The 72,089-nt window shown below is 37.0% G+C and overlaps 5 protein-coding genes across 10 annotated transcripts; 2 read left to right on the forward strand and 3 right to left on the reverse strand.

Annotated features, from left to right (window-relative positions):
• Positions 1–11,662: 11,662 nt before the first annotated feature.
• LOC110930669 (E3 ubiquitin ligase PQT3-like) lies at positions 11,663–18,178 on the reverse strand. 4 transcript variants are annotated; one of them, XM_022174016.2, is made up of 15 exons: positions 17,166–18,178; positions 16,523–16,634; positions 16,205–16,286; positions 15,940–16,106; positions 15,781–15,857; positions 15,569–15,637; positions 15,312–15,468; positions 14,365–14,513; positions 14,123–14,287; positions 13,707–14,021; positions 13,349–13,393; positions 13,007–13,265; positions 12,791–12,916; positions 12,560–12,641; positions 11,663–12,462 (listed from the first exon to the last, which is right to left on the reverse strand). In XM_022174016.2, the coding sequence occupies exons 1-15, from the start codon at positions 17,329–17,331 to the stop codon at positions 11,866–11,868; spliced, it is 2,568 nt and encodes an 855-aa protein (XP_022029708.1). In that variant the 5' UTR covers positions 17,332–18,178; the 3' UTR covers positions 11,663–11,865. The 4 variants fall into 4 exon arrangements, with proteins under 4 accessions (XP_022029708.1, XP_022029709.1, XP_035843630.1 ...); XM_022174017.2 differs by having other exon boundaries at positions 11,679–12,462; positions 13,352–13,393; positions 17,166–18,177; XM_035987737.1 differs by having other exon boundaries at positions 11,679–12,462; positions 12,560–12,638; positions 13,352–13,393; positions 17,166–18,176.
• A 4,175-nt stretch (positions 18,179–22,353) lies between these two features.
• Positions 22,354–25,586, forward strand: LOC110928310. The gene is made up of 14 exons (XM_022171379.2): positions 22,354–22,359; positions 22,450–22,518; positions 22,788–22,857; positions 22,933–23,093; positions 23,481–23,505; positions 23,616–23,715; positions 23,822–23,949; positions 24,053–24,137; positions 24,240–24,372; positions 24,455–24,663; positions 24,770–24,890; positions 24,973–25,164; positions 25,256–25,324; positions 25,395–25,586. Exons 1-14 carry the CDS (start codon positions 22,354–22,356, stop codon positions 25,584–25,586), a joined length of 1,560 nt encoding a protein of 519 aa, XP_022027071.2.
• Positions 25,587–37,562: 11,976 nt separating this feature from the next.
• Positions 37,563–44,607, reverse strand: LOC110930670. The gene is made up of 10 exons (XM_022174019.2): positions 44,398–44,607; positions 41,045–41,104; positions 40,907–40,946; positions 40,539–40,717; positions 39,807–39,845; positions 39,636–39,722; positions 38,930–38,990; positions 38,647–38,771; positions 38,469–38,560; positions 37,563–37,945 (listed from the first exon to the last, which is right to left on the reverse strand). Exons 1-10 carry the CDS (start codon positions 44,443–44,445, stop codon positions 37,831–37,833), a joined length of 846 nt encoding a protein of 281 aa, XP_022029711.1. The 5' UTR covers positions 44,446–44,607; the 3' UTR covers positions 37,563–37,830.
• A 2,498-nt stretch (positions 44,608–47,105) lies between these two features.
• On the forward strand, positions 47,106–53,629 carry LOC110930671 (probable glycosyltransferase At5g03795). 3 transcript variants are annotated; one of them, XM_022174021.2, is made up of 6 exons: positions 47,106–47,346; positions 47,445–47,518; positions 48,992–49,562; positions 49,644–49,780; positions 51,913–52,261; positions 52,727–53,629. In XM_022174021.2, exons 3-6 carry the CDS (start codon positions 49,131–49,133, stop codon positions 53,408–53,410), a joined length of 1,602 nt encoding a protein of 533 aa, XP_022029713.1. In that variant the 5' UTR covers positions 47,106–47,346; positions 47,445–47,518; positions 48,992–49,130; the 3' UTR covers positions 53,411–53,629. The 3 variants fall into 3 exon arrangements, with proteins under 3 accessions (XP_022029713.1, XP_022029715.1, XP_022029712.1); XM_022174023.2 differs by lacking the exon at positions 47,445–47,518 and adding an exon at positions 48,191–48,356; XM_022174020.2 differs by lacking the exon at positions 47,445–47,518.
• A 4,493-nt stretch (positions 53,630–58,122) lies between these two features.
• LOC110932543 (scarecrow-like protein 6) lies at positions 58,123–58,831 on the reverse strand. The gene is made up of 2 exons (XM_022175869.1): positions 58,702–58,831; positions 58,123–58,643 (listed from the first exon to the last, which is right to left on the reverse strand). Exons 1-2 carry the CDS (start codon positions 58,829–58,831, stop codon positions 58,123–58,125), a joined length of 651 nt encoding a protein of 216 aa, XP_022031561.1.
• Between the last annotated feature and the right edge of the window lie 13,258 nt (positions 58,832–72,089).

Genomic DNA, 72,089 nt, shown 5'->3' on the forward strand with positions numbered 1-72,089 from the left:
TTGCATTGAATTGTATTTTAAACATGTTACAGGTTGATGATGATGCTATAAAAGAAGTAGCGTTGATGCCTAGATACACATATAGACGTTAGGGTTGAATATGTTGTATCAAATTTTGTTATGTTATCATGTTGTATTGGTTAAACTTGTTGTATTTGGAATTTCTTGTAATGTTGACTAGTTGAAGTTATGAAATGAAACTTGGATTATTAAATTATTGTCACAAATAGTGTTATGATGTCTCGAGCAATCTTCACACTTCGTCTCATCCCGATGTTTCCGCCATTGGTTGGGGTGTGACAGCGACCCTACCTACAGCTGGAACTCTTCAATCAGCGCTACAAGTCGCGGGGACCTTCATTCGTGGGATACTCAACACTGTGAATTTAGTCCCAATACGATTTCGACTTGTTGTTTGATTCCAAATTACTAATCTGCAATGTTTGAATAAAGTTAGAAGTTGATCTCTATATAATAATATCAACTTTCTATACTGTATCAATAAAAAAGATATTGATCTCTATATAGTACTCTCCAATTCCTAATGCTTGTAATGATGTGTTTAGTAACCTAATATACCTCTATATGATATGCCATTCGTGTTCGTTAAGAAATGAATATGTTCGTGTTCCTTTATGTTTGGTCGTTAACGTTCTAAACAAATAGTTCATGAACATAAATGAAAAAACACAAACAAACACAAATTAACAAATATAAATGAATGTTTGTATTAAAAATATAAAATACAAAATACACGCACACAAGTACTTAAGACCCGCACGTTACGGTGGGACTATTAAACCAAAAAAACAGTAGCTTGAACCACAAATTTATACCAAAATGTAAAACATCCTCGTAAAAAAGAACAGCTAGGTCGTATCGATTAAAAACCCACGTAAAACTAAAATAACCTTAACTCGGAAGTTTATTTTTGGGTTTGGTCTGGTTAGGTCGGAAAGTCAGAGAAAGTATTCATATTCAAGTAAAGATATTAATAAAAAAAATCTCATATCAAGTTCTTTTAAAAAAAACCCAACAATCAAATATATAATTCATATTCGGTTTCAAGTGTCACTATAGTTCAAAGCTTTATTGTAAAAACGTATTACCTTGTCTTTTTTTTAAATTAAACTTCATTAAAACGTACATCCGATCCAAACAAGCAAAGGGTACACAATTATAGCATATACAATAGATATTTACAGCATTCCGACCAACTAATATAATTACAGAAAGATCTATTTTTAGCCTAAGCGTATCCTCTCGATTTTACCTCCCCTATAATATCTTGCGGACTTCTCCTATTTTGATTGAAAACCAACTTGTTTCTCGCTTTCCAGATGCACCAGCAAGAAATAATCACCAAGCCGTGAATGATCTTTTTTTCTTTCTGTCCCGCCTGAAGGAAATTGTGGATATCCAATATGTCTTTGAAGTCGAAAATGAATATCGGAGGGATATTACACCAGGCGCTGAAAGCCGACCACACCCGACTAGCCACCAAACACGCAATAAATAAATGCTCAACCATAATCTCATAATCTTCGCAAAAAGGACACGTAACCGATGTAATATCTACATTCCTTCTTCTTAAATTAACTCTCGTGGCAAGCATATCCAAATTGTCTCTCCATACCACAATATTACATTTGATAGGCACCCATTTACACCAAACAAAATTAGGAAGATGACATGTTCCTCTTTCATTAATTAAAGACTTTTTAACGGAATTCACCGAGAAGCCCTCCTGATTGCCATCATTCCAAAACCATGTATCCCTATCATTCGACATCCTCACCGTGTATAGAACATCTTGACATTCCTGCCATTCCTTGAGCTCATCGTCAGACTCGGGCTGTCTATACCAATACCAAGAAAACCTCTATTTCCTTGGCCCGCTTCAATTTTTTCCGCAACCCTGCAAGATTTAAACAATTCCAAACCGAACAGACGTGGCCATCTTTCCATGAAAGGAAGATTGCCCACCTAGGGGTCTAACCAGAAACGAATATGTCACACCCCAACCGATGGCGGAAACAACGGGGCGCGGCACTGAGCGAAACAGATTGTCCAGAAGTTTCCATAACAATTACATTTACCAAATATTTTAAGTACACGTCCCATACCATGTCATATAAGATAATATAATTATTACAGACAAAAATCTAGGCATATTGTTCTGTTCCGACAACTCAGCTTTCATTAGTACAGACAACTATTTGTTGGTCACTAAGACTCTTTCCTAGCCTTGATTTCCAAGCAAATAGACACCTTAAGCACCTGTCACATACGTTAAAATAACAGTCAATACACATAGTGTAAAGGCGAGCATACAAGTTTGATAATAGCATATAGAGTTCGAAATAGTTTACGCATAACCAGCACGTACACTGAGTAAAACGAAGCATGTTAGTTATCGACATGAACCTATCGATACCAATGACTGCGGGTTGACTGCCCAAGGCAGTTCGTAATACATGACCACCACTGTAATCCATGCAAATAATTGTCCTTAACAACCCCCGTGTGAACGGGTGCTGAGTCCAAACTATAGTACTATCGTTGCTAAGGCATGTAGACAGCATTCCATGTGTAAACATAACAAACAAGCATTCATTAAGTCACGTATAACATGCGGTAACGGTTAGCGTTATAAGTATTGCGTAGTGTGTTCGATGTGATTTCGTATAAGTAACGTATGTAACACCCAAAAGTGCGTAAAGCAAAAAGGGATCGAGTATACTCACAGCGGTTGATGGATTGAAGGGAGCGCTTGAGAGTAAGGTTAGCCTGAATAGTCGATAGCATAACGATAAGTGACGCGTAAAACGAAAACAAGTGTTGGTGGGTCGAACAGCTGGTCGGTCGGATGGTAGTCCGATCGGACAGCTGATCATGCGAGCGATAGTCCGTTCGGACGGCTGTCCGTTCGGATGGTCGTTCGAGTGGATTGTTTCTTCTTTTGGGAAGGATGTGTTTGTGTATGATGGTTTGACTTTTGAGGTTTTTGTTGTAGTATTTTGAAAACATTGAAGTATCCCTACCTTTCAAGTCGATCGATCGGACAGTCGTTCGATCGGCCGGCAACCTGTTTGGTTGGGCACTTCAGTGAGAACAAGTTCACAGCAGGATGTCACTCGATCGGACAGCAGTTCGATCAGGTGGCATTCCTAGTGCATTGAACATGTTGAAAATTGTTAAAGTGTTGAAGTCTAAAGGTCACACGTCCGAGCGGTTAACCCGATCGGATGGTAGTTTGATCGGACAACAACTCGTTCAAACGATCAGACTTCAAATGTTGGTGAATAGTTTATGTAACACCCCGTGTTTTCACAAGTCAGAGTCAAAGTCAAGATTGAAGTCAAAGGAAGAAAAGATCGCTAATTGCGATCCGACTCTCCTTGCTCAATCCCTGTATGACTTCTTCGACTGTAGTTAGTCTATTTTTATGTTGTTACGTTAGTTGTATTATGTGGAGTAATTAATTACAATCGAAGTAATCGAAGTATAATTCCCGATACGAACCGTTTTACGACTGTGAATGATAGGAAGTCCGATCGGACAGGCTGTCCGATCATGCCGACCGACCGATCGGCCAGCCCTTTCCTCTTATGGCATCCTATAAATACCCCTTGTCACTCTCAAACTTTCTACTTTTGGAAACCTCTGTCCGACCAGCTCGTGCTCCCCTCTTTTTCTCAGATTTCTCTCGATTCCGGTAAGATTTCATCCTAAATCTTGTACTTTCTTGATCTACACGCACTCCTACACCTTTCTATCTTTGAAATCTTAACTTTTAACCGTGAAATCATCAAGATTCAAGTGTTCTGGGATGATGTCATCATGGTGTTCTTGAAGAACTTCATGTTTTGGCCTCAATCCGCCAAGAATAACTTGGGTCTAGCCGATTTCCACATAAACAAACAAAGATCTTTCATGGATCTAAACATTTACACAGTGAAAAGGATTAAAAGATGGTTTTCCAACTTTCTTTCAACTCTTTTACACTCAATGCCTTCAAAACCGTTAGAAACGGAGCTTGTGCCAACTTGTTAAATCATTCCGATGGTTGCATGACTCAAGATCCGGACCCTATCCACGAGATTCACCGATTTCAGGTTAAACGTTAAACTCCGTCCCGAACAGTTCACCGGCCGAATTTGGGTGATTCCTGTCCGATCAGGAGAACCAAGTAAAGACGGGTTTTCTATTGTTCAACTCGCTCTCAAAATATCTCAATAAAACGACAAATCAGAACAGCCAAGTGTTAGACGAACAGGCCGACCAGGTCAGGATGCTGACCGACCGGACTGTTGTCCGAACGGACAGCCAGCCGATCGGCTAACACATGGCCCTACACTTAATCAATTTTTGAAGACTAGTATTGAATGAACAGTTGTTCGATCGGACTACTGTCCGATCGGATTACTCTTCGGATCATGAGATACTATACTTCAACACTTAGTCGACTTTCAACATGTTCAATGCACTAGAAGTGCCACCCGATCGAACAGCCATCCGATCAGGTGACACCCTGCTGAGAACTTGTCTTGCTAGAAGTACCTAACCGATCGGGCTGCCGGCCGATCGAACGACCGTCCGATCGACCGACCTGAAAGGTAAAGATACTTCAATGTTTTCAAATGCTACAACGAAGACTTCAAAAGTCAAACCATCATACACAAATACATCTCACTCTAAGGAAGAAACAATCCACTCGAACAGCCATCCGATCGGCCTACCGACCGACCGGACAGCTGTCCGAACGGACTGTCAACCGAACGGTCAGCCGTCCGATCGGACTACCGTCCGATCGACCAACTGTCTGACCCTCCGACACTTGTTTTCCGTTTTATGTGTTGCTTATCGTTATGCTATCAAACTATTCAGGCTAACTCTACTCTCAAGCGCACCCTTCAATCCATCAATCGCTGTGAGTATACTCGAACCCTTTTTGCTTTAGCACTTTTGGGTGTTACATACGTTACTTATTCTAGATCACAATCGAACACACTACTCAAATACTTTAAACGCTAACCGTTATCGCATGTATTACGTGACTAAATGAATGCTTGTTGTTATGTTTACACGTGGAATGCTGTCTACCTGCCTTAACGACGATAGTACTATAGTTTGGACTCAGCACCCGTTCACACGGGGGTTGTTAAGGACAATTACTTGCATGGATTACGGTGGTAATCATGTATTGCAAACTGCCTCGGGCAGTCAACCCGCAGTCATTGGTATCGATAGATCCATGCCGATAATTAACATGCTTCGTTTTCCTCTGTGTACGTGCTGGTTATGCGTAAACTATTTCGAACTCTATATGCTATTATCAAACTTGTATGCTCACCTTTACATTTTATGTATTGACTTTATTTTAACGTATGTGACAGGTGTTTAAGATGCTTATCTGCTAGGGAGGCGAAGCTAGAATAAAAGTCTAGAGCATAGTTGTCTGTAGATCTTGCAGCTTGAGTCTCTAGACATAGATAAACAATATTTATATTTAAATCTGAGTTATCGGAACAGAATATTTGCCTGGATCTTATCTGTAATAATTTGTTTGCTATTTGAGGTACGGTATGGGACGTATTATATAAATTGAATAGTAATGATAATTGTTATGGAAACTTCTGGACAAACTGTTTCGCTCAGTGCCATGCCCCGATGATTTCTCCATCGGTTGGGGTGTGACAGTTAAAGTGTGGGACCCAAGGTGCAAGCCGTTCAGTTTGGCCAGTCGATCGGATTGGCTGTTCGATCGGACAGCAGTCCGATCGGACGGCACTCCGTCCTGGTCGACCTGTTCGTCTTAAACTTGGTTGTTTTTGTCGTTTTATCGAAGCGTTTTGATAACGAGTTAAGCAACAGAAACTTGTCAATACTTGGTTCTCCTGATCGGACAGGAATCACCCAAATCCGATTAGTGAACTGTTCGAGACGGTGATTCATGTTTAACCCGAAATCGGTAACCTCGTGGATAGAATCCGGATCTCGGGCCACATAACTACTAGAATGAGTAGTAGGTCGACACAAGCTCCGTTTCTACCGGTTTTGAAGGCATTGAGTGTAAAAGAGTTGAAAGAAAGTTAGAAAACCATCTTTCAATCCTTTTCATTGTGAATATGTCTAGATCTATGAAGGATCTTTGTTTGTTTATGTGGAAATCGGTTAGATCTAAGTTGTTCTTGGTGAGTTGAGGCCAAAACATGAAGTTTTTCAAGAACACATGATGACGTCATCCTAGAACACCTTAAATCTTGATGATTTTACGGTTAAAAGTTAAGATTCAAAAGATAGAAAGGTGTAGGAGTGCGTGTAGATTAAGGAAGTACAAGATTTAGGACGAGATCTTACCGGAATCGAGAGAAATCGAAGAAAAGGTGAGGAGCACGAGCTGGTCGGACAGAGAGTTTCCAAAAGTAGAAAGAATGAAAGTGACATGGGGTATTTATAGAGTTACCCAAAGAGGAAAGGGCTGGCCGATCGGCCAAGCAGCTCGATCGGACAGCCTGTCCGATCGGACGGCAGTCCGAGCGGACGGCTAGTCGATCGGCTGGTGGCCTGATCGATCGGTCGCCTGATTCGAGTGTTCGGTGCGACGAGTTTTTTTGTTTCGATTTCGATTGCGAGCGTTGCGATGCGATAGGGTTTCCTACTCAAATTACTTTTAATCCCAACTACTCATATCTCGCACTATCTCTTCTCCACCAATTATCATACTATATCTACATACAAGCATCCTTGTTTTGTATTCGTTTAGCGTTTGCGATTCAATTGCGATTGAATTCGATTGGGATTCGATTGATTACCACACATAACATAAATAAACATGCACAAGTAACACATTAGGCACACACACACGTATAACAATCACCAAAATGCGTAATTCGAGTTGCGAGCGCGATATTGATTGGATTAGTTCGATTAGCGTTTAATTAACTTTATCGCATTGTTACTTTCTATAGTTCATAGTCGTAAGGCGATTCATAGCGATAAGTATACATCGATTACTGCGATTCTTAACAATTACTCCACATAATACAACTAAAACGAAAATAAATATACTAATTTATGAGTCAAAGAAGTCAAAACAGGAATTGAGCAAGGAGAGACAGTTTGCAATTAGCAATCTTTTCTTCCTTTGACTACAATCTTGACTTTGACTTTGACTTCCGAAACACGGGGTGTTACAGAATATCCTCCCCGTACCCAACCTTACCTAGAATCATACGATTTAGACCTTTCCCATTAAATTTTAATTTGGAAATCAATTTCATAATATTTTTCCAACACCCCACAATGCTTCCGTTGAGCGGGAGGAAGCACCTTAAATTGTTTTTATAATGGCAAGCTTCCACCACATATTTTGAATTTCTACCCTATACCTCCATCCCCACTTAATTAAAAGGCCTCATTAACCTCTTTAAGCCTTTTAATACCCAACCCCCTTTTTTTCTAGGGCCAAGTAACCAAATCCCAAGCCACCCAATTCATTTTATTACTATCACTAGACCCGGCCCACAAGAATTTTCTCATTTTGGCTTCAAGAATCTTAATTATGCCAACAGGGACCTTAAAAAGAGAGAATTAATAAATTGGGAGACTCTCCAAAACATAATTAATTAGAGTAAGCCTCCCCCTATCGAGATAGTTTTAGCTTTCCAAATCGACAGCCTTCTATCAAAGACCTCCAAAATCGGAGTCCAATTATTAATTTTGTTCATGTTGGCCCCCACCGTTATCCCCAAGTAGGTAAGAGGAATATTATCAGTATTACACCCAATCACCTCAGCCAAATCCGAAATATCAGGATTTTCCACACCCAACCCGTATAAATTTGATTTGAGAAGGTTGATTTTTAATCCCGAACATAAATAAAAAATTCTCAGACATCTAGCCACATCCATCGCATTACCCCCTATCCCAATCCTCCATTAAGAGGGCATCGTCAGCATAAAAAAGGTGAGCAATTACCGGGTCGTTGTTAGGTGTTTGAATCCCTTTGAAAAACCCTCAAGCTCTGCTTTGCAAAAAAATGCTAGACGGGGCGCCCATTACCAAAAGGAAAAGAAACGACTATAACGGGTCTCCTTGTCTAACCCCTTTGGAGCAGCCAAATTCAAAAGTAGGAGACCCGTTCACTAAAACTTAAGATCTAGCCAAAAATAAACCCCTTCAACCCATTTACACCATAAATTAGGAAAACCCATTTGACCCATGATATCCAAAAGAAAATTCCAGCATACATTATCATAAGCCTTTTCAAAATCGATTTTTAGAAGGAAAGCCTTTTTTATCTTTTTTAATCAAGGCGATAAGCTCGTTTAACATTAGAGGGCTATCAAGAATGTATCTACCTTTAAGGAATGTCGTCTAATTTTCCGAGATTATGGACCTTTTTGAGGCGATTTGCAAGAATCTTAGAAATAGTCTTGCTTATCACCCCAATCAGATTGATCGGTCTATAATCTTTCATCCCTACCGGATCCTTGTTTTTCGGGATAAGAGTAATGAAGGATGAGCTACACCCCGCCGCAATTGTACCTTTACTTTAAAAAGAATCTAACAATTTAATAAAATCATTTTCAAATAAAGCCAATACCTTTTGATAAATTTGAAATTAAATCTGTCATGCCCAGGGGATTTGTCACCCCACACTCGAACACAGCGCTCTTGATCTCTTCTTTCCTAAAAGGAACCGTTAGGGATGTCGCATCTTCCTCTGACGGACTCTTTATATTATGACAATTAAGTTTTGGTCTATCATTGATTTTTCCTCGAAAGCCTTTTTGAAAAATCCCATAATCTCTTTTTGACCAAGGAAGGTTTAGAATCCCATTCCCTGTTGATCAGAAGACCCGAGATATTGTTGGAAGCCCTTCTACTGTTGATATATCCATGGAAGAAGGCCGAGTTTTCATTTCCTTCCAAATCTCATTTTATTCTAGCTCTTTACTTGAGATCTTTAATTTTATATCCTTCCAGCTCCTTTAGATCATTCAAACATTCCCATTTGGACCACTCCTCCTCTACGGACAATTCTCGAACTTCCGACAATTCATCCAGCTTTTCTAGATGTTCCTTCAGAATCCTTTTTGTTTCCCCCTCCTTGGATAAAACCTACTCTTCCATTTTTTAAAATCTTCCCTGATCACCTTAAATTTTTGCATTAACACCACCTCATGCTCCCCGAATCCGGTAAAATTTTCGATAGCCTTGTTGACCACTTCATCAAAATCCTTTCCCGCTGCATCGCGCGCTGTTATTGGTTATTAACCAAAACCGGTTATTGGTGAGCAATAAGTAAATCGTTAACCTAAACCAAACCAAAAATGGACGAAACCGAACTGAAATCAACCAAAAACTGAATTACTTAAAAACTGAAAACCGAATTAACCAAAAACCAGTTATCAATTTTTTTGTCCTCTCGTTTAACCAAATTAGCTTAATCAAACCAAATCATTCATATTTTCATATATTTCTAGCTTATACCTCTGATTCATATATTCATATTTTATATCTCCATTTTAGATATTAATTCTTTCATTTCATGTATTTATATCTCAATTCAATATATTTCTAAGCAAAAGTTTTCGCCCAAGTATGGTTTTTGCTATTAACTAAAATTAAATTAACCAAACCAAAAACCGTCAATCTAACCGAATAAACCGAAGTGATTAACCGAAAACCAATTTGTTAATAAAGTAGACTAACCGATGACTTTGGTTTCGGCTTCAGTGGAGGATAATAACCAAACCGACCAAACCATGCACAATACAATGAAATTGATTGATTACCCGATTACGTCGTTTTTATGTATATCTATCACAATGATGTTACAATAAACATCATATGAATAAGAAAGCTACCAAAAACGAGCATCGCAATGCGATGTGTCGCTCCCACCGTATCACACAGACATCCTGCTAGTAATCCTAATATATACAAGCTTTGTGAAGCTTTAGTATGTTTTTACATATTGTAGGTTATAGATAAATCAAACTATATTGATCCTATTAACCTAACCATTAGATTAAATACATGACTTAAAATATAAAGTAAATAAGGAAAAAAGAAAATAGTTTTAGGATAGTTAATTGCATTGTCAATGTAGAGTTAACCCACTTGATAGAGAGACGCATGCCTCTTAAAGAGGTCACAGATTCATATCTGGGCAAATGGAGTAATTTGGGGGGGGGGGGGGGGGCGGTATGGTCTCGGGGAGTGGGGTTGCCGCCCGGGGAAGGGAATGCCAGTGTTGGATCGATGAGCGGGGAGAGGCTTCGGCGGTGAGTATACACCGATGCGGGAAGAGGAGGGAATGAGGAGAGAGGGGTGTTTAATAGTGGGTCCCAACTCCTTTCAACCAATCACATTTTTTTTAATTCTTTACCATTCTCCATGTGTTTAACCATTGCGAGTGATTGAGTGTAAAATAAAGAACGGAGTACGAACTTGACATAACATAATATTATTGGCTATAAAATAACTTAAAAATTGATCACTCTCTTCACCCTTAGAAGAATTGGTTTAAAAGCATTTACATCCCATCCTCCACCCTAATCATATATTTTAACAAAAAAGAACACACAATTTACTAAATTTGTTTCACTTTTTAAAAACCTCTCGGATCTCATTCTTCATATTTATCTCTTTTCTATTAAATAATATATAACACTTCTTTTTATTATTGTTTCTCTTTTCTATTAAATAATATTTAAAAAAATATATAGTGGATAAATAGTGAGAAACAAATTTAGGTGATTTTTTATTCACTTGAAAACACGGGGATGGGATGTAGAGTTGTTTTGTATTTTTTTTTTCCCGTAAATTTAAGAATGGGTGATGGGATGTGCCGATCTCATATATTTGTGAATGAGTTTTGTATACCATAAAGGGTAAATTGCATTTTACGTCCTTTGAGTTTCAACAAAATTTCAGACGTTGTTCTTTAACTAAGGAAATTATGACGAATGTTCTTTATTTTTTAATTTCCTTACAACAGATGTTAATGCTCTAAGACGTTAATGCTTTTTAATCTTTTTAGTATTATTTATAGATATGAGAACAAGGGAAAGGATGTTAATGCTCTAAGATAGAATAAAAGGAGCATTTGCATTTATTTGTTCTTCGGTTGTCCATGGGGAAATGGTTTGAGAATTGGACGTTTGTGTATTACTAAACCATTAATTCAGCTCGTTGATTAATTGAATATGGCTTCATTTGTTGGACTTCATTTCGAGTATGATGATGATGATGATGATTGTTGGACTTCAGTGGACCGAAAGATTAAAGAATAGCAAAGGAGTGAATTACATTAGTTTGGTTTAGTTAGATTAAGCAATTTACAACTACACCAACTTTGGTTTCACTTAAAAAAAATCTATATAAGCCTCTACTACATTTTTCAAAATCACTGGGTTTGAACCCGAACCACATGAGATGGGTCCGCTCATGCATGCCAGAACTTGTTTATTAAACGAGCTTGGATTAGGCTCAAGCTATCGTTAAGCTCAGTTCAATTCAAACTTTGAACACGATCTCAACTAGTAACAACCCGCTCGATATGTTTGCACCCTACCGTAAACAACCAGTGAGAAAGGCAAGCGAAAGCAAAAGCAAAAGTAAACGGATAACAAACGCCGAACGCCTATTGTATGAACAGTACCTTTATTTCTTGAAAATGTATATTTCATCAAACCAAAACAAAAATACACATAAACGGCTAAAGTATATAATTTTACTCATTTTATCAAGTAAAATTATGGTGATACATCCAAATGGAAAAACCAACACACGACTTTAAGTTCCTGAGTAGGGGTAAGCCGCCCGAATGTGCACGTATCTTGTTTCGTGCTATCTGTGCTTGCTGTAGTGCTCACGATCACGGTCACGTTCCCGCACCGGAGACGATTCGTATCTCGAAGGTCTCCTCTTGAAATGTCTATCTTCGTCGCTGGACTCATAATCTACAGGAACGGCAGCGGCAGCAGCAGCCTTCGTGCTGCTCTTCCTGGACACCCCAATGGATCCGGCTGCAGCCGCAGCTTCTAATGAACTTGATGTGACCTTACGTTTCTTGGAAGCTGCAGCGGCAGCAGCCGCTTCTTCCTCAGGGAAGCTGATGCGAGAGAAGACACTCGGCTTGTGTTTCCCATCACTGGTGGCGGCAGCAGAAGCTGATGCTGCGATTGGTTTGGAATCTGAGCTTGGCGGCGCTTGGGACGGTCTTCTGGTGGATGATGATTCTGACCGGCGGTGACTCTTGTGCTGCTGCGACGAGTGGCGGTGGTGGTGTGCGTCTTCGTAGTCATCGTAATCATAACGATCGCTAGAAGATTTCCTCTTTGAGGATGGGCTTGGAGGAACATCGTCCCGAGAACGGCGGCGGTCGGGTGATCGTCTTTCGGTTCTGTGATGGTGACCCTCACTGCTTGGTGGCGGAGTTGGTCTCTGGAAACCAACAAGAAAGCAGAAACAAACCATCAGTTGTAAAAAAAAAAACGCAAATAAACAAATAGTAGAAGACAGAATTAAAAAGGCTGCATACGGTTTTCGACTTCATTGGAGGACCATCCTCGTTGCGGCGTGCCTCTCGGTTGAATTCCCTCTCTTTTGGTATTTCTCTGCTGCTGTAACAAGATGAATTAATATAAGGTAAAATTATTTTGATGCAAACTTCATAAATGTAAAATTATATTGTAACTCACCAAACCGATATCAATCGAAAGCCCGATATCCCACTAGTTAACTCAAATTATTATTGTTATACGTTACTTACCTTCCGGTTCCACCACGTTTCTCCGAATCACGCTTCCACTTCAATTCAGCCCTCCGTGCTTCAAATTCTTCTCTACTCATGGGGGGCCCACCACCATTCATGCCCATTCCCAACTCTGCAAGATCCCTGTTATAACAAATTGTGTTAAAACTAACTACTACAGTTACGTCACAAGAATTAAATTATATAAATACTTAATGGTACAGCTACGAATACCTTTGAGGTGGGATAAAAGGAGGCATCATGAGCCCTCCTGGAGCGCCAAATGGATCTTGCGGAAACATGCCTCCAAAAGGAACGTCCATGGGCCCAAGCCCGTAACCACCCATATATGGCATGCCACCACCATACGGGCCCATAAATGGATCCATTCCGGGCTGCATCCCGTTCCAATAAGGATTGTACGGATTAGGACCTTGAGGCATCCAGTTCATAAGCGCAAACTCCTGCGAGGCCCTCCACTGCATCTCTGCTGCTGCAATAATCAGAAAAGAACAATGTTATTAGGTATGTTTAAAAAAGACGCTTGAAAAACAATACGGTAATCAGAACTTTTACCACTTGTAGGCATATTGTTAACTTTCTTCTTTTTCTTCTTTTTTGCTGAAAAGAAAAATGAAAACATAAAGCCGGATATTAATATATGAAAAAGTATATCATACATTACGGCTTAACGTACTTCACGTACGACAACGTGCGTGATTTGTTCTATAACATACATGATTAATGTTTTCAATATGCGTGATTATTGTGTTTCAACATGCGTGATTTTAAAATGAACGTGCGTAATTACCTGTCGTACGTGATGTACGTTAAGCCGTAACGTACGTTAACCTTCCTCATTAATATATTATACCTAATTATCATTTACAAGACATGTCAACTATTTTGTTTTTGTAAATCTTGAAATACTTACCTGCTTCAGTAGGAACTTGTTTCTGTTGTACTTCATCATCAGCGGGTCGACCACTACCCTGTGATGCTGCTGGTTCCATCATACTCTTCGACTCGTATGTAGCTTCAGAGACATCAGGGGCTTTATTGACTTTTCCTTTCTCAGAGATTGTCTGCTGAACTACAGGAGTCGCATTATTTTCTGCGGGTCCCGGTGGCATCTTTGTATCATCCCCGTTTTGTGGCGGCACTTGCTCCCCCTTGGAGGTTGCAGATGGTGAAGGGGATGGAACCTTAGGTTGTTGTGGTGGCGGTGCACATCTAGCAGACTCCATATCTGTAATGAAACAAGTAAATAAAGATTTGAGAGCAATTGTTATTGATATTATAATATTATATATTTGGTTGTTAAGTTGTGCTATTGTATATAGTATATACCTTGAACATGATAAGCACTGCCACCATTTTCAGCACTGCTATTATTTGACTCCAGTATTCGGTTTATTGTATCTCGTAATGTCTTATTCGGTAGAAGATCATCTGCTAGCACGTTTGTCGCACCACAGATACATACTGATTTATTGATAATGTGGTCTCGTATACCTGTTAGTATGATCGAGAAAAAAAATAAATTTAAGAATATAGTTTCATTACAATTTGAAGGGCCAAAAAGAACTTACATTTATCACAGAAACTTTTGAAACAGCATTTGCTTGTTAAAACAGCATCTTTCATCACCTGTGTGCATAAAGGGCAGTGAAGTTCCGGAGGGAGATCACCGACTGTGCGCGTCGAAGGCATACCTTCAATCTCCTTCTCAAAAGCAGCCCTGTTATGATAATATTAATAATAAAAACATAATTAATTGATGCACATAAGGCCATGGGCCTAGTGGAGATGGATATGATCGGGTGGTTCCGCTCATAGTCACATGAAACGCGGTACGCTCCGGTACACGGTACGAAAACCGGTACGCAATTCGGGCCTTTCTAAAAATCGGTACGTTAGGGGGTAGGTTCATTTGGGAACGCTAATTCGGTACGTGGTACGGCGTATCCTATGGCGTACCACTGTAGTTTGGTACACGTATCATATATATAAAAAAGTATAAAATAGATCATTCATTAAATTTTCAAAAACATAATCAAAATTCAAAACAGAAACTTCATAATGGAAAATTCAGAATCAAAACATAAATTTCATAAAACTCAATCTATCCTTTGTTTTCAAATTCCGGTACATGAATCTGGTTGTACCGGAACGCCGGCCACTACAAACGGAAACGCGTTTCGGATTAATTAAAAACGTGTATTCACCTATTGGAACGCTATTATGGTACACAATCGGGAACGGTCCAAATTAGCGATCCGGTACACAATCGGGAACGGTCCAAATTAGCGATCCGGTACACATACCAGAGGCGATTGGGACGACTCTGTACCGCGATTCGGTACGACCGATCTGGTACGCGATACAAGGGTCTTTTAGCGTTTCCTGTGACTATGGTTCCGCTGGTGGCACGATGATACTCCAGTGGTCCGTCAGTGATCCAAATTTGCCGTTCAAAAAGAATTTAATGCACATAAAGATTACAAAACATGAGGAAAAGGGAAAACAAACAACATACTCGTTTGGTTTCAGAACTGCGACTGCACCACTGGGTAATGCATATGAACCATCTGGTGTAGCCATTAACATAGATTTTGGAATGCCAGTTGGAGGTTTCACTCTCTTAATATCGAAGTTAGGATCACCATTTGTAGGGCAATGCTGAATGAAATGGCCTGAAAAAAGGGAATAATATAATTTTAATCTTGAAATTGAAGACCGATCTATCTAACTAATTGACTAATAGAGTAGCAAACGTTAAACTGATGAATCTACCTGGTGTTTTGCATCTGTGGCATATATAACCTGGTGGTGGTGTTTTCCGCTCAAAACCACCGCCCCGTCCTGAAAAGTTAAGAGATATAATTCAGGTTTTCAACAGCATAACTGTTAAAATAAGTATAAAACACCACAAACTAGATGAAAATTGTTGATTTGCTTTTAAATTTAAACATTATTATATGATGATATTAGCAAAAGATAATTACCAAAACCACGCGCCCCCATTCTACCACCCATGCCACGCCCAAAGCCTCTACCAGCACCAAATACATCAAGATTTTGCCTGCAGGTCAACAAGTCAACATCAGGCCCCTTTAGTGATATTTAATCATCATAAAAAGAAGCTAAATACAAAGAAAACTTACTGCTGCCAGTCCAAGGCTGGTGTATCAATTAAAGCCTGAATTTTGCTATCCTCGTCGGCTTTACTAGGAGCAGGAGCTTCCTGAAGTTGAATGTTGGACACAACTGGAACAACTTCGGGAATTTCATACAAATCGTTTCCAAATTCATCGTATTCTGAACCATCAAGCTACAAAATCCCAAAAAAAAGTGATGGATTATCATCCTCAAAAACGCTAAATGTGTAATCTTAATAAGTGATCAAGTTAAACCGTAAACGAAACTTACATAGTTAGTCACAGAGAGACCAGCCCCTGAAAAGTTACTCTTTGCCTGTTGTGCACTCTCCAGCTCGTTAACCACTTTTGACCTGCGGTGCAAATCACAAACAATAACTCAACCGATGTTACTATAAATCACATAACGTGACCATTAACCATGCGCAAAGCTTTTGCAGGGGTGATAAACCATGGTTTGGTTTACGTGACCACCAAAGAAGTGGTTGAAGCCAAGCAGTCAACCCAAAGCCACCAGCAAATAAGATATACCTAGGTAACTAAAAAACTAACTATTTAAAATTCAAATTTAAAGGTTTTGAAACTATACTCGGCTTGTTCAGTAAGTGGTGCTGCAACTATAGGCTTGCGAGGCTGTCCAGGAATTCGACGTATTAAAACAGAAGTATTTTTTGGTATCAACATGTCTTCATCGAGATATTCTGAAATCGCAAAACATAACACGTCTGTGAAACAACATAGATAGATTAATCCATTTCAACTGACTACAATACACTACCCAATAATCCAATATCACCCAAAATGACAACTCATCTCACACTTTGATAACATAATTACTAACTAGTTTAACATCCCTTCACATGGTTTGATGTGAATCCGCTATATTCAATCTAACTGAATATAGAACTATATATTAGCAAAACATGACCCACCCTAAACTGATCTCAAATCCCATAATCCTAAACATGACCCACCCTCCAAATTGGACCAAACAACTGAAACTCAAGACTTTTATATTGGTTGAAACGGTTTAAAAAATATATGTACATGATGAATGATGAACAAATTTCATAAGAAAGCATCATGTCCACCCAAATGATGTGATTGTTATGAAACACTTTAGATGCCAGTAAAGTTAAAATTCATTGTTAGCTTCCCCTTTTCCCAATAGACTCTCAAGACAACAATATTCAAGAACATAAATCTAACAAAGCCCAGAACTCGAAACCCACCTTCATTAGTCTGGGCATTGGTGACCACAAGATCATAATCAGTGCCCCTGCCCAATTGCTTAGATTCATATATTTTCTCTTTCAAAGAGGCAACTGTTATAAAATGGCCATCGATTGGAATCGAGTCATAATCTTTTGCACTTTTAAACTTGTAATATACTGCCATAATTAATATAAAAATTCCTTTTCTTTTCCCTCAAAAATAAGATATCAGAAACAAGCACAAATGTGCAATACTAGTATCAATAAAGGCGTTAATATGAACGAAAAATATCAACCGCCTGAATTGAACACCTAAACAACAATATATAATAATAACAGTACAAATATCAACGAAGAAGAACTTTTTTTTTTCGTTTTTCCACACTTCAGTAACTCTGGAAAAGATCAAACCGCCTCAGATCCACTCGCTTCAAACGGCAAATCAGCAAACCGCTTCAATCAATCCGTAAAACATCTTCCGGCTCTCAAAACTTGTAGATCTCGAACAATCTGCGCAGATTCTTCCGTGCGTAACACTATTGCAATCGTGTACACGAATTTTACCAGCCAGAGAAACCCTAGAATTTCAATATCGATTAAAACCGAAAATATTCACGAGCTAGAAACCGTAGAACTTCAATATCAATGTAAAATTGAAGGATTTCACGAGCGAGAAACCCTAGAAACCTCCGAATCAGTTTTCGCTTGCTGTCGATCTTCTTTTGCGCTTGAATCTTCCGAAACAGCAACAGATTCGCTTCGAATTTCACAGATCTGCGTTCGGATTGACGGTTTTCTTCAAGTTGTTGTGAATCCTGAATATATAGGGCAGAAATTGTCGAAATTAGACGAAACGAAACGCGATTTTCAGCGATTGATGTTGTGAATCGCCTTTGCGGAGGATCGATTGGAGATTTGTTTATATTGTTGAGATGATCTGAATGATTGTGTGACTCGATTTGAAATTAGGGCAAAATCGCCAGAACGATGTAATCCCCAATACGCGTGAGACTCGCCGCCTTCTGAGATAAAGAGGGATGGGGATGTGCTTTTGGGGGTTTTATGGTGATAATATTTACACTTTAACCCCCTATGCTCTTTCGTAATGTACTTTTGTTGTAACTTTTCATAAGACCATTTAATCAATCAATCATACCACCCAGTATAATTCCACTTATAGCAAAGCTATTGGTAGGATTTGGGAATGATGGGATATAGACAAGTCTTACTATGACAGGGGATAAAAAAACTGTTTACAGCGAAATCCTCAGCTCCAAAGACAAATAGCCAGCTACACTAAACACATAAGATAACATAGGGTACCAAAAAAACTTTTTAAAACTAATATACAATAAATAGGTAAGAACGCATAAAATAAAAGAATTACACAATATATACACACACACCAGCAAGCGATAAATGCATAGGCCACCAAAAAAAAAAGGACTAGGCTCCTAAGACAAGACTCCAATACCCTACCATACCACTCTCCTAAAAGTTCTTAACCCTAATCCTACATCTCCACAAACACCTATCCTCAGAGAGGTGCAAGTCTATCAATCCTTTCTAATCCGCTCCTCCCAAGTTAGTTCCCGCCTACCTCTACTCCTCTTTCCCTCCACAGTAAGAGTTTCCACAGTTCTAACTGCGGTCGTCATCTGTCTCTTCCTGACATGCCCAAACCATCTCAACCTCCCCTCCCCTCCCATCCCCTCTCGTATCTTATTTTATCTACTAGCTACTACTAATCTATCCCTAAAAACCTGATTTCTTATCATGTCTAACCTAAGTTTACGCGCTTGTGTTTTCTTGATCGCCTAACCTTCTGTTCCATATAACATAGCAGATCTAACTTTTCATAAGACCAAATTAAACTAATTTGTGTAAGTGATATTTTTGTTTGAACGGCAGATTTCTTTTTATTCATATCGTTTATGGGACTTGAACCTAAGACCTCCATCTCCCAAAGTGTTTAAAGGTTTTGTCTTTGCCAATAGTCCCCCACCCCATTGGTTGTAAGTGATATGTTTGATTTTATTAAATTTGGCCGTTTTCTTTCTTTCACCGGATGCGTGGTTGTAAAAATCAATGTTTTTAAAACCGGTTTACAATGGCCGGTTGAACTGGTCAAATCGGATGCCGGAAGCTTGGCCAGTACGAATCATACCGGTAAACTAAGGGAATGGCAAAGAAGTTGTACCGCCGGTAAATTGGGTTATACCTGTACCGAGTCAAAGGTTGGACTTTCAATCTTTTATGGGCTCTTTTTGAGGATTTACCTTCTTAGTAAAACCTAGCGCCCAAAAAGTTACCGGTATTGAATTTTTCGATTATTTTCTTATTATGGATTAACTTTTGAAATATTTTTTATTATGGAATGATGGAGTTTTGGATTATTTTTTGAGTTAAAAATTGTAGTTTATGGCTTTATAGGATTATTTAGTCAACCCGGTTGAACTGTCTGTTACAACCCGGTTCAACCGGTTGAACCATTTTTAAGCCAAACCCGATACGATTTAAAACCGGTTTTTTAAACATTGGTAAAAATCTCGACTAGGCGTTGATTAATCGCCGATTAATCGTCGATTAATCCTGATTAATCACAATTAATTCCGATTAATCCCTATTAATCGTTAGTCCTCAGTCCTCACCCCCACCACCTAACTAGCAACTAGCGATTACTACAACACTAACTGGATGACTTCAAAATTGTTAAAAATATTTTAAATGATAATTATAGAATCTTAGGGGTTGTTTGGTAGACTCTGAATGGTCATTAAGAGGCTACCTCTTAATGGAACCATTAAGAAGTTTACCAATGAGAAGGTAGAAGAATGTGACATGTGATGATTTACCATTCAGAGGTTATCTATTAACCATTCAGACTTGAGGTTACTTCTTATTCATTCAGAGGTTTTAAACCATTAAGAGATAACATCTGAATGGTCATTAAGAGGCTACCAAATAGCCCCTTAGCTAGATTTAGCTTAGAAATCTATATATATTAATAAATGAGATGGTGTGGGCTATGTGTCCTTGAATGGTGTAGCCATTTTGATGATGTGGCAACCATTGGTTTAATGGAGTTTGATTTTTGGAGGGAATTGATGTAATTCTATATAAACGAACCAAGTTTCACAAAACACAAACCAAAGATACACGGGATACGGATTTGAATGGGCCGGTTTTCGGGTTATCCAAATAACCCATATTGAATTCGGATCCTTTAAATTGATTTCACTCAATTATTTTGCATAACATTCTTCTTGAATCATCTTCTTTCTCTCTCTGTTCTCTCTCTTCTACCTACCATATTCGATTACAAACCCTAAATCAACATACCATCTCCGATCATCAAAATACTACAGCCGATCATCATCTTAGGTGGCGAATCTTTCAAGAATTACAGGTAAATGTATTTCATCAAACCTATCAGTTCCACAAAATCTCACATACCGACAATCATCTTCTATCACTTTAACCTAATGGTGTTCTTGATTCTTTGAAACATTCGACATAGATCCAAGGTTGCAACTGTTTTTATATGTTATTTAGATGTTTCTGGATCTTTTTTTTATTCGTTACTAATTATTTTGTTATTAACTTCATCTACGATTATTTTCTTTCAGATCCGAACATAAAAATTGCAGGTATGTTGTTTATTCAGATGAGAGTACAAGATGTTGATTATTTTCTTAATCAAAACGAGATTTGTTCTATTATTCTTCATTCATTCTGTTTCCTTTTTTCAAAGAGAACCCTAATCTACCGCCACCATAGCCATCATCAACATGGTATTCTCCATTGTTCATCGATCCAGAATTCACCATCAATGGGTATGAATTAACTCTTTTAGTTTTGGTTTTTTGATTGTTAAAGTTTTGTAGGTGATAACGGAATCCTTTTTTTATTTCGATTCAATCTCATTTGGGAGGATTTTTTTTGTTTCCTCGATTATACAAGGTATTACAGTTTTGACTGTTCTTTGTTTTAGATTTTAACTCGATTTCTGTAATTAGACATTGTTTCTATAAACAGATTACGTTTTTTTTTGTTAGTAATAAATTTTGTTTTGTATTAATTACCAATCCATTAAAGATTTTATTTATTTTATGTTATTTATGGTCTGATATGTTTTTTCGGAATATTGATTTTGTTTCTATAAATAAATTGTTTCTATATTAGATTATTATGTATTGTAAGTGTTTAATCCCAATTTTTGAAGATTTCTCTGTATTCTTTGTGTTGTTCTTTATGATATACATTATCCGATTTAATCACTATTTTTTGCAAACAATATCAAGATCGGAGGTTTGTTATCATCATCTACATTCTCTGATTTATGTAATATCTATGAACGTTAATCATTTCTTGGGCATTTATCAAACTTACTGATTTTGGTTTATTTTGATTTTCATGTGAATCCCTAAATCTTGGATAACAATCGGACAAACGATCATTGAACAAACAAAAGAGGTTAGTTGAATGTTATAGTTGTTTTCTCTTTTTTAAGTTTGTAATATTTGATTTTATCCTTTCTGTTCGTTTTTTTTTTCAAAAATTAATAATATATGTTCTGAATGATTTATGGTTTGTTTTTCTCATGGTGAACCCTCCATCTTTTGTGACAATCGAACTCGGAGTGTTCGTCAACCAAAACAGGTTAGTTCAATTTTCTTGGTGGTGTTTGTTTATTGATATCTATAGTCTTTGGTTTTAAGTTTTGTCTTTATGCTTTATTTTGAAAGTTTATGTGATTATCTTTTGAAGTTCATATGGTTTGTTTTATCAGTTATATATTTTTCTATTTAGTTAGTTGTTCATTCTTTAACGATACCTTTAATTTCTTTTTAAAGTTTTTTTGTTTCTATAAACAAATTACTGTTTTAAGTTTAATTTTTTGTATTCGGAATTATTATTCGGTTTCTGTAAATAGACATTCTTTCTATAAATACGTTATATTTTTTAAAAACATTGATTACTTCCTTTGTAGTTATGGATCCTAAAAACAACGCTCCTTCGTTATTAAAGTTGATTGATGCGATCTTATTAGTTGAACTTTATTTAACATTGTTACTAATGTGGACTTTTTATCTGTAGTCGAAACACAAGGAGAAGCCACAGACTACCGAAAGTCATGTTGAAGAAGGAGTTGCTGGGGATAGTGTTGGTCACTTTCAACTTCCAAATTTTGAGTCTTTTTTTAATGTATGTAACTATGTTTTAATATATATTAACAAACTTTAATAACCAGTACATTGTTGTATTCTTATATTTTTATATTTATGATGTCATTTTTTAGGATACTGACGACTACAAGTTTGATCGACATATAGCTGCTCTAATTGAGATGGAAGATGCTAAGAAGCTGGTAAGTGTATACGTTCAAATTATTAACAGATCTTAGTTATATGATTAGTTAATTTTGTAAAGTCAACCCTTTTTATTTGATGAATATGATTAGTTATATGATTATACAGTTTCTCTTTTTATAATTTTGTATTTATGTTAATTTGTTTTATCTAATTAAAAACTATACAGTTTCCTTAATTAGGGTATTTTTAAAAACGATTTTTTGTGATTTGAATTTTTCATCATATATTACTAAAAATATTATCTTTTCTAATTTTATATAAAAAGATCATTTGTTCTTCAATCATTATTCCATTTAAAAAAAACAACCTCTCTTTGGTTAATGTACATTGGATAGGTAAACTATGTTTGTTTTTAAAGTCATATTATTTTGTTTTCCACAATCTATTAATTTTTTTTGTTGTCTTCATAGCTACAATGGAAAACCAAGGTGACATCACCTTGCTGAACGATATCGATGCTCTTAGTACAAACTACACTATCAAGGTGAAGATTGTTAGTTTGTGGAGAAAGAAGATGAGAGATAATGAAAGAGAGACGTATCGTATTGATATAATACTGATGGATGAAATGGTAATTTTTTGATTTATTTCGTTTTGTTATTTGTATTATGTTTGTTACATATTTACAATACCATAAATCTTTTTTCATTTAATTATACTGATTGTGAGTTCATTTTAACATTTCCTTTGCGTGTTATTATTTATTTACCCTCATGGTACAAAGATTCAAGCTTTTTGCTTACATAAGCTATTTCCAAAGTTTAAGAGACATCTAAATGTCGATGAATGCCTTATCATAAAACGACCATCTCTTGTTGCGAACACTGCATCGTTCAAGATTGTTCCTAACAATCAGAAGTTATCTTTTTACTATCACACGTTTGTGGAAAAGTGTAGTAAATGGGAAGGTCCGCAGTACATTTTCAATTTTGTTGATTTCGATGATGTTGTTTAACAGAGAATCAAGGAGGGTACGACAGTAGGTGTGTTCATTTATATTTACAAAGTTTATATACCACAATATTTTTTGACGTTTTATTTAGTTGTTTTTATGTTATTATATATGCTGACATCTTTTTTCTTGTATTCTTAGATTTCATTGGTTACGTTGTTGTTTGTTATAAGATTGAGGACACTAACAAAAAGGATGGTAGTAAAGGGAAACGTCTCAATCTTAAGCTTCAAGATCTCGAGTAATATAGTTTTAAAATTTTAGTTTATTTGTTTTTTTCCATATTATGCTATAGTTTTTATAAAATTTTGTTAAACTTATGTTTTTTTTCTTATATGCTATTGTAGAGATGTTCAGATCGATTTAACTCTTTGGGATGATTACGCTAAGGACATGTATTCTTACATGGTTAGTAAAAATCGTGAAGCACATGTTGTCGTTGCTGTCCATTTTGGTGCTGTTAAGACATACAAAGGTATTTTATCAATTACACAATTTATACCATACAATATAGATAGATGTTCTTCCATTATATATATATCTGATTGATTGTTTAATTTATTTTTACCTAAAAATAGGTAAATGGGGGATTTCTAATAATTTTGATGGTTCACGGCTTTTCATTAACGACAATTTTGATGAAATGCTATCGTTCAAGGAAAAGTGAGTCTGATTATTTATTTATATTTTTAATTGTATCAACTTTACGTTTTGTTTGTATTTTTTGTTAATTACACATTTTGGTTTCTTCAAAAAATTTTATAGGTTTCTTTCAAAACTTGCTGCTTCACTCGAGTCAAGTAGCCATGCTGGGTCATATATGATGTGTTCTGTGGAAGATGAATTTTTAAACAATGATGTTTTTTCACCAATTGCTTATCTTGGCTCAATCATAGAGGTTTTCCTTAACATTTGATGTTTTATATTTCAACTATTTTCAAAATTTTGATGAACTTTTATTTCTTTAATTCTTTAAACAGCCAAAGAAAGTGGTTATTGTTGGAACTATCGTAGCAATCGTTTCTGATAAGATGTGGTATTATGATGGGTGTAACCATTGCAAGTCCAAACTTGAGCAAAAGTTTGAAACTTATGATAAGGAAGATGGAATAAGTGATGTTAGAGATGAGAAGGTGTATCAATGTTCCAACAAGGATTGTCAAGGAAAAGAATTTTTCCCGCTGTCCAGGTAAAGTGTTTGTTATTCATAATTCTATTATTGTTGATTCAACAATGTACGTCGTTTATATTATCTATTCGTCTATGTTTTTTAATTATTTAAATACGCTTTTAAGGTTTAAAATACCAATTCGGGTTCAAGATTCAACCGGTACGGTGACACTTACATTGTTTGACCATGAGGCATTGAAGTTTGTTGGGAAAACTGCAAAGGAACTTATAGAAATTCAGGACGAGGTTCTATTTAGTACTACTTTATATTTAATTCAATTAGATTTTTATATACATTCTAACCACACATGAGATTTTTTTAATATAGTTACTCACGACAAATGAGCTTCCAAGAGAATACCCTGTTGAATTTGAAACGTTGGTTAACCTAAAGTGTGCTTTCGTGATCAAAGTAACAGACTTTAATATTGTCAATGGTGTGGAGAATTATGGAATATCAGTTGTTACCACTGATGTTGACATCTTGGATGAGCTCAATAAAAAATGGAAAATTGACCAGGTAAGCGATTGTTTTATTAATATATTTGCACTTACAAAACCGTTTAAAAGATGTTTAAACAATTTGTCTGTTGCTTTCGATTTTTTTACAGCTTGATGTCTCTGATTCGTTTGGTATGAGTCAGTCTGAGTTCCAATATGCTGGTGGTGAATGCTCTAAGGTTTAACTTTAAAAATATACTGATATATACTTTTAATAGTTGTGTTATTATAATTTTTTTATTTTTTTAGGATGGTGATTCTTACACTGGGGATAACTCCACACCTGTTTCAAAGGATTACGTGGGTGACTTGAAGCAATCATCTTCTGATTTGAAGCGTAACCTTGGTGATGTTTATGTGATTGAAGAGGGATTGGGGTGGGCAGCAAGTAAGCCTCGCATGTGTGTTGAGAATAATGATCTTGACGAAGATTTAGGCTAGAATTGATAAACGAGATTTTGCAAATGGTGGTTACAATAAAAACAATTTATTTGTTATTGGACTATTGGAATTTTGTTTTGTGGTTTTTAATTTTTGATGTTTGAATGCATTTTTATGGTTTCCCTATATATTATGACATTTTGACTTATTCTTTACTATTTTTTGTTGGAAATCATGTTTGATTATGTTCATTATTTTATAATACTACATTTATTATTTATTGTATCATAATTTAATCATCCGATAATATAAAAATAAGAAAACGAAAAATTACATTTTACTTTTGACCTTAATGAATTACTTTTCATGAAATGAACATTAATCATTTGTTTAAATATTTATACAATTCAGTTACATTTCTATAGTTATTTTAAGAAATATCGTAATTATAGCAACTCGATTTTAATGTTGACACATTCTCTTTAATTTCCCAAACTTATAAATATAAGATTGTTTCCATATTTCAGACCATTAATTTGATTGCAACTGATTTTAGTAATCTTTATTATTAATTACATAAATAAGTTATAGCTTATGTGTATATGTAGAGGATCCTGTAAAAAGTGCTCAAAGTGCTCAAAGTGTATTATAACACTATATATAATACTATATAACACCATATAAACACCGTATAACAATATGTAACACCATATAATACCATATAATACTATGTAACACTATATAACATTATATAACAAATATAACACTATAGTTTGTTTGATAGCATGTCTATGATAGATGTATAGTGTTATATTTGTTATATAATGATATATAGTGTTACATAGTGTTATATGGTATTATATGGTGTTACATATTGTTATACGGTGTTTATATGGTGTTATATAGTATTATATATAGTGTTATAATACACTTCTCAAACTTCTCACACTTTAGGCCCTTTTTACACTATCCTTACCCTATGTCTATAAATACAGATACTTTACACACTTTCAAACATCTTCAAGGTTCATTGAATAGATATTGAACACTCACGGACAAGTATATGTGACGTTTTCAAGATTCAAAAGTATGGATGGCTTAAAGATGTTAATATTTAGACAGTGATGGGAACATTACTAATAAAATTACCAATGTAGTCTACAAAGAGATATTCTTAAATTTATACTTTCAGTATTTTAATAGTAATTTCCAACTTTTATTTTTCTTCATTGATTTTTTTATGGAATTCATCTTTACTGTTTACTTCAACATTTAAGGTTACATTAAATTGTTAGTAAATATGAGTTAGAACTTATATAATAAATGCAAATCACATATAAACAACCACATCTTAATTTGTAAATATATATATATTTGAACATCGATAATCAACAAGCATTTATAGTCGATACCACAAAAATATGGTATCTGTCATGATAATATACCACTAATTGTTTTCAAGCTTAAACTACCAACGACAAAAATTGAACATGATAAGAAGAGAACGTGCATGTCCAAAAAAAGATACATAAAATCAGTAGTATAAAAGACTCATGATTTCGTCTTCACAAACACCTTCAACATTAGCTTATAAGGTTACCTGTTAACCTGCATTAACTGCATCCACGTGTGATAAGATCAGGAGATTTCCTGAACTTACAAATGTGAAATGCATTGTGTCACCCGCACAAAGGCCATTCTCCTTCATGAACATCGACCAACCTTCGATTGCATACCTTACACCATCTCCATTCTTCTGACGCCTAAGATTCATATCGATGGTTTTTCCATTCATGTTCTTCACTTTCAACTCATGCACTTTATTTTTGAATCTGGCAATTCTTACAACATCAACAGGCATTCTCTACATGTATACGAGAATTAACAGCTAAATCAGGCTTATGATTGTTATACTTTTACTCTTAATGAATGATTAGTGTAAAAAAGCATACCATGCGGTATTTTCCCTTCTTTGTGAATTCATAATTATCAGTTTTTTCAACATTATTTGTCCTTGCAACACGTTTTGGTTCAACATCCAATATCTTCAATGCATTAGCATATCTCTTTCCATTTTCGTTAACCTTATTATTACAGATACACATTATATTTAGAGTAGTATATTTTATCCATTAATGTATAACAAATATTTATAAGTAAATGTTGTGAACTTTTTCTATACATACCAATCGACTGCGAGTTCTCTGTCTAAATATTGAGACGTTTGGCATTTCTACTTCTGTCCCGCATATCAACTGCTTACTATCGTCTGGATTACAATATGCCGCAATCTGTTTCCCTTTCTTTTTAAATTGTTAATACAATGATTAAAGTTAAATAACATTAACCAACAATCATTAACTAAATATGTCTACATATATGAATGAAATTACTGATCTATTATTATGTCTGAAACAATTACATTTTCTTTTCTTGGGTTGTTTCTCTCTTCCATCATCAAACTCTTTCTTCCTACCTTCGACTTTTGTTTTCCACCAATGTTCTTATTCACCTCTTCTTTGTTAGCAGCTGCATGCATTTGTGTATGATAATTAATAAAATCCACAAAATCTTATTGTAATGTATTCCAATCTATATACATGTAAACTTATTACCTCAGAAATCAACTGATCTATTGATAGTTCGTCTTCAGACAAGGTCTGTTATACAATAATATGCGTAACTAAGTCGTATTTTGTAGTAAACCATGCTACTTTAATTCAAAATACTTACAAAGTTAACGTTTTCATAGTATGTTTCTTTAGGTATTTCCAGCAGAGAGTCATCTTTAGTTTCTTCCTTCTTGCTTAAAACTACCTCAACTCCTCTACGATAAATTTTTAACTCAAATGTAACGGTGTCCATCTTCATCAACAACAACGTATCCTCCTCTTCTATTTCAAGATCATCAAATAATTTCGGACAACCTTTTGTAAAAACATAATTATCATTGATTTTGTCGGTCTCAACTTTCCAAGTCTGACCTGCTACATATATGTTATAACAATCGTTGACTGGGGAGTAAGAGTAACAGTTTATGATATAAGCTTCTGGAATCACCTGAAAAGTTATGTAACATTTTATTGTTAGATATATATGTATACCATTTAGTTGAGAAGTATAACAAAATAAATATTGAATCAAACATGTTAGTATACTTACTATTATCTTTAGAACTCCGTAACGATTTACTGTCACAGATGATTCACCACATATGTTTTCTACGAAACAATCGATTTCAATATTTTTGTCTTCGATTATCCTTAACAGCAAGAACGTCCTCTTTGTCAACTCAAGATCCCTTACGACATTACCCCATCCGTCAGTGATAACGGATTCCCCGCTTACACTTCTCAACGATACTTGCCAACTTCTTTGACTTTGATGATGTATCATTATTTTTGTCCTTTGCCAATAATCTCCATATACATTCTTCACAAAGTCAAGTGGCAGCACCTGCAGTTATTTTTATTTGTTACATGTTCTCTAATAGAAGATATATATAATTTTTTAAGCATTATAGCATACCAGTTTTAACGATGATGGCTAATCTAACACACAGAGACATGATGGACTCATTTTTGTATACCTGTAATATACCAACATTTGTTATTAACATGTACTATTGAACTTGAATGAATACATATATGTTTATAATGATAAAAAAATATGTGTTAAGGACCATTAGACGAACACCTTTTGTGAATATGCCTTTATCATTCTTATATTTTGAAAACTTATACTGATATAATGTCGATATTATTTCCATTATTCCTAATCCTAATTCATAATCTACATCAAATATGTTGTATACATACTTTCAATAACACAACAGGCAACATCCATATATACAATACTAAATGAACTGTTTTCATATCATCTTATTTGAGTACAACTAAAAAAAATCGTTTTAATCAATGAACTTATAATAACATATATGTTTTCCTTCCTTTATGATTCATTACAAAATCCGAATCTACCGTTTTCATTAAATATATAATCCACAATGTAAATCACACGAAATATCTACATTAGACGACAAACATACCAAATTTATCAAAGCTTCAAGATGATTAAACCCTAAAATTCAATTTCATTTCTAACACCGATTTAGTCTCATATAAAACACCGTATCTTCTGCATATACTAACTAAAACATGTTTAGTTGCTGAATTTCACAAAAAAAAAAATCGACCTTTAGCTAATCGGATTTTGGAAGGAAGTTTACCGGAATCCAAACGACGGTGAAGGGAGACTTTTTTTCTTGCAATAGAGATGATGAAGATTAGTGAGTTGATGGATGTGTTGATAAATGTAGATTGTAATGATGAAATATCTATTACCTATAAAGTTAACGTTCATTTATTTATTTTATAATCTTCTAATACAAACGGTTGCATTTTTTTTTGTTGATTTTTAATTATAGTAATTATTTACATTTACTTATTAATGATAACTGCATCATAGATTCGTATCTCTATATTTAAAGAAATTTGTTAAATATGTGTAATAAAAGTTTAACAATTTTCATTATATATGGAAAATAGAATAACCATGCTTTACATATTATTTATCTTTAAATAACTTTTTCTTATAAATATAAATAATACCTAAAGCATCTTCATCCAATTCAAAGTTTTATTATCAGTAAAGATGCTTAACTGTTTTTTACGTTTTTTTATCAAACAACAAGATGAATTCTTGGGTATGTTGATGTTTAATTATTTTTATTTCTTTATTATATGTTTGTATTAATTCTTACTTTGCATATAGATTTTACTGAGGAGTTACCAGAACTGGGTAGCTGATTTCAAGTTAGCTACTGATGGTATGTTTCAAATCATTACACTTGATGAAAGAATTTTTAATGTCAAAATTAGAAAAGCAGGTTCTTCATACTTTTTTCACGACGGATGGTTCAATATGATTCAGTCACTACTATTACCAAAGAATTCATTGCTTATGTTTCAGTACGAAGGTAGTCTAACTTTTAGATTGATATACTTCTATCAAGATTTTGCATTTGGTAAAACTCAAGGTGATTTCTTACATTACCAAACATCACAATTCTCTGAACATAAAGATCATTTGGTAATTATTTTTTTTATATTTGTACTATAGTGGTATTTGACAAATTTTACAAAAGTTTCTTTAATATAAAATATTTTTTTTTTTTTTGTACTTGCAGCTTATCGATAGATTTTTTGTTCATCATAAGTTGAAGAACATACTACCTACGAAACTAAAGGAGAATATTCTAGAATTATAGGAAATATATCTCCTTATTTGATTTATCTTGTTTCTTTGTTTAGCCCATAATTATCGGTTTGTTTGTTAGGCCTCATGGCTATTTATTTTGGTCTTGCTTCATGTTTCGATCATGAATAAACAAAACCCGAATTCCCTGTCTCTGATTTCTTCATGGTATCAGAGCGGGATTCTTAATCACCGCTCATTGGTCAACGATGACTGGAGGGCCTGACAAAGCCGGCGGCAGTGGCAAGACCGACGCCATTGACGCCAACTCACCATACTACATACACCCATCCGACCTACCTAAACAAATGCACGTAAACGAATCCCTGACTGATGGAAACTACAGCGATTGGGCGAAGGAGATGGCGAACTTTCTGTTTGCAAAGAATAAGATGGGATTCGTGGATGGTACAATCCCCAAACCCGAGAAGACGGCCGAGAATTACATGTAATGGATGCGTTGCGATGCTATGATCATTGGTTGGCTCACCACCGCGATGAACAAAGACATTAGAGGAAGCGTGAAATACGCCAATACATCCTCTGAAATATGGAAAGATCTAAAAGAAAGGTTCGGGAAGGAAAGCGCTCCTCGAACGTATGAACTAAAGCAAACCCTCTCGGCTACTCATCAAGAAGGATCCTCAGTCTCCGCCTATTATACCCGTCTCCGCGGCATATGGGATGAAATACAGTCGGTGTTACCGATTCCCCTATGTACCTGCGGAAACTGTTCTTGTAACATTGGGAAGAGGCTGTCGGATTTCAAGGAAAAGGAACGATTGTATGAATTTCTAATGGGGCTTGATGGGGAATTTTCCACGATTCGGACCCACGTCCTCTCCATCAAGCCTACGCCAACTCTTGGGGAAGCTTACCGTCTTGCATCTGAGGAGGAGCAACGAAGACAAATCACCCTGAATAAAAGAACTCAAGCGGAGCCGGCTGCCTTAAAGACTCAAGGCCGAAGCTTCGGCCGAGACAATAAAGGAACTTCGAAGGATCCTAAACGGGGTTACGGGGAGGAAGTTGACCACTATACTCACTGTGGGAAGAATGGTCACAAGCGGGAAGGATGTTTTAAGCTTGTTGGTTATCCCGAGTGGTGGCCCGGGAAAGCCAAGGTTGAGAAGACAAAGCCGAACGCTGCTCATGTTGAGGCCGAACCCGGCTTGGCCGGTCTGACCGAGGCCCAATATCAAACTCTTATGAAACACTTTAGCAACAATGAACAGAAAACCGAAGGTGATCCAACCCGTAAGGCAAACATGGCTGGTAAGCTCGATAAAATTATTAATTGGATCGTTGATTCAGGTTCGACAGAGCATATAGTTCATAAACTGGAGTCTCTCGATAATGGTACTCGAACCGAACGAGAGACACCCGTTATGATACCAAATGGCGACAACATACCGGTAGTTGCAAAAGGAGAATGCACCTTGGTTGGTGGGAACAAAATCGGCGATGTCTTATGTGTTCCCGAATTCAATTGCAATTTACTTTCCGTTAGTAGATTGTCCAAGGATTTGCAATGTGTAATAAGCTTTTTTCCGGATTTTTTTGTGATGCAGGCCTTACACTCGAAGAAGTTGATTGGCACGGGTGAATGCATTCGAGGTCTTTATCGGATGGGTGTGGCAAGTCAAGAAAGGAAGGCTATGGTTGCTAACGTTGACGCAATAAAGTGGCATTCAAGATTAGGTCACGCTTCCGATTCTAAGTTATCAAACATTGATTTTTTTTAAGGGTGTTTCTTTTAAAAACGATGAGTGTGATTCTTGTGTCAAAGCTAAACACAAACGGAACCCCTTTCCTAAAAGTTCCATTAAAACTAATGAGTGTTTTTATCTCATTCATTGTGACATTTGGGGCAAATACCGCAAACCGTCCACCACGCATGCCGGTTTCTTTTTCACCATTGTTGATGATTTTAGCCGGGCGATTTGGGTTTATCTCATTAAACATAAAAATGACGCTAGTGATTGTTTGATAGACTTTCATAGCATGATAAAAACTCAATTTTCAAAACCTATAAAGCGTATTAGATGTGACAATGGAGGAGAATTCACCTCTAATCGCATGAGGGAATTTTATGCTCGTGAACGAATCCTCCTTAACACGACTTGCCCGCACACACCCCAACAAAATGGGGTTGTCGAGCGAAAACACCGGCACCTCCTTGAAACCGCTTGGGCTCTCATGTTCCATGCAAATCTTCCTAAACGTTATTGGGGAGAATGCGTAGAAGCCGCAACCTACATAATAAATCGGCTCCCATCTAAAGCCATCGGTAACAAAACGCCATTCGAAATTATTTTTGGGCAAAAACCCGATTATGAGCATATGAAGACTATTGGTTGCTTAGCTTATTACAGGAGTATAGAAACGGGAGGCGATAAGTTCGAATTCAGGGGGAGACCCGGGGTTTTTATGGGGTACCCACAGGGAACAAAGGGATATAAAATCCTTGACATCGAACATGGGAAAATGGCTATTTCCCGTGATGTCAAATTTATTGAAAATAAATTCCCTTTTGCTCAACTCAAACCAAAATTTCAGGCCACGGACCCCTTTGAAACACCCAGCTATGAGGAGGCCGAAATCAATTTTAACGAGACAGGTGAAAATATCGATTTGGTCCATTCGAATCATCAAGCCCAATCTGATGATGATGATATAGAACTGGCCCATTTGGATCCTCAGGCCCAGGTTGATGACTTGGTAGATGGGCTGATTCCTTTGGATCATGAGGCAGAGCCCACTTTGTCCTCACACCCTTCTGTTGATGCCGAGAACAATATTGAGGAAGGAACAAACACTCAGGCTCCTGCCCCAAAGGCCTCGAGAAACAAAAACCCGCCCTCACGGCTCCAAGACTACGAAGTTACATTGCCCCCCTCCGTAGACCATGTAAAGCACGTGCCCGATCAAACTTCTTCCACGGTACATCCTCTCTCAAACTATGTTTCTTATGACAAGTTCTCAAACTCACATAAAGCTTTCCTGACGGCCATTACGTCCCGTAATGAGCCTAAGTCTTTTAAAGAGGCTATGCAGGATGAAGAATGGCGACTTGCCATGCAACGTGAGATCAATGCCCTTGAAAAAAATGAAACATGGACCTTGGAAGATTTGCCACAAGGGAAACATGCCATTGACTCGAAGTGGATCTATAAAATCAAGTACAAACCCAACGGGGAAGTCGAGAGATACAAGGCTCGTCTCGTTGCGAGAGGATTCACACAAATTGAAGGGATTGATTACCGTGACACCTTTGCCCCAGTTGCAAAGCTCGTAACTGTTCGGACACTCATCACAGTGGCGGTCAAGAGGAACTGGTTGTTACATCAACTTGATGTCAACAACGCTTTTCTTCATGGTGACCTAATGGAGGAAGTTTATATGAAAATTCCACAAGGGTTCTCGAACGGAAAAGATAATAAAGTGTGTCGTCTTCGGAAGTCCTTGTACGGCTTAAAGCAAGCTTCCCGTACGTGGTATCAAAGGTTCACTGTTTCTTTGCTTGAAATCGGATACAAGCAATCACATGCCGATCACTCGCTTTTCACTTACAATGGAGAAGACAAGTTCGTTGCCATCCTAATCTATGTTGATGATGTAGTAATTACAGGTGATCACGAGGAGATGATTAAAAGAACCAAGGATCACTTAAATGTCAACTTCAGCATCAAAGACCTTGGACTTTTGAAGTATTTCTTGGGCATTGAAGTTGCCCGTACTGATGACGGAATTGTGCTCAGTCAACACAAGTATTGCATGGATATTTTATCCGATTGCGGGCAACTTGGATGTCGGCCGAGTGCCTTCCCTATGGAGCAAAATTTAAAACTTGATCATTGCCAAGAGAGTCACAAAACCGATGCTTCACTTTATCGTCGCCTCATCGGCCGGTTATTGTACCTCCAAGCAACTCGTCCCGATATTGCTTACGCAGTAAACGTTCTTAGCCAATTCGTTTCCGATCCAAGAGAAGACCATATGAATGTTGTGCTTCGTATTCTACGGTACCTAAAGTCTACACTTGGTCAGGGGATTTTCATTCCTAAGGGCGGAGGTTTTAATCTCGTAGCTTATTGCGATGCCGATTGGTTGGGATGTCCTTTCACGAGACGCTCAAGAACGGGTTACATGCTATTTTTGGGAGGGGCTCCCGTGTCTTGGAAAACGAAGAAACAATCTGTTGTGTCACGATCATCGGCCGAAGCCGAATATCGGGCCATGGGCACAACGGTTAGTGAAGTTCTTTGGATGCGATGGTTACTAAAATATTTTATGATCACTCTAGAAGAAGCCACGCCAGTTTATTGTGACAACGAAGCCGCCAGACACATTGCAAATAATCCCGTGTTTCACGAAAGAACTAAACATGTCGAGATGGACTGTTACTTTGTTCGTGAATGTGTCGAGTCTCATGAGATCGTTCCCCTTCCCGTTTCCAGCAAACAACAACTTGCCGATCTTCTCACGAAACCTTTGGGAGCTCAGGATCTTCGGAACTTACTTGACAAGCTGGGCGTTCGGGACTTACACGCTCCAGCTTGAGGGGGAGTAAAGGAGAATATTCTAGAATTATAGGAAATATATCTCCTTATTTGATTTATCTTGTTTCTTTGTTTAGCCCATAATTATCGGTTTGTTTGTTAGGCCTCATGGCTATTTATTTTGGTCTTGCTTCATGTTTCGATCATGAATAAACAAAACCCGAATTCCCTGTCTCTGATTTCTTCAGAAACATGTTACTATAACCTCTTTTCCTAACCGTACATGGTTGGTTGTTATGGAAAAACATGGTGACATTTTTTATATGACTACCGGATGGGATCGCATTAAAGAAGACATGAAAATTGAAGATGAACACTTTATTATCTTCGATATGATTTCTGAGTCAAAATTTGATATGATGGTTTTTAGAGGGACAAAAGCTTAGGTCCGTATTCCTGAACGACATCTTGGACGTGTTAAAGTAGAAGTTAAAAAAGAAGTTAATGAAGAAGGTGCTGCTTAAATTGTTTAGTGTTCTTTATGCTATGATTATGAACGAATAAAAGAGAAGTTTGTTGTTCTCAGTATTACATTTTATTACTTTTTACTCATATAGACGTTCTTATCATTTATTCATCCACCTTATTCATCATGCAATTTTTCATTTGTTAATATATATGTATGTATTATTTTTTTACAAAGATATGTTAACAACCCGTGAGTATTCACGGGTTATAACCTAGTCGTTTATATGTTCAATGTAAATGTAAACTATTGTATGTTTTACAAAACTTATCGATTAAAATTGCCATTCTGTTTTTTTTTTCTTTTGTTATTGATCAACATTGATATTATTTAATTAAATGACACGTGAATAGAAGTTGTTATTTGAGCTTGTTCTTGTGTAACTTACAACTAACGTGTGAAATTGATATGATTCTACCATGGATATATATTTATGTGAAATTGTTATGATTCTACCATGGATGTATATTTTAAAAAGGCAAATGGATTTAAATAATCTCAACTCTCTCAATTTGGCCGATAATAATCTCAACTCAGTTATTTGCCGACAATAATCCGAACTCGTCCACTTTTGGCCGATAATAGTCCGCCGTTAAAAATAGCTTAACGGAGTTAAGTTTTTTTCCCGAATTACAAACCGATGTTTTAGGAATTTTAATCAGAAAGACGATACGAGTTGATTTATGTGGAGTTGATAGCGAAACCAACCCCCTGCAAGTTTCATTAAAAGGAATCACCGATCAACCGAGTTCCTCCCATGAAACGCATCAGTAACTCCTCCACAAACATCTTGTACCTCCCAGCACGTTTAGTAACATAGCATGATTAATAAACTTGAGCCTGTTAATACTAAGACTGACCATATTTTTTGCTTCCACGCCACTTAATTCATTTTGTTGGACTGCTTAGAACCGCCCCATAAAAATCTCTTCATGAAACCTTCGATGCACTAATGACTCTATAACATTGCACGGGGCTTTGTATAAGGAAAAATAGCAAGTTGGAAGGCATTCTTGCACCGATTGAATAAGTCACTCTTCGGTCAATTGATAAGGAGGAATCCTTCTAAAGCAATAAACGAGATCAAAAACCTCAATATCCGGGCTCCAATTGCTAATCTTTGTCCCCACCATTAGACCAAGGTATTTAAGAGGTAAAGTGCCCGGCTTGGCGGCTTGCAACCCATGCTAGGCGCCATAGAAAGAACTTCACTCATATCCACACCACACCACATCCAGAAAGATAAGATTGGACTTTTGGAGATTAATTGTTAAGATCCGAACAAAGAGATAAACATCTAAGCAACCGGACCACATTCTTGGTATTAAAACTAGACCAATCCCCCATAATTATAGCATCGTCCACTTAAAGAAAATTGGATAACGAACCTCCATTCGTAGTTTGAACGCCATTGAACACCCCAACCTCACACGCCTCGTTAAAACTACAAGAGAAAGCTTCCATAACAACAATAAAAACGAAATGAGACAGGATCACCTTGTCTAATACCTTTTTGGCATTTAAACCGCTGACATTGTAATTTCTCATTTTGTATTTATGTTAATCCCAATTAGATCAAATAAAGAGCAATATTGGTAAAGGCTAATAATTAATGCATGACATGTAATGACTAGAAATCGGACTTTTGTATAACTTTACAATTGTTATAGGTTTAGATCCAGAAGGCCTTTATTCTAGTGTTATCCATAAAAGATTGCATTAAACTAAAAGATTTAGAACACTTGTCAAAGCAAAAATAATCAAACATCGCATTCACATAAGTTTAATATTAAACCAAACAAATAAATGGAAAAATGATAAATTGTACAATGTCTTGGGTCACCTTTGTTAAACTAGTCTTTGTTCACCGGTTCGAGAAGCAAAGAACCGGACATGTTTTGAAACTAGGTTTTTTACTTTACTCAACCCGGCTTTTTTGCTACAATGAGGTTTCACTAGCTCGGTTGACTAGACCCGGGTCAGGTTTCGGACTTGAACTTAACAAGAAAAGTAAAAGAAATCATATGTCTGTCAAGATTAAAGACGAAACAACCACAACGTAAGCGAGAAAGAAGAATATGGCTATCTGCATGAACAACTTTGGATTATCTCTCATGTTTGGTGATGTCACCGCCCTGCAAAAAGAAATTAGGATTAAGTTCACCTTAGGACTTTAGAGGTTAGAACAAACTCGGTTAGTAACTTCGTGAAAATAACGTTAAAAGCTGAGGACGGTTAATTTTGCATCATGTGGTGGCGTTGATAGCTGAGAGACAAAAGGGTACATTCACTAATCGGTCTTTGTCCCGAGTGCCGAGTGTTATGTGCCTTATGTCCAAGACTTGATGCAAAACTACTATCGAGCCGGGGGTCTCACTGGAAGCAGCCTCTCTATTCCTACGGGGTAGAGGTAAGGCTGCCTACATCTTACCCTCCTCAGACCCTACCTTTGCTTTGCTATTGGTGGGATTAACTGAGTATGATGATGATGATGATGATGATGATGATGATGATGATGATGATGATGATGATGATGATGATGATGAACAAACTCGGTTAGTAGTCAATGGTGCTTTAAGTGTAACACGTTAGACCCTTTCCTTGTCAGCTCTATTTTCGAAATTTTAATTTTGCAGCTGATAGGACTATAGGAGTTACCTAGCAATGCGCTGAGAAAACCGAGGGAAGGGCATGCTCTGAATAAAGACGATGCCAGGTCCCGTCAACATTGCTGTTACTAGATTCTCGCCCTATGCAAAATCAGCATGAAATCACAATTTTAGACGGCAATAAAAATGAAGTGATTCATCGTGACACCAAAGAACAAGAAAGTTACCCCGAAGACCACTCTTCTCATTGGACCATTATATTTTATTTGCGCATTAACTGTTGACGGAAGGGCAATAACGCTAGACATGTCAACTGAAAGGGTCTCACCCACCTCGAGATTTTTCTGCACCACTAACACCACACGGAAAATAAGAAAATCAAATAGGTCAAATTGAGGAATATTTGGAAGAAAAAAAGTCAAATATAATGGAATATGCCCACATCAACTAAAACTCTAAAAGCAATCTTTTATTTTAGAAACCAAAACAGTAAGTTATAAACAGCAATACCAGATCCACCCCCGATTATGAATGCTAAGCCTTGGCCAGATAGCTTTTGTCTCAAGAAACCCTACAAACGACAATAGAACGTGATTTGGAGTATTATTACCAATCAGTAGGGCTGCAAACGAACCAAACGAACATATGTATCTTTGTTTCTTAAGAAGATATATGTGTTCACTTACCGAACGAGATTTTCTGTTCGTGTTTGTTTGTTTGTTAAGGAAATGAACGTGTCTGTGTTCGTTTGTGTACGTTTGTTAAATATAGGTAACGAATGCAAATGAACGTTCATGGACACAAACGGACACAAACTAACGTTCATGAACACAAATGAAAACAAACGAACACAAACAAGTGTTCATGAATAGAATATATAATACACTGATACTTATTACATATTTTATTTGTAAGGAATCTTTAAGTATTTAAATAAATATAATAATTAAAAACACTAATGAACCATCGAACAAAAACTAACACGTTATCGAACGTTCACGAACATAAATGAACGAACGCAGCCTATGTTCATGTTCGTTCATTTAACTAAACGAACGAAGTTTCTTGTTCGTGTTCGTTTATTTATTAAACGAACCAACAGAAACAGATTTCCCGCCGCACAGTTCATGAAACGTGCGCTGAGCGTTCGATTTGTTTCCAGCCCTACTAGTCAGGCAGGAAAATATTGCTCAAGGGAACAAAATCAAAAACTCACCTCTACCCCAGGTATAACATTACGTGCTCGCTGATCAAAAGTATTGCTAACCTTCACGTCGCCCAAGGAGCAAAGGAACGCATCTGGCTACAATATAATATCAATAAAATCACACAGAGAAAAAAAAATGTGATAAAAAGCAAAGAAAAGCACAGGTGATGGATTAAATACCTGACACAAAATTTCACCACCAAACTTAGCTAAGTCAATCTGCAGCATTTAAACTAAAATCTAAGACCATGTGTAGTGGTTTAGCTCAATAATGCCCCCGCCATGGGGCGTTTTGCGACACGTGGCAGTCCAGTCAGCATGGGGCATTATTGGGGGTTATTGCAAAAGTGCCGTAGTGGGAATAATGCCCAATAACGCCCATGCAATCATTTCACAATTATTTTTTTTTAATTTAAAACATAAAAATCTTCATTAATTTAAAAAAAAATTACACTACTTGAAATTAAAAAAAAAACGAAAAAAAAAACAGAATACAAAAAAACCGAAAAAAAATAAAGTTAAAAAAAAAAAGATGATCTAGAGTCCATAAAGTTAGAAGAAGTAGGAGAGAAAGATTGAGAATGTTTGTGTTTTTTTATAAAAAATATGGGAAAGTGGGTAAATATATATAGTAGGTTAATACTGGAATTAAAAAATATATATATTAAAGAAATGACCGTTTGTCAACGGTCATATCTCCCCCCAATACAAAATCGAGCGTTGTTTAAACCACGCGGACCGAATTTTTTTTCAAAAAAAAAACGCTAAAAAACGCCGGGCGTAATGGGTCCGGGGCGTTATTTGGCGTTTTTTTTTTTTTTTTTTTTGAATTAAAAAAAAAAACGCCCCACTACGGGGGGTCTAAGTATATGACATGCCGACTTAATAAACGAAAAGAAGAATAATACAAACCGGGAGAATCCTTGCTAGAGAAGGTGCAGCTATGCCAACGAATCCGTCACTTGAACCGGTATTTAGAAAAAGCGTGCTAGTTACATGCTTGCCGAAAAGCCACTGCCACATTCCTGCCTCGTTTTCTGGGGCATAAACGTTTTCCATTTGGGTGGACCCCGACATGTAGCACATGCAACCTGCAAAGGATTCACACAATATTGGAGTTCGCAGTTTATTATGCCACAAACGTACACAAATTTATGCTCTATACTTTACAGGTCTGTTCAACTATACAACACATGATTTATAGAGAAACAGTGAAACACACAAACAGACATATAGTTTATTAGTTTGTTAAGCAAAAATTATAATCATTACTGATATACCTGGCCTTGCACTGACCTTCTCGTCTGGCTTCAACATTATCTGGCACGAACAATCCAAAAGTTGTTAGGAGTTGGGAAGGGGGTTATTTTGATGGACATAAAAGTTCTTTGGAAAGAGATGAACTTTACAAGATATACCTGAACTATCTGAGCCTCACCACCTAAAATCTGGAAAGGCGTCACATCGTCTTGCTGACTCTATTCAAAGTTAACCCCATTAGTCGTCAGATTATTGAAGAAGTAAAAAAAGAATACATAGGTGCTACTTGCTAGAAGTTTCAAATGTTGACGCTAGGGATGGGATTGGTATAGTACCCGTACCCATACCTGTATCGGTACCGCAAATACCGGTACCGAATTTGATCTAAACTGGGTACCAAATACCGTACCAAATAACGCGTACGAGTACGGGTATCTTCGGTACAGTACCCGCTTTGGTACCATTTTTTTATTTAGTTTTTGAGCACTTGTACGAGTACTAAATAGGTAAAATTGACAAGAGTACCAATATAATACGAGTACCAAATAGGTAAAATTGGTACGAGTACCAATTCGATACGGGTACCATATAGGTAAAATCAATACAAGTACAATAAATACCATAATACGAAATAAAACATAATACAAAAAAAACTTTTAAAGGTCTACATAAAATTCGGTACCAGTACCCGTTTTTACCCGTACCCGTACCAATACCGAAAGTACCGAATACCAAAATCAATAAAACTGGGTACCGATACACAGGGGCGGACCTAGAGGTTACCGGGGGGTAACCTCCGCTACGGCTTGGCTCGGAAAAATTTGACGTTTTTAGTGTAAATTTTGGAAAAATTTGATGTTTTTTCGATTTCGTTACGGCTTATTTATAAAACGTTACGGCTTGGTGTGAATCCTAGATCCGCCACTGCCGATACATGTACCAAATACCTAAAATTGGTACGGATATAGGTACGAGTACGGGTATGGGTACGGGTATTTGGGAAAAAAAGCCCATCCCTAGTTGACGCTATATTCTAGTTCAACGTATACAAGCAAAAACTAGAAGCCGTCACCCTACAGGCTACGGTTGATTTGAGCTAAGATATTACGTTTATGTAATATGTTCCCCTTTGATGTCCTCATGAGAACAACCCATGCAGATCTTCCTTCATAGATGATTGTAAAGGACATACAATTAATGTACTCACGCTTAACTAATAAGGCAGTTGATTTTCTCAAATAAGAAGCGCTTATCTCGATGGATGTTAGCATGAACAAATATATGATTTGAAGGCTAAGGTAAGGCCAAAACAGTTGAGTTAGTCCAAACATCTTGCAAAAAAAGTGAAGACAAAATTACACCATTCGTTTGATTTTACAAAATCATATTAGCTTCACAGAAGGATGCCAAGTATTGGATTATGACTTCATCTCTTTTAGCTTAATTTCTAAATTTGACCAATGGTTTGATCTCTACAACCCTTATGTTATGGGTTCAAGTATCCTTGAAGACATCAGTTATAAAAAATAAGTTATACCCCTATAAATGTTATATAATAACATTTGTTTATTGTAGATAGATAAGAATTATTGGTTAGAAACTATTGTTTATACAACCTAAAACATGTCTAAACCCCTATAAATGGTATATAATAGCATTTGTTTATTTTATTTGAAGAATGGTAATATTTTTCTAATACATAATATATTTTTATATTTTTTTCATATAAGTGTGCTTTTTTTTCCTTAGTCCCTCGCTATTTTTGCGCTTTGCACCTAGGCCCCAGGCGAGGCCTACGCGCCCTGAGTGCACCTAGCGTATTTGATAACTAAGAAAATAACATGAAGAAAAGTTATTTCCAGTGCATTTTCTTAATTGAGAGTCAAAACCCTACATCCCCTTGCACATAACTAGCTAACGTAACACTTAAACTCTTCATTCAAAAAGCAATACTGAAAAGGAAAAGAAAGCAGACCATTGATGTGAAATACATTGTTTCAATCCCTTTTAGACCCTTTGGGGCTTTGACCGTGAATAACGAACTTCTTTTCAAACTAGTATGAAAAAAGTGATAAATATTCTAACGGCCAATCATATACACGCCAAATCAGTGAAATCAACAGACAATTATTTTAGGACTCTTCACTTTGCTAATGCATCATTACCATACTGGGTTATAGCATCACTGAATTCTTCCACATACCATATGAAATAGCAATGTTAATAATATACGTATGACAAGATTGAACTGTCTCAAGAATACACAGTTACAGTAACTAGCATGACATGAAACCTCTTTTCATGATTCAAATTAAATAAGAATAAGAAAAAGAAACGAGAACAAGTGATCCAAATGAACTGGGAAATGCTTTGGTTCTCTCCTTTCTAAACCTTACTCGTGTGACTATAAAAATAAGATTATTTCAAACTTGTATACATAGAAAAGCGCACCCTTGCAGACCGCATACCAGCACCAATCATCAGAAGCCAACAGTCAAGTAATCAGTTAACTCAGGAGTCAGGACAAATCGTCACTTTGATAGTAATGGTACTAATGTGGCCCATGCTTGTCAAAGGCACAAAGGGTGAGCCTTGGGCCTAGGCGCAAGGCGCTTAAAAAGCGAGGGACCGTGACAAGCAAGACACATAGCATAAACATACATTTTTAGGGGGGTTTAGCCATATTTTAGGCTGATTCCAGACCAATTTTGAATGTTTCCGACTAATTTGCCCAAAAAATGCAGAAAATTGCCAAATTTTATCCAAAATTGCAGAAATTTGCCAAATTTTCAGGATGTGGCCGCAATCTCGCCCGGCTCTGAACAAAATCTGGTCAGAATCTCGCCTGAAGGTCGCTGGACCGTCTGGATGGCAGCAAGGCGTTTCCCCTGCTCCTCGCCTCGCCTGAGGGCCTAGGTGCGCCTCCGAAGGGCTTTTGACAACTTAGACGTGGCCTCCTTAAAAAGACTATTTAGCATTATTTCAAAGGTACCACTCCTTAGTATTATTACTTAGCATTATGTTATTTAGGGCATGCGTAGTGGAGAGGTGAAGGGGCGCTATAAAGCCCCATAAAGCCCAGATCACCGCCCCCATAGGCGTAATGGGAGGTTATGACTACAGATAGTCTTAGAAATAGCACCTGCTGGTGATGAAATGAAGAACAAATCATACACCGGATAGCACTTAAACCTAACTTCCCTTCAAATTCCTTACTTTTCTTTCTATAACTCGCCTTTAGCTCGGGAATTCAAGTTCACCAACTTACACAGCTGAAGGCCTGAACCAGACAAAACAGGATCAATAGCAGCACCACAGAGTCAAACCCTACTACATCTCACACTTCATGGCTCATGACGTCATGCCTAGGGTTATCTCGCACTCAGACATACATTATCATCGATAAATATCACCGGTTTTCATACAATTCAGATGCATATATACACACATATGTTAAATAATAAACAAATTCAAAATCAAAACAAAGTGCTGGAACTGAAATTATGAATACCTGATAAACAAAGGGCTGAAACGGCGTTGAAAAGAACGGAGCTGCCATGATCGAAGAATCAAACACAACAAATATTAGTGAAATTAAAACCCTAAAGGAATAGATCGATCTCAGATTGTGGACTCAAGGATCGATCTTTGTAGATTTGACAAATTCTCGAAACTCTGATGCACCACTCGCATTTACTCAAGAGAAAGAAAAGTAACTTGGATGTTAGTTGAAGGGTGTTATTGTCATTTCGTATTCTTAGGAGGCTCTAATTCATGTGTGTGTGTGTGTGTTTTCAAACGGCAAATTTGGATCACAAACTTTGGATCACTAACGGATCGTTGGAGTATTATTGTGCCACGAGCGGAAGATCATATCCATCTCTACTGGGCATAATGTCTATACACCAATTAAGAAGGAAACCCAACAAATATGGGAAAACCCACCTTGTGGGAATCGAACTCAAGACCTATTGGTCTCAAATCATTATCTCACCCCAAAGATGTCACTAGGCTATAAAGCCACGGGCCTAATTCATCCATTTTGTTTTGAGGTCAAAATAGTTTGATTAACTAATTCTTGTCTTCAAAAAGATAAATTACTCTTGGCGTTGGGCTGAAAACGGGGAAATAGAGCTTCATCGATATCCTCAATAAAAAAAATAATTGGGTTTCGAAAAAGGTGGAAATTTTGGCATGGAGGACTGAATTGGGAAAGTTACCAACCATGTGTTTCTTGATTAGGAGAAACATAAACGTGTGGTCAAGTTATGCCTGTTGTGCAGGAAGTCAAGGTTACCAACCATTTGTTTGTAACATGTGGTTTCGTGCAAGTGGTGTCGTTATGGTGCAAGCTAACATCCATCTTTGCTTTCAGAATTCGAGACTTATTGGATCAACATACATATATGGGTGGATCAGGGAAGGCTAAAAAGGAGTTACATGCAGTTGGAAGTGTCGGAATGAATTGACGTTTAAGCACAAGCAATGTTGTCTCCAAAATGTAGTGGGAGACATTAAATCTTTCAAGTCTATTATGGATAAGAGCTAGAGTTTGAATTGGGAGACATGATGTGGATTCAATTTGTCTAAAGTAGGATGGTAGTATGTTTGGTTGATTCTATGTTTTGATGAAATCTAATTATTAAATTTATTATAGATAATACTAAATTATTTGGGCATTTGCCATACTACATTAGTAAACGTAATAACAAGTAAAATGAACTAAAAAGAAAATGTGATTTTAGTTTTTCTTCACAATAAATTATATAAAACTAATTAATTTTCTTAAAATATTATTCAAAAAAGGTTATTGGATTTTATCACCTCTAACTATTGCCTATTAGCCGTTGCCGCCCTCAACTATCACTTTGACGTCCGTCACCCCCAACTTAACACTTAGTGTGTTCTGTCACCACGTCGTTAACTAATCACTAACTTTTGATCTTGTTACTATACTTTTTGGTGTCCTAAGATCCCTAAAATCTTCCTAAGATCCTTATCACACCCCCAGAAGTATGGTACTAAGATCAAAAGTTAGTGATCGGTAACGACGTGGTGACAGAACATATTAATTGTTAAATTGGGGTGACGGGCGTCAAAGTGATAGTTGGGGGTGGCCGCGACCAATAGCCAATAGTTAGGGGTGATAACATTCAATAATCCTTAAAAAAAAACTAGTGATATATTCTTCGTCCATAGTTAGTTGTCTTGATATAAAACTAATTAGTATTTTTTTAACACTGGCTTTCATTAGAAACAACCAATAAACAAACAGCCAATAGGCAAACAAAAACAATAGAAAAAAAGGAAAATTAAATATCAAATGAGATCTATTTAGCTCATTCTAGACATAATCTTTTTCTATCTATAGAAAGCTTAAAGACCTGATCTCTCTCAAACTTTTTTAGAATCTAATCTGTTTGTTAGAGAAATGCTTGTTGTTCCCCGTACACCATGTACTCCAACAAGTCACCAACACAATCGATTGAACGATCTTCTTTTTATGACCTTAAGCTGGATTATAATTATGTATCTGAAAAAAAAGTCATCAACATTAAGTGCAAATATAGGAAGAATTTTACACCAACCCGAAATGTTTTGCCATATCACCATTACCACAAAGCAAAGGGTAAACATGTGATTATTAGATTTTTCGAACAAAGATAATAAAGTTGAGATCCATCATATAAATTCCTCTTAAACAACGAATTTAGGGAGGAAGAGGATCCTTCACAAGTCTCCAACCAAACACATTGACCTTTAATGGTATCCATTCATTCCATTCCACGATATTGCTTGTCGCTAATTGTCGGAACATAAACGTCAACATATAACAATAACCTCAGCTACAAAGAAGACACCCGAATCATCCCCGAGTCAAGTCCATTTATCTTTAGTCTCTCCAATCTAAACATGCAATAGTGGACACTGATTAATTAGTTAATAATCCATAGATAACCTTTTTTTAACGGTCAACAAATCAATCCCGAGTACTCTTAGGGCATCCACTGGACAAACAGAGTACTCCGAGAATAATCCGAGTCATCCACCACCATCCACCCGCCCGTATGCACGACGGTGAAATGTGTCTCACTCTTTTCTTGCACCAAATAAGAATCGAATTTGAGTCTTCACCGGCAAATAACCTTTTTTAAAGTCAAATTTTATACAAAAGTTAATCCATAGATAATTAATTTAAAACACCATTATTCCCCAATCCCTAAACCTGTGAGTTGGGACCAGGGTTTTAAAGCGCATGGATTCCGGTCAATAATGGAGTAGAAAACACGCCAGCGAATAAACCGTTAGTCCACCTCCGGTGCCCCACTACAACGCGTCTTCTCCCGTTAATCCTATTCTTCTTTCTTCCCATAATCGGAGTTTCGCCGGATTTCAGCCTCCACTTTATCCCTATCCTTTTCCGTGGTTTCGGTCAACTCTTTTCAGCTCTCTAATCGAGGTTTCTATTATTTGTTCCTTTTCTGTTGTGTTTTCTAACTGTTACTCTGAATTCTAATCTCAATTTATGTAAAGCATATGACATATCTGGTGCTGCAGATTAGAAGAGGAATTTCACTATAGCTTAGATCTCTGAAGATATATCAGTACCCTGTGCACATAGAATTCACTAGGTTTCTTTCTATTTAATACTTTTAAAATCTGGAAATATCAATGAACATAACATATTATCATCCTCAGATTTGTAACCTAATAGAGCTAGATTATTTGGTATTTGATATTAATATTGGAATAAGAAAGCTATTTTACACACCTTTAGTCTGACATTTTTAAGTGGTTAGGGCAAGAAATTTTGGGGGGAGAATTTGTGAAAAGAGTTGATTACATATTTCTTTTAACATGTGGTTTGTATCATTTTGCTGCTTGTCGAACGAGTATGTTGTTGCATTTGAGTATTTATTTGTCAAGTTTTCGCGAGTTTAAGGAGTTCGGCGCGTTTTTTACTTGTGAACGGAATAGAATTTGTTTTCCTTATGTTAATAATGTCATTGCTAAAGAAGTAAAAAGACATTCTTATGATTATGATCAGTTAAGTGCTTTGTTATTTGATTATCTTGGTTTGGAACACACACATAGCACGTAGTCCTCCTTGTACTTCTGATGACGTAGAATTACATTTAGGTTTCTGCAATTTCTGAAATGCACAAAGCTTATAACATATGCTGGTTGTATATAATCGATGCATGAATACTAATCTTAGTGCACCCTCCTACATACAGCTTCCTTTCAGGCTTATTTTTGATGATATTATTTTCATGATGTGATTTCTGCTTTTGATCCGCTAGGCGCTCACGTATAAATCTAGTGCCGTATTTAACCTTTGGGCTCTAACTCGAAACAAATTGGCTATAAGGGGAGTAGCTCATGATAATATTGTAATCACTATATAAGTTGCCGGTTTGAATATATAAGGACTCCGTAACAGTATGCGTTCTTCCAAATAACATATAAGTGAGTTTCATCTGATTAATATATGTTCTTGTTTAAAAGTTTATCAGGCATCTGTATCTCTTATATCAAGGAAATTATCATAAGCAACTTCAAATTTTATTTGCAGTTGTTTCGCTGTCCTGTTTATGGCTTTAAATTTGCTTCTCCACTCCAGTCATGCATTTATATTTCCCTTTTTTTAGCAAATATGGTTGTCCACTCCAGTCATGCATTTATATTTCCCTTTTTTTAACAAATATGGTTGTATTATAAGTTGGCAGATCATCCTGGTTCCAAGCTATAAATATTACAGAAGAGTTAATTACTGTTTTCGTCCCTGTGGTTTGTCAAAAATCACTATTTCAGTCCATTAGTTTTTAAAAATTGCGATTTCAGTCCCTATGGTATCACTTTCGTAACCATTTCAGTCCCTGTGGTTTCACTTTCATAACCATTTCAATCCGTTTATTCTGTTAGTACACGGACTGAAATGGTTACGAGGTGGACTGAAATGGTTACGGAAGTGAAACCACAGGGACTGAAATCGCAATTTTTAAACTAATGGACTGAAATAGTGCTTTTTGACAAATCACAGGGACGAAAACAGTAATTAACTCTATTACAGAAACATGACAACTGATCATCTGTTTTTACAGAAGTATTGCAAATTGTCAACCGTTGGAATATGCTAAAGACATGGGTGAAGAGGATTCAGTATTTGTGGCGACTAAATATTGACATTTAAATTGCTGACATTGACATTCAGCAGCGGAAGCAAGTGCTGAACGTGAAGGGATGAATAAGATAGCACACTCTGTCATTGTTTTTTTAATATTCAAAATTCATTGGAAGACGTTACTCCCTATTGGAGTCTTTATCACAATAACCTTTGCTCTTTTTCAATTGAAAACACTTCCTTATCAACTTACAACACCGAATTCCCTTCACCCTGATACAAATCAATTCGATATCAACTTGAAAAGTCAAATCACTCCTTTGACCACAAATGAAGAGTCTGAGGTTATTAAAATAGACCCTGAGACTGATATAACTAATTCTTCTAGTCAATTAGTTCCGTCAATTGCAGTTGTGCAAGAGAAAGTGAAAGTTACCGAAACGAGGAACCAGGTGAAAGTTCCGTCAATTCAGTTTATCAATAAGCCTAATAAATCACTGCTACCGTTATCATTTTCCTCCGCTTCTGAAAGAAGGCGTAAGCGTTATCTGGTAAGATTACCGAGTTTTTAATGATATTGCAATGTTCTTTTGTCCTCGTTTTAATATTTTTTTAATAAACTGAATCTGCAGAGAGATATAAAGGGACTATCACCGTATGAAGCACTCGTGTATGCCAAAAAGGAGCTTGACACTATCTCAGTTGGCGTTAATTACCATGACCCAAATCTATATGTCCCTTTGTTCAGAAATATAACCGTTTTTGAAAGGTAAAGTTTAGGTCCTTGCGAAACTATTACACGGTTTAATTCATTTATATTTTATCTCTTTATGATGTAGATTGTTTTGTAGATGTGAACTTGAAAGATCATACTGATTTGCGTTGTCCCAACACTATCTTCTAACAATATGCACCACGTTGTTATTAATGCACACATATGAGCTTTAATATGTATCATGCCTTATAAATTTCAGATTGTGCCTTTTGTCTCGAAAGATGTTTGTGTTAGGGCTGTAAACGAACCGAACGTTCAGCGAACAGTTCGTAAACCGTTCGGCGGAAAGTTCGTTTATGTTCGTTCGTTTAATAAACGAACGAACATGAACAAGAAATTTCGTTCGATTAGTTAAATGAACGAACATGAACAGAGGTCTCGTTCGTTCGATTGTGTTTGTGAACGTTTGGTAAGGTGTTCGTGAACGTGTTTGTGAACATTCGTTGATTTGCGTTCGTTTATGTTCATATGTTCGTGTTTTAATTGAAGATCTTTGTACTTTCTTATATTTTATTTGTACTTTTTATATTATTAAACTTTTATTTATTTTATTTCCCTAACAATTAAACTAGGAAACCCACTTTCCCTTTGTTTATGCATCATTTCCCTTTCATTTCTCATTATTTACATCCACGAATACGATCGACCTCCGTTCCACAATAAGGGATTCAAGTTCGAGTGTTACTCTCTGGGCCATCTATCTTTATCCTTTGTCGCGTTCGCCAAATTTATATGTGTTCGTGAACCGTTCGTGAACACGCTCATTTCCTTAATGAACGAACACGAACATAAAATCTCGTTCGGTAAGTGTTCATGAACCGTTCGTGAACACATTTATTTCCTTAACGAACGAACACGAACAAGGCCTTGTTCGTGTTCGTTCGGTTCGTTTACAACCCTAGTTTGTGTTATTAGCATATGTAAACCTTAAATAGAGAAAAAAGTGGTAGTAAACGCCAATTTGTGGAGTTTAAGGATCTGAACAGTTATGTTTGGTCATTGTGTGGTTTCAGTTTGGGCAATTAAGGGGAATGATGCAAGTCATGCTTCAAGTATAAAGAGTGAAGCAAACCATAGGCTTTCCAGATAGCTCATTCATGAAATGAAACTGAGGAATAGGTATAGCCTAATCATTTCTGCATTTGCATGTGATCACGGCATAATATTATTTCTTTAGTAATGTGATGAGTTGGTGATTGGTGAATACGTTCTTGAAAAAGCATAGGACTTCTTGATGTAGTTCTTAAAGTTAAATCTGCTCTTTGTGTGGACTAATTTTAAATATGATAAAAGAAATCATAAATGTACCAAAGATGAGTTTTCTTTTAGTTTTTAGTTGGTTTAACGTATATTTGGCACTTCCGTTGATATATCTAGATATTAATATGTTGATCTGCATAAATCATGACCATTTATGAGGATCATCATAGTGTGCTAATTGCAACATCTTTTTTTTCACAAATCCAACTGTTTGCCTATTGCCATCATCATCGATTTTGCTTCACAAGATTTTTATATTCTTTCGTTATCGAAGGGTATTTAGCAATGTTGTAAGAATCGGTAGCCGCTAGTCGGTCGGTGAGGTACCGACTAGCGATTAATCGGATTGAGATTTTTATATGTAATTTTTAGTTATACACACACACATTTTGTATATGTAACTTTTTAGTTGACCCATTTTTTAAGTAATTGGAGGGAATTTATAAGGTTGGTCAAAATTTGTCCGGAATCTGGCCAGAATAGCACTACCGTTGACCGCCTAGCAATTAATCGACTATTACTCGGTGAACCTCCAATTAGTGATTAATCGGCGACTAATCGGAACCTAGGTGGAATTTTTACAACCATGGTATTTAGACATTTGACAAATACAAATACCATGGTATTTAGACATTTGACAAACACTTGCACAAAAAAGTAAAAGTCAAAGGTTACAATTTTTCATGAGACGCGTAGTATGTACTAAAAGGGTTATTTGCATGTATGTTACATGCATATATATGTGTGTGTGTGTCAGTGTGTGTGTGTGTGATCTCTTGTCTATTCACTAAAAACGTGTTATTGTTAGTTTCCCAATTTTTGAAAATTAGAACATTACATGCTAATTTACTGATTGCTATTAGCAGGAGCTATGAGTTGATGGAGCTGATACTGAAGGTTTATGTATATCAAGATGGAAAGAGACCTGTTTTCCACAATCCTTATCTCCGAGGAATTTATTCTTCAGAAGGTTGGTTTATGAAGTTTATGGAGTCAAGCAAAGAGTTTGTCACACGGGACCCACAAAAGGCCCACCTTTTCTATCTACCATACAGTGCGCGCCAACTTCAACGTGCTCTTTATGTTCCCAACTCACATAATATCAAGCCGCTATCAATCTTCCTAAGAGATTATGTCAACAAGATTGCTTCAAAATATCCTTTCTGGAATCGGACTCGTGGTTCAGATCACTTTTTAGTTGCTTGCCATGATTGGGTATGTACTCAGTCGTCTTTATTTTGTTAACTTTTACCACTAAAAATTATAAATAAACATTTTAATGGACATATAACTCGCACAACTTCTAAATAAATAGTGAGTAGAATGTCATTTTTGTCCCTGAGGTTTGGCCAGTTTTGCGACTTTCGTCCAAAGGATTGTTTTTTACGTTTGGATCCAGATGCGGAAAAACAAACCTTTGGACGAAAGTCGTAAAACTGGCCAAATCTCAGGCACGAAAATGGCATAATACTTAAAAAATAATACTTTAAACTCAAAGTATCTATTGTTTACACCACAAAAAATATATGGTTTTGACCATATTGCCCTTACACAAGTTTAACCTTTTTTTTTTAACCATATGGTATAGCCCAGAATGGTCAAATTTAATATTTTGGTGGTCAAAGTAGTGTATCTAGATATCTACCTCTCACTCTCCTACTTCGGTTTGGCCTTTTTCAGGGTCCATACACATTAAAAGACCACAAGGAACTAACCAAAAACACAATAAAAGCCCTTTGCAATGCCGACACTTCTGAAGGAGTTTTCGTCGCTGGAAAAGACGTTTCCCTACCAGAAACAACCATAGGAAACCCTAGAAGACCACTTAGGAACATGGGCGGTAGAAAAATCTCACAACGCCCTATCCTTGCGTTCTTTGCCGGAGGAATGCACGGTAGGGTCCGCCCCACCCTTCTCAAATACTGGGCCAATAAAGACAAAAATATGATAGTTTCCGGGCCTATGTCTTACAAAACAATGTCCTATTCTCGTCACATGAAATCCAGTAAATACTGCATCTGCCCAATGGGCTTTGAAGTGAACAGCCCGAGAATCGTGGAAGCCATATACTATGAATGTGTTCCCGTGATTATCGCTGACAATTTTGTTCCTCCGTTGAATGAAGTATTGAACTGGAGTGCTTTTTCTGTGAGTGTAGCTGAACAAGATATTCCTAAGTTAAAAGAGATTCTGGAAGCTATTCCTATGAAGCGGTATCGTATGATGCAAAATAATGTGAAAATGTTGCAACGGCATTTTTACTGGAACCGTACGCCTGTCAAGTATGATATGTTTCATATGATCCTGCATTCCATCTGGCTCAGTAGGCTTAACCAAATTCAAGATTTGACAGGTACACAATAATTTATTTTTTTTGGCATTTGATTTTTATTTATTTGTTGTATGATTATATATGGCTCTTGAAACCTCACTACAGATGAACAACACCATGATCGGATTATTTATTGTATGATATGTATGTATTTATGTATATATGTATGTATGTATTTTGTTGAATAGAAACGGAGTACGCCTGCATCATATGATACTTTGAAGAGTTAACATATTATCTTGGATTCGATATATGTTTGCTCATTTGTCGTTTGGGATTTGCATATATATCAGCTTACATGTATGCATATAAGCAGAAGCATATAACGATTATGGAATTTATATGCAAGTTATCATAATAATATCTCAAGTTTAAAATGGTTGGTGATATTTTACCAAATCTAATCTAAGTGACCCTTGTTAATTTACTACGTGTTTGAATTTACGCATGCGTCCAAACAACCCCCCACACATTTGGATATTAAGATAGGAAGTGTCTACGTTGTGGTCCTCCTCAACAACACGTGACTTTATTAGAACACCACATGCCTTATAACTTCTCTAACGTTGTCCTAGCACAACCACGTAAAGGGAATCACAAGTTCACAACACTTAGCTCTTCATGTCTTGTTCTTCTTCATTATTACTTTCGTGTGTTTTTTTTTCAATGAATTTCACATCAATCATGTGCATGAGGAAAGTTGTGTTTAGGGTGAAGGGGACACCTTACCTGCCACCTCCCGAGTAGTATCGAGTTGAGCGAGTAAATGGGCGTAAGTGGGGTAGGTTGGTTTTGGGAGTATAGGAACCCGAAGTAACTCAGATGGTAGTGGGTTGAGCTAGGTGACACAATATTATTGGACAATGGATGCGAGTAGTTGTGGGTTAATGGTTGAGTGCCTGTGGGTTGAATTGGGTTAATTGAGGTGACAGAATTCTATTGGCCACTGATTTAAGTACTTGTGGGTTGTGGATTAATGGCCTCCTTCGCCCTTATAAGGAATGTCCGTCACACCTTAAATACCATTTTCTAGTCACTTGGTTGTGGACAAGATGAGAGCTACCATGGATGAGGATACGAAATCTCCAATGAACTCCACACCAAGATAAACCAAAAAAAAAAAAAAAAAAACTATGAGCTTTTGGTTGATAAAACAAACATTAGTGCATGATAAAGGATTATGTGTTACATGATGCTAGTAATCATTTTTGTTACTTTGTGTAGTTATCCAACTTGATTTGCAAGAACTATATCGTGAAAAGAGAATACAATAGGTGCATACTGAATAATTCATAGGTGATCGTTTAATATGTAGAGATAATACAATGATTTAATGAGATAGTGGGATAGACGATTAATCATGTTGATGTTAGTTTATGCTTAAAGTCAACCAAAGTCAAAGGAAGTTTAGTTAGTTGAAGGACTAAATGCAATAACGTTGATTTCAAGGGTTAAAGAGAAGTTTAGTTGTTATATGACAACTTGAAGAAAATAAAAGGGCTAAAAATGACAAGTTTCAAAGAAGGTTGTTAAGAAGTCATTAACATAAGGATTAGGTTTAAATAAGGTGTAATATGTCAGTTTTCCAATTCATTCTGTTCCGTTTTCTTTCTCTCAGTTGATTGTGACATTGTATTCTTTCTTGAATCGTTGAATGAAACCCTAAGCTTTCGATTGATTTGTTCTTCATTTTCTCATTCAGTTTCGTTCATCTTCTTTGCATGTTAATTGTGTAATTCCACTATAACATTTACAAATCAGTTATGCAACCGTCTTTGGTATCACACTCAAAGCAAAGGTACAAGTGCATTATGTGGTTCTCGCAGTTCTCAACATATGTTACTTTTTTTTCAAATTACTATACTATATATGAACAATTTGTTAAGAACTTATAAACCTGGGTAAAAACCTGTTCTTACCATGCCCATGTAACATGTCCCAAACTAATGACTCATGTTAGTTAATTTAATAAGAATAGATGTGGTTATTTAGGTAGACAACTTTAATTAGAGATACATACTGAGTTATAGTTATAAATAATAGGGGACCGCTAAAATGAAAACCACCTCCAGTTGTAAGAACTGAGAGAACCACTTTCTAGCCTTTAGATCAAGAAGATAGATGGATGAGATTGAAAGTAACAAAAAATAATATTAAATAGATTTTGTCTTATTATGTCTTTAATATTTTAATTTAAAAGGGTAGTATAGTAAAATTACTCTATTTTGTCTTTATTATTTTTTTATTACTTTTTAGTTTTATTATATTACTTTTTATTTTTCAAGAATTTTTTTTTTATTAAAAGCATTTTTTAAATTCAGTTTTTTTTAACAAAGCGAATTTTTTTGCGCGCCGGTTTTTGGCGTCCCGTTTTACCGTGACGTTTTTTACGTCCCGTTTTTTTTTCGCGGCGTTTTTATGCGCCGCGTTCACGCCTCTTGTTTTTTACGCCGTTTTTTCAAGCGTCGTTTTTTACATGTTTTTTTAACGCGCCGTTTTTTAAACGTTTTTTACACGCCGTTTTTTACATGTTTTTTACACGTCGTTTTAACACACCATTTTTTACACGTTTTTTGCGCGCCGTTTTTATGCTCCATCTCCGCCCAATTTTTTTACGCCCCGTTTTGCCCAATTTTTTTACGCCCCGTTTAGCCCCGTTTTTTTCGCGCCATTTTTTACGTTCCGTATTTTACGGCCCGTTTTTTTTTTTCCAAAAAAAAATTTACGGTTTACGGGATAAAATTTTTTAGCTCAATTTTTTACGGTTTAAGTTTTACGTTTTTACGTTTTACTTTTTTTTACGTTTTACGTTTTTTCGTTTTTACGTTTTACGTTTTACGTTGTACGTTTTACGTTAAAAATTTATACGTTTTACGTAAAACTTTTTACGTTTTACGTAAAACTTTTTACGTTTTACGTTAAAACTTTTTAGTTTTTACGTTTTACGTAAAAATTTTTACTTTTTACGTTTAACGTTTTACGTTAAAACTTTTTACGATTTACATTTTACGTTTGACGTTTACGTTTTACGTAAAACTTTATACACTTCACGTTTTTTCATTTTACGTTAAAAAGTTTACGGTTTACGTTAAAAAGTTACGGTTTACGTTAAAATGTTCACGGTTAATTTTTTTTTTACAAAAACTTTTTTACGCAAAAACGAACGCACCCAGAAATCGCAAACTCGGGAGGTGTCTCAGATATATGGTTATCATCATCGACTAGGGGGGGGGGACCAACAACATCAAAACAAAGTGTATCTTGAAAAAAGGGGGTTTGGCTCAGATTATCCGATAATCAAAAAGGCTACAAAAGTGGGGTTGCAGGTTCAAAAAACCTACCCTCCGCCGTCCTCGCCGCGCCATTGTCATTTAAATTTACGTTTTTTTTTTCATCATCGCCGCCCAAATCGACCATATCAAAACCCACAGATTCAAAGATTCAAAATCACCAGCAAACCCAGCCAAAAATCACTGTTCGAATCTACCAAAAATCATTGTTCAAACATTCAACACATTCACAAATCACCAACAAAACCCAGCAAAAACTGTTGTGATTCGAAATCACTATCCAAACATTCAACACATTCGAAATCACTGTTCAAACATTCAACACATTCACAAATCACCAACATTCACCACATTCACAAATCACCAGCAAAACCCATCAAAACCCCTAACATATCAAAAAACCATCAAATTCAAAAAACCATCAGAATCAAATACCCACATATTCAAGGAACCCACATAGTTTACTGATAAAAAATCACCAGAAAATCAAGACAACATGCCAAAATTCACCAGAAAATCAAAGAACATACTTCACTAATCAAAAATCACCATATCAAACCCACAGAGTTCATCAGATTCTGATAAAAATCAACAAATCAAAGAACTTATTCCCTCTTCTCTTCCTGCACGTCTGGTCGCTCGCCAGATTCAGGCGCCGGAATACCGGCAAACACCCCAAAAAATCCTCATCTTCATGTACAGCACACTCCCACTCCCTCTCGACCCCCCTTCAAGCAAACTCGCCGGATTCCAGCGGCGATTGTCGGCGATGTTCCTACCAGAGGACACACCCAAACACCCTCCGACCTGGAGTTTTCATCACCGGCTCCATTGTCGATGATTGTCGGCTGTTTTGACCGGAAATCTAGCGGGTCCACTGCTGGAGGTTTCATAACCGGCTCCACTGTCGGAAGTTTCATCGCCGGCAGCTGCCGGTTTGCCAGCACCTCCATAGGGTTCGCCAATCTTCAAACGAGAGGGAGAAAGGGAAACCAGATCTAAAATGGTAGATGAGAGAGGAGAGAGTAAATGAGAGATGAGAGAGAATAGAGTAAATTGGAGATGTCAGGGACATTAAATAAAGAGAGAGAGGGAAGATTAGACATTTGGGGTAAATGACTAAAATACCTCTTTTTCTGATTGGTTGAGAGTGGTTCTTACGGTTCTTACAACTGGAGATGGTTTTCATTTTAGCGGCTCTCTAAATAATTAATACATAAATGTTTGAGTTAAATGCTTGGTTGGTCCCTGTGGTTTGCAAAAATTTCACTCTTGGTCCTAGTGGTTTACTAATTACACGCGTGGTCCCAAAACTTGTCAAAAATGAACTCGGTTGGTCCCTAGCCCTAACATCAGTTAAATTTATCAGTTAATTATGTGTGAAATGACTATATTACCCTTGAACAATTAAAAGAAATAAAAAAATATATAAAGCCCACTAATCATCATCATCTTCAACCTCTGTCAACTATATGCACCTGGTCAAACCCATCCAAGACTTCAAGCAATGCTTGATTACAAGTGAAATTGGTGAATTGAACTAACGGTGAAACCTCGGAGAATGATTTATAAGCACCAATTTTGAAAATCAAACTAAATGGTGAAGCAATAGAATTCATATTGTTGACAACTGAATGAATTAGTAATTGAAGAGCTTCCTTGAAATAAAAAGCAGCCCGGTCGAAAGGCTTACCGACCGGAGAAAGCTGATGATTGAGTCGCACCAATATCAATTGCGCGAGTACTGGATTGTTCCCGGATTGAACCATTTCAGTTGCCTTGAAAAGCTGGTCAATGATCCTTTGATGATGATGATGGTCTAACTCATCAATGGCTGACGTTTTCTTGATTGATGATGGCAATTGAAGAAGGTTTGGGGGTGAATCAAGAAAAGGGGTTTTGTGCATTTGGAAGCTGGACTGTGTGCTTCCTGAGTTGTACCTTTTTGGGTGTGGTGGATTTAGGGTTTGATGTTCTAATGGCACAAAAAAGCTTGGATTTTGATGAGGTTGAGATTGATTTTGGTTGATTACCAATTGGGGTTTCACATCCACTAGATGAGGTTGAGATTGATTTTGTTGACATTTTGCCGCCGTCTTTAGCCGTAGCACCACCATGAAGCATTTTATTCAAACCCATTGAAGGGTCTTCAACATCCCCCATAATCCACCAGAGAATAGACTGTTCTTGACCGGTTTCCGACAACACACAGGGGACATTATCGTCATTAATTAAAGATATATATGGTTATGGTGGAGGTAGTTGCAGGTTGTGGTGGGTTGTGATGGTGGAGGAGGTGGTGGTGTTTGAGTTTTTTGAGGGACATAGGTTGAAGATGATGAGGTTGAAGATGATGATGATTAGTGGGCTTTATATATTTTTTTTATTCTTTTAATTGTTTAAGGGTACTATAGTCATTTCACACATAATTAACTGAGAAATTTAACTGATGTTAGGGCTGGGGACCAATCGAGTTCATTTTTGACAAGTTTTGGGATCACGCGTGTAATTAGTAAACCACTAGGACCAAGAGTGAAATTTTTGCAAACCACAGGGACCAACCAAGCATTTAACTCTAAATGTTTTGTTAACAAGAATTGATATTTGATGTGACTACAATTAAATCGAGAAGGGAGCTTGGGGTTTGCATCCCAGTCATCGAGCTTTAAGCCAAGAGAAGACAAACATGTAATACATGTCTCTTTCTATAATTAGTGTGTGATTTGAAAGGCATAAAGTGATATCTATCAAGTGAACTTTTTTAGAAAAAGCATTTTCATTGTAAATATTTTAATATATCATTATCGTTATTGATTAGTTTTTAAATACAGTGTATTAAAAGTTGGGATGTAAACAAGTTTGAGCGCAATCTCAACCTGTTGCGAATTTATATCTAAAGTTTAAACTCGGCTTTGTTAGTTTTGCAAAGTCGAGTTTAGCTTGAGCTTGATTCATCTATTAATTTTATATTAACATGTGTTTATTTTTATAGCATAATATAAAATTATTTAATTATTTTTATTGTAATTATATATATATATATATATATATATATATATATATATATATATATATATATATATATATATATATATATATATATAGGGTAAGGTTCATGCGAGAACCACCTTTATTGCGAGAACCGCGAGAACCAATGTGAACACAACCTAAAATAGCTAAAAAACCCCTAAAAAACCCCTAAAAAACCTAACCCCCACCCCCCCACCCCCCAAAAACCTAAACCCCCCCCCACCCCCCCCCCCCCCCCAAGCTAAATGCTAAAAGCTAAAACCCTCAAAAAAACCTAAAAAAACCTAACCCCCCCCCCCCACCCCCCCCCCCAAGCTAAAATGCTAAAAACTAAACCCCAAAAAAACCTAAAAAATCTAAAAAAATCAAAAAAAAAAAAAATCAAAAAAAATCTAAATTTTTTTTTTATTTTTTTACTATTTTTTTATGTTCAAATCGCTACTTTTAGTAGCAAAAAAAAAAATTTTTTTTTGGATACTAAAAGTAGCGATTTTAATATAAAAAATAGTAAAAAAATAAAAAAAAAATTTTTGGGTGTTTTTTAGATTTTTTTAGGTATTACTGTTTGTGTTCACACTGGTTCTCGCGGTTCTCGCAATAAAGGGTGGTTCCTAACGGATCTTTGTCCTATATATATATATATATATATATATGTATATATATATATTAGGGCTGTAAATGAACCGAACGTTCAGCGAACAGTTCGTGAACCGTTCGGCGGGAAGTTCGTTTATGTTCGTTCGTTTAATAAACGAACGAACATGAACAAGAAATTTCGTTCGATTAGTTAAATGAACGAACATGAACAGAGGTCTCGTTCGTTCGATTGTGTTCGTGAACGTTCGGTAAGGTGTTCGTGAACGTGTTCGTGAACATTCGTTGATTTGCGTTCGTTTATGTTCGTATGTTTGTGTTTTAATCGAAGATCTTTGTACTTTCTTATATTTTATTTGTATTTTTTATATTATTAAACTTTTATTTATTTTATTTACCTAACAATTAAAATAGGAAACCCACTTTCACCCTTTTTATGCATCATTTCCCTTTCATTTCTCATTATTTACATCCACGAACACGATCGACCTCCGTTCCACAATAAGGGATTCAAATTCGAGTGCTACTCTCTCGGCCATCTATCTTTATCCTTCGTTGAGTTCGCCAAATTTGTTTGTGTCCGTTTGTGTGCATGAACCGTTCGCGAACACGCTCATTTCCTTAATGAACGAACACGAACATAAAATCTCGTTCGGTAAGTGTTCATGAACTGTTCGTGAACACATTTATTTCCTTAACGAACGAACACGAACAAGGCCTTGTTCGTGTTCGTTCGGTTCGTTTACAACCCTAATATATATAGGGGAAGGATGTATAGAAAACCCACTTTAATTTAGAAAACCCGGGAAACTCAAAGCTCCCGATGTTTTTTTTTCTTGAAAAAATTTACACATGTTATATACATGTTTTAAGGGTTTTGGGCAAAAAAAATCAAAAAAGCGCCGAGTAGATATTTAAAAAAAAAAATAAAAAAGTTTTGGTGTAACAAATGTTACATTCATCTGACATATTTGTAACATGTGTTACACCAAAACTTGTTTATTTTTTTAAAAAATATCTACTCGGCGCTTTTTTGATTTTTTTTGCCCAAAACCTTTAAAAACATGTATATAACATGTGTAAATTTTTTCAAGAAAAAAAACATCGGGAGCTTTGAGTTTCCCGGGTTTTCTAAATTAAAGTGAGTTTTCTATAGATACTTACATTATATATATATATATATATATATATATATATATATATATATATATATATATATATATATATATATATATATATATATATATATATATATAGGTAAAGTGTAAAATACAATATCCCTTAATGTACATTACGTACAATATAGTGAAATCGCATGTTATAAAATAGCATGGATGAAATCGCATGTGATAATTTTGATGAAATCGCATGTTGTTTTTTTTGTAACAATTTCGCATGTGGTAATTTTGATGAAATTGCATGTTAAAAAACCAACATGCGAAATTGTTACAAAAAACCAACAGTCGATTTCAATGTGCGATGAAGATCTGACGGCTGAGATGACCGCGTACGTAATGTACGATAAGGGCATTTGTACGTTAACCTAACCATATATATATATATATATATATATATATATATATATATATTAATAATATTATTGTTTAGGATAGTAAGTCTAATCTAGCTCGTTTTATAAAATTTGGGCTCGAGCTTATTTATTAGATAAGCTTCGAATTAGATTTGATCTTAGTTTGAATTGAACTTTTAACGAGTCGATCTCAAGATGTTGAATTACAAGTACATTTAAAAGTGAGGTGAGACCTTTTTTATATTTGTTTGTATTGTTTTTCATATCAAAACGTGGTGATAACTTTTTCCTATTATAAATAACAAAAGCTATTAAACAAACAATTGTAAATTGTGACTACAATTGTGAGGTATTTTTAAATAAATCACAATAAATTATGGGGTAAATTACATTTTTCGTAATTTATGTTTGTATCAGATTGCAGTGGATAGCCTTTAACTTTAATAATTACACTCACAATCCTTTATTTGGAAAACTCATTACACCATACGTCCTTTAGCACTAACCAGATTAAAAATTTCAGTTAAGTATGGCATGTGTCTTGCACATGAGGGTAGGTTGGTAATTTTACTAGTACAAAAGGACGAAAAATGTAATTTACCCTTAAACAAATATACAACCACCACCACTAAATCCACCACCACCAAATCCCACCCCCACCACCACTGTGACAGTCACAACCACCACCGCCACCAAATACCACAAATCCAACCACCACCACCAAATCCCCCAAATCCACCACCACCGTCACCAAATCCTACCCACACCACCACTGTTAAGTTGCAGTGAAACATATCTGAAAATTCTAGTTGGAAAAAGATAAACATCCATGATCCATCTTCATTACAAAAAGAACAAAAAAAAAAAACAGAGTAATGTAAATATAGAGGTTGCAGACCTCCTCAACTTCAGAAGATTCATTGAACTTTCATTTTCGCTCTTTCTGTTGATTCATCAAGTATTCAAAATCAACAGATCAAAAAACCAGTGTTGATTTCAGAATATCATTACAATTTCACAGATTTGTAAACAAGCTTTCTTTCTCAAGTCAAATCAACCATAGATCTGGGTTCACCTCCACTTACAACCCATGGATGTCCTGCCAAAAACATTTACAAATCAATATTAATAACCTATACAGTATACGCATCTGAATAACATCTATACAAATGAACTTCGGAGAGTCACCATAAAACGGAGGAACTTCGGCTAAATCTCAATATTAATAACCTATACAGTATGCACATCTGAATAATACCCATGGTTTAATCGCCTCAAAAGTCTTTGCCGGAGAGTCACCGCAAAACAAAGGAACTCCAGCCAAATCTAAATCAAATCACAAAATATATTCAACAATTGAAACAAAAACATACCGAATTAACTTAATCATATTCTAAACCCTAACAATCATCAAACAATCTTACCTTTTTTGTTGGAAATTCAAAATAACCTGCGGATAGAAGCTGATTGACCAAGAACAAAACGCAATCCAACCGAATACACTTGAAATAACCTCCATCTCTGTTGAATTCCATGATGATCCCATTTGATTGAATGATTGAAACACACACACACACACACAGAGTGTGTTTATTCAGGGGTAAAACTTAAAAAAGTGTCCACTGAAGAGTAACCGTACGACTAAAGAGAGAGAGGCGGTGGTGGCGACCGGAGCGGCGAGTTGTTCGACGGCGACTTGTTGGAGCTTGAATTGAGGTTTTCTAGGTTGATGATAAGGGTTTGGGTTGTGTATGATCTGTGAAAAACTGAAAATGAAAGAAATAAGAGGAAATAAAAAGATATATAGTAAAATTACAAACATACCCTCATGTGCCTTGCACATTGTGACAACCCTCACTAAACCAGGTATCCGTACGACTTAATTAACTATTAATTGTTGCTTAATTACTGTGCTTGACTGAGATTACTGATAAACTGCTACTTGACTGTGGATACTTGTACATATCTGCATCATACCTTGATTTCCGTCACTACATTATTTATTTACTGAACTCTAGTGACAAACATGATGCACAAAAGCACAGTAGCATTTGAACGGATAACCTATTGAACATGCTGATAAAGCCAGCATCAGGCAGACACTGCCTCTAAAGGCCTGTATGAGCCAGAAATATATTACTACACCCAGAGTGTGTGTGGGGATACAAGGGTTGTAGAACTGCGTCTCTAGGAATAAGATATAATGATCGGATGTACCTAAAACGTACTCTAAGCACGAAACACAGCACTTTTATTTACATACTAGCTTCTAGCTAACTAATAAAGTGCCAAAACATGAGGAAATATTCCTGACACTTTGCAGAATAAGATGTGTCACTAAAAATATTATTTACAACGCTTAAAATATTACTTAAGCACTTTAACGGATTACAATCCAACCGAACAACCGGACTATACCCGGAACATAAAAATATGGCCAGTAATATTATTAGTCTTTTTCTGAGCCAGTTAGGGTCCCTGATTACCCTAACACCCGCGTTAAAGCACGACACTTAACTAACCGAGTTAACCCCTATCTAACTTGGTTTAATGTAACTAATCCCTAACCATATGGTCAAAATCGAACTAGATACCCCCCCCCATTAGGATCGGCCAACTAAGGGAGACAACAAGGGTACAAAAGTTGGATTATTTTATTTATTTGCCTAATATCTAGAGGACATATGATCTATTGGGTAATAAACTCAAGCTTTGTCTATAAATACCTTACTTTAACTCAAGAGTTCATTCACCACTTAAACACTTCACAACTCTCTCCCTCCCCTCTCCAAAACTCACGGCCAAGCATCCCTCTTCCACCCATCCATTTTCCGGCTTTGATCCATCCTTTCCTACATCATACAAGTGTTAGGGATCTCGTATTAGGAGTCTTGGAGCAAACGGAAGCGGAAGGACCTCGTTATCTTGCCTTTATCCACCTATTTTTCGCCTAGAATCTTCCCTAGCCCCGAGCTAGAGGTATAATGCTTAAATCTCATTTTCGAACATATCTAAGGTGGTTAATAAGAATTATAACGGTTAAAAGTCGGAAACATGCATTTTGAATCTTTAAAGTCTACTAAAAATGCAAGTATTGTTGGTTAAAAGATCACAAGTTGTGTAAAAGTTGTAGTGTTTAAATATGGTGACTATTGAGGCCCGATCTACGTTGTGGTGGCTCGGATCATCGTTTAACCCGACTTTGTTAAGATCATAGATCTTGACATAAGCTTGTTTCTATCGGTATAAGGGTTAAAAGGTGAAACTCCACCACACGAAAGACATGAACTTGTGTAAAAGTAATTTTACTAGTAAAATGGTGTTTAAAACTAGTGAATCTACGTATCTGCAAGTGGTATTTTCGTAGAACCAGGTGTCGAGGAAATCATGTTTTATGAAAGTTGGATGACATGCTAACGAATATGATTTTGCAAACCACAAGTGTATAAACACTTGTGAAATAAGAAGTTTCGACAAAATAACAATCTTTGGGAAAGATGACGGGAAGTTGTAAAGGATGATTTGTTCTAAAAACGAGGTTTTTACAAGACTAAAACTATTTTATACAAAGATCCACCAAATATAAAGGGATCTACACTATAGTTTTCGGAAAAACTACAAGTTCATGTGATAATGCGAGTTACATACTAGTCGGCAAGTTTGATGTGTTGAAACTAGTTTGATGTGTCGGAAAAATTGTTTGATTGAATCAAGAAGTTGTTGAAATGATTTTGTAAAAGAAAATGATACGCTTGAAAGCGTGGCCACCTCCAGTTACAGGGGAAACTCTGGCGAAATTTTTCTAAAATCTAATACTTAGAATTATTTACAAGTGTTAGACTACTTTTGACATATTTTCAAATATATTTCGCCATGACTATATTTACTAAACCATCGGAGGTGGGATTTTCACAAAACTAAACGTGATAAATATTTATTCGATAAATATATTGTTCATCACACTGTTTATGATTATTTTGTGAAAATACATAAATATTATTTTTAGAGTAAAAATAATATTTCGAACGACAACGAACCCAAAATAATACAAACGCTTATACGACAAACATATAAGTTACAACGGTAATTACTATTACCACTTAATCGTTAAAATTTAACTTACGCTTTATACGGAAATATTCATAAACGCGTATTTTGTTAACATATTATTTTGGAAGTGTTATGTGAAAAGAAAATATAATGTTTTTGAGAAAAATATTTATATTTTGGAATGAGAAGTAAAAATATATTAAGTGGGACTTAATGAGATGATACAAATACACATGTATTAAATCCCCCATCCTTGGGAAGGAAATTGAATTACCAAGTATATACAAGGAACGGTTGTCTAACTGTTTCCCCGAAAATGTAATCTATAAAGCCAAAGCACGGCCATCCGTCTAATAGAATTAGCACATGTAGGTCGTTGCACAGCTATTGGACATTTGGAGTACTTGGTATAGCGACGCACTGACAGTGAGTTCATGTCCCCCTTTTCTCTTAACTCTTTTCAGTTTTATAAACTGCGGGGGTGAAATACATGTTACTATGATTATGAGTACTTGATACATGGTATGGTTAGCGTAAGGAGGGTTATTACTTAGATCATGTGAGTGGGTAGGCGGGAACTGGAGGCCATTAATCCTCATTGTAGGACCGAGGGACGTAAGCGGTAGATCTATCTGGGTGTAGCGAGCCCAACTCCAGGTCCAGCATAACGGACCTCGGGGTGACTTTGTGCCCGACGCGAAATCCGCTAGGTTTGAGTCTTCCTACTTGCACTTCACACGTATCAGTGGACTTGCAAACCATTGGTGATCTCTTTTTCCTTATTTGCTACATACCAGGATTTTGATAAATACAAAGGTTTATTTACTCACTTTCGCATGAACTCGCTCAACATTATTGTTGATTTTTCAACTTACATGTATTTCAGGGAATTAAAGATCTGGCGCGGTATGGCATGTTTTCCGCTGCATAAGTCACCAGGGTCATCCAGGGTTCGGGGAATGTGACTCTTTCCTGGACAAGTCACAGTCCTTGAATCATGTTTATGTTGTGTTTGGGTTTGTAATGTTTAGACAAGTTTATGGTTGTTGGGTGTTAACCCGTTAAGACAATGTTTTGGTATTTTTATTTTAATGGATGATCTTGCATATTTTTAATTCATATAGCTTGTTATGATTAAGCTATGGTATTAAGAAGTCACACCAAATTAACCACGCTTCCGCAAAGCCAGGGTGTGACAGCTTGGTATCAGAGCTCTGATCATAGCGAACTAGGATTCCTTCTCGAGTCTAGACTATGATCACTAGGGCTCTCACGAAAACATTTTTCTGCATACCACTTAAGTCCAGATCCAAAACATTTTTATAAACAAATGTTGAGTATATTTTATTTATTATTTTTAGGCTCAGTCTGGGAGGCTGAGGCTCGGTCTGGGAGACTGAGGCTCGGTCTGGGAGGCCGAGGCTCGATCTAATGGATCGAGGTAGTTGTCTAGTGGGACTAGGGAGTCAGTCTGGGAGGCTGGGAAAAGTTTGCTAGTAGGACTAGGGAGTCAGTCTGGGAGACTGGGAAAAGAATTGACTAGTGGGACTAGGGAGTCAGTCTGGGAGGCTAGGAAAAATTGGCTAGTGGGACTAGGAAGGACAGTCTGGGAGGCTGGGAGGCTAGTGGGACTAGGAGAATTATTTGATTGTTTATTGTTGACTTACATGTTTACATGAATATATGATTGATTATTATACGTATATGTGTTTGTGTTACAAACGTCATGCTTTCACCATGTACTAGAAGGATGGACACTACGAATCCCATGGCCATAGTATCAGACGACATAGTTTCATCGGAGCACGAGGTGTACATTTCCGATACTACCGGCACAGACGATGACGACTTTCAGCCCCTTTTGCGCTGCCTGAGGTCGTAGCAGAGCCTACTGATGGCCATCTTGTTGGGAATTTGCCACTCGCGATGATCCCTGTTCCTGTACCCCTTGCCGCTTATCCCATTGTTGATATGCCCCCCCCCCCGACGTGGCCTCTGACGACGATAACGATCTACTAGAGGAGGACCCATTCGAGGGCGAGGCCCTATTGTTGCTGGTATTAGCCTACTGCTTGCGGACGCTCCTGCAGGGGAAACTCATGCCCATTCCCCTGTCCCAGACTCATTTGAGTTCCTGACATCCGCATTTTCGCATATACAGGGAGTGCAGCACCATTCACACGACGCCGACCCTGATACGGCATCATCAGCTGCACCGGTTCCCGCACACAGCTTTGAGTTTGATCACAGTACTGAGGGTGATCTTGTTCTTCCACCCGGTTTTGATCCAGGCCCTGACCTTGAGTTCATACACTTAAACCAGCCCTTGAAGGATCCTGTAACCCTCCATGATGGTTGATCCAGCTAATTTTGAGATGGAGTTTGTTGATCCGGAGCCAGCCGTGGCCCCTGAGCCAGGCGTTGCTCCTAACACCGCATTGGAGCATGACACTGTTCATGCCGATGCACCTGCTGTTGCTCCTTGATTGATCATCTGCTTGGACGAGAGGAAACCTGGGGTAACTGTGCAAGACAATTTATTATTACGGGGGCCCACGTAATAACGACTTGTAGTGCACAGAAATCCTGGTGGACTCTGCGGGTCAAGCTAATGAAAACCAATGTAGCAGGAAATAACTCAAACACGAATGACCAAGGCGATGAAGCCTCGAGTTCATTCTATTTCGAACAACAAGCCAAATTGGCAAGCCTATGTGAAGGCTCAGAAAATTTATTACCCCACCCATACATTGAGTATATTTAGGTGTAAAATTGGGTGAGTACATGATGGCTTATGGTGCTATGCATCTCATAGACAATTGGGAAGTTGTCTAACCCACTTCATGCCATTTCGGCAGAAGAGAATGCCACCCAGGCGTGACACAAACACCAGTATGTTGCCAAGGATAGAAGCCGAGCTGCAAAAACGCAACTCACAGGCAATTGCACGACATGAAGCTCTCCGCTTTTAGCACAGCAACGGCACAACTGGAAATAATCCCCCAGCTGACTGCACCTATAAGCAGTTCCTAGACTGCCAGCCTTTGAACTTCGACGAAACAGAAAGCGCCATTGCATTTGTTCGTTGGTCCGAAGAGATTGACTCCATTCTAAGAAAGACTAACTGTTCGCCCCAAACAGAGTGATACCTTTACCTTGGGGTCATTTCTAGATGGCACACTCTCATGGTGGGACCATCAGGATCAGGCCCTTAGCACGGATGCTACTTATGCACTGAGCTGGGACGAGCTCAAGGAAATGATTGAGGAGGAATGTTGTTCTAGGACTGGAATTCAGAAGCTTAAGGTGGAGTTCTGGAAATTTGAAAATGGACAGGCCAGAGATTCCTTAACATGTCCAGCAATCGCACGACTTGCCTAGGGTCGTCCCCTACTAAGTCATTATTGTTGTATGACACAATTATGTACGTGTAAGCTTTACATCGTGGTCTCGATTTGTGGCAATGCAATCGCAGTGAATCATTTGTATATGCTTTATGACATGAGATGTTATGTGGCTGATTTATTGATAGCATGAGACGTTATGTGCTGATATTGTTGAATATATACGTACATTTTACCTGCTACAACCTAACCTACGTGAAACATCTTTTAGAAGATGCCACCGAGACGCGAAATGCGCATGCCCACCTCAGAGGCGGAACTTCAAGAGATAATTGCTGCAGTTATAGCACAATACGAGGCCCTACGTTCTGAACCTAGCAAAGGTACCTCAGAAAATAACGGTTGTCCCTACTGGCACTTCCTCAACTACAAGCCTCCGAAGTTCGACGGCACTGGAGGTGCCATAGCTTTTGTGAAATGGATTGAAAGTATGGATTCCATCTTTCGAATGAGTGGTTGTACGCCAGAACAACAAGTCCTATACGTTTCTGAGTTGTTTCAAGATGGAGCTCGACTATGGTGGAACCTTCAGGTTCAAATAAAGGGCGAAACCGCAGCATATGCATTATCATGGGATGAACTGAAGGGAATGATGCATAAGAAGTATTGCTCCCAAGCGGAAACCCAGAAGTTGGAAGGGGAATTCCAGAGCCTGATGATGGAAGGTCCAAAAATGTTGGGATACATGCAAAGACTTCATGACTTGGCACGAGTTGTTCCCCACTTAGCGGAACCAGAAATGAGGAAATTGGGACAGTTCATTTGGGAACTGGCACCACAAGTCTTGAGCTTGATGGCAGCATCTACGCCACCAACAACTATTGCTGCAAGCAAGATGGGTTTGGCACGCGTTACAGAAGCAATTAGACTAGAAAAACTTGCAAACCCCGACAAGAAGAAGGAAACTCCAGGGGAGACATCCGAGAAGAACAAAAGAAAGCTCAATGAATTTCAAGGAGGTAATCGGACAAATAACAAGAACAAGGCCAAAAAGGAAAGGGGGTACAAGGGTAAACTACCTAAGTGCGAAGAATGCCCGCGCCATCATATCGGGGCATGCAAAAGTGGAAAGTGTGATAACTGTGGCAGGGTGGGACACTACAAGGAGGAGTGTTACCGCCGGAAGAAACGTGGAAATCAAGGTCAAGATGGTAGTGGAAAACACGAAGTAAACAACGACCACAGTAACTATCAGGACGGAAGTGGAAATATGGGGCACCTTGGGAAGGATTGCCCAAGAGAGGTTAACCAAGACCAAGAAGGAGCTTCCAACATAGAAGCAAGGGAAGCGCGCCAGGATCCCAATGTTGTCACTGGTACGTCCCTTGTAAACCAACGCTATGCATCCGTTTCATTTGATACTGGCGCCGATTATAGCTTCGTGTCATTAGAATTTAAGAATATGCTTGGTTTAGCCGCTAGTAAATTAGATATTCCGTACTCGATCGAATTAGCGAATGGAAAGTTAGTAGAAGCTAACGAGGTGATTCGAGGTTGCGTAATCGAGTTGGGAGAGCGTGAGTTTGCTCTCGATCTACTACCAGTCCAGTTGGGAAGCTTCGACGTGGTAGTAGGGATGGATTGGTTATCAAGTAACAAAGCAGAGATAGTTTGTCACGAGAAGATAATTCGTATTCCGACCAATGATGGTGAGACCATTGTTGTTCATGGGGAGAAGCGTGAGACGCCGTTAAGGATGATTAGCTGCCTGAAAGCGAGAAAGTGTTTGCAGAAAGGATGTGTTGCCTTTCTGGCACACATTGTGGATAAGAAAGCTGCCGAGCCTAAGATCGAAGACATCCCTGTCGTGAGGGAATATCCAGAAGTCTTTCCAGAAGACTTGCCTGGATTGCCGCCTCAGAGGCAAGTAGAGTTCCACATTGACTTAGTTCCAGGCGCCGCGCCTGTGGCTAAGGCACCTTACAAACTGCTCCGTCTGAGATGCAGGAACTGTCAACGCAACTTCAGGAGTTGCTCGATAAGGGGTTTATCCGACCAAGCTTTTTGCCTTGGGGAGCTCCAGTTTTGTTTGTGAAGAAGAAGGACGGTAGTTTCCGCATGTGCATTGACTATAGAGAGTTGAACAAGCTGACGATCAAGAATAGGTATCCTTTGCCAAGGATTGATGATCTATTCGACCAGCTTCAAGGTTCAAGCTTTTACTCCAAGATCGATCTTCGATCTGGATACCATCAGCTACGGATACAGGAGGAGAGTATCCCAAAGACAGCCTGCAGGACTCGATATGGACACTACGAGTTTCTCGTTATGTCGTTTGGTCTGACAAACGCACCTGCAGTGTTCATGGATTTGATGAATCGAGTCTGCAAACCGTACTTGGATAAGTTCGTGATCGTATTCATCGATGATATTTTAATTTATTCAAAGACGAAGGCTGAGCACGAGCAGCATCTTAGAGCTATTCTGGAGCTGCTGAAGAAAGAACAGTTGTACGCCAAGTTCTCTAAGTGCGAGTTTTGGCTAAGAGAAGTGCAATTCCTTGGGCACGTGGTGAACAGAGATGGAATCCACGTAGATCCCACCAAGATCGAGGCGATCAAGGATTGGGAAACGCCAAAGACGCCTACCGAGATTCGGCAATTCTTGGGTTTGGCTGGCTATTATCGAAGGTTCATCGAGAACTTTTCAAAGATCGATCAACCATTGACACTCCTCACGCAGAAGGATAAGAAGTTTGATTGGGGAATCAAACAGGATGAAGCGTTTCAGATATTGAAAGACAAGCTTTGTAACGCGCCGATCCTTAGCTCTACCGGAAGGTACCGATGATTTCGTGGTATACTGCGACGCA

The sequence above is a fragment of the Helianthus annuus genome, chromosome 3, assembly GCF_002127325.2.
Source record: "Helianthus annuus cultivar XRQ/B chromosome 3, HanXRQr2.0-SUNRISE, whole genome shotgun sequence".
NCBI lineage: Eukaryota > Viridiplantae > Streptophyta > Magnoliopsida > Asterales > Asteraceae > Helianthus > Helianthus annuus.

Excerpts from the sequence above, each read along its gene's own strand:
- LOC110930671 (XM_022174021.2), top strand. The coding sequence starts at position 49,131 with ATGAATAAGATAGCACACTCTGTCATTGTTTTTTTAATATTCAAAATT. Across the intron at positions 49,563-49,643 it reads GAAGGCGTAAGCGTTATCTG|AGAGATATAAAGGGACTATC; the intron begins GTAAGATTACCG and ends CTGAATCTGCAG. Across the intron at positions 49,781-51,912 it reads AATATAACCGTTTTTGAAAG|GAGCTATGAGTTGATGGAGC; the intron begins GTAAAGTTTAGG and ends TGCTATTAGCAG.
- LOC110932543 (XM_022175869.1), bottom strand. The coding sequence starts at position 58,831 with ATGGGGGATGTTGAAGACCCTTCAATGGGTTTGAATAAAATGCTTCAT. Across the intron at positions 58,644-58,701 it reads TGGATGTGAAACCCCAATTG|AACATCAAACCCTAAATCCA; the intron begins GTAATCAACCAA and ends TTGTGCCATTAG.
- LOC110930669 (XM_022174016.2), bottom strand. The coding sequence starts at position 17,331 with ATGGCAGTATATTACAAGTTTAAAAGTGCAAAAGATTATGACTCGATT. Across the intron at positions 13,266-13,348 it reads TAACAATATGCCTACAAGTG|CAGCAGAGATGCAGTGGAGG; the intron begins GTAAAAGTTCTG and ends TGATTATTGCAG. Across the intron at positions 12,463-12,559 it reads CTCCAATGAAGTCGAAAACC|AGACCAACTCCGCCACCAAG; the intron begins GTATGCAGCCTT and ends GTTGGTTTCCAG.
- LOC110928310 (XM_022171379.2), top strand. Across the intron at positions 22,858-22,932 it reads GGTTAATGTACATTGGATAG|CTACAATGGAAAACCAAGGT; the intron begins GTAAACTATGTT and ends TTGTCTTCATAG. Across the intron at positions 24,373-24,454 it reads ATCTTGGCTCAATCATAGAG|CCAAAGAAAGTGGTTATTGT; the intron begins GTTTTCCTTAAC and ends TTCTTTAAACAG.
- LOC110930670 (XM_022174019.2), bottom strand. The coding sequence starts at position 44,445 with ATGGCAGCTCCGTTCTTTTCAACGCCGTTTCAGCCCTTTGTTTATCAG. Across the intron at positions 40,947-41,044 it reads GTGAGGCTCAGATAGTTCAG|ATAATGTTGAAGCCAGACGA; the intron begins GTATATCTTGTA and ends TGTTCGTGCCAG. Across the intron at positions 38,772-38,929 it reads CATAATCGGGGGTGGATCTG|TGGTGCAGAAAAATCTCGAG; the intron begins GTATTGCTGTTT and ends GTGTGGTGTTAG.